A 72,089-nucleotide genomic window follows, 5' to 3' on the forward strand; every position below is an offset into this window, starting at 1 on the left:
CTGGGAGTCTCAGCCTCCAAAGCCAGCACACCATTTCTTCAAAGGAGGGCGAGGCTGATCAGTGGGGTTCATACTTGGAATTTCAAGTCCTGTTTCCCCAATCCATAGCATCCATAAGAAGTGGCCCTCTCCAGGTTCCCAGCCCCACACTGCACCCCAGTGCTCGGCAGAGGGAACCAATTCCCCATGGACTCAGCCAACCCCATTTCCTACAGCACCGCCTGCTCCACTCCTGTGCCAGGTTACCCAAGGAAGCCAAATTATTTCCTTTTAATGGCTGTACCTGGTTGATTCCAGTAACTTATCCCTTCCTGCACATGACTCCTCCCGGCTCCTTTTAGTTCCCACAGCTTCGCTTTGCTGCTGGCTGTCAGTCACAGGACCAATAAATAAACTGACTTATTCATGGTGCATTATGTCACAGATAAGCCAGTAAAGAAGCATTATTCTTCATGTGGACCACACCCTGAGGATATAACCTTAAAAAGAAAGATATACACTAAAGAAAAGTTCCACAGCTGGAACTCTCAAAAGCCTAGAGCAGCAGGATTAAGACAGATTCAGAAGGGGCTGGGGGGCATGTCCATAAACTTGGATGGGAAAACAATTTTATGTCTTTATTTTCATTCAACTCTAAATGACAATCAACCTTTCTTTCCATTATGAATTTAGGCAAACGAACATTCTGAGAAAGGGGGGGAATAATTACGAAAGATATCTATGTCTGCCTTACACACACACCCTTACACACACACACACACACACACACACACACACACACACACACACACACACACTCCCTCCCTCTCACAAAAGGAAGAGTGGACCCAGGTAAGGAGACTCCCTGGGTTCAAATCCTACCTCTAACACTCATGCACAGCGTGACCCTGGACAAGTCATCTAACCTTTCTGAGCCTCAGTTGGGCTCATTTGCAAAAGGGGGAAAACAAGGCCTCCAAAGAATTAGCCATAATATTAACTTACAGGGCAAAAACTGGAGTAAAGGATGTCATCTGACAAAGGTGTGATTGAAAAAGAAACAAACTCGCTTTTATTTACTGCTTAAGGTTTGCAAAGTACTTTACACATATAATCTCATCTAGAGGAGAGAATAAGGAGACACCTCATCAACAGTCGCCGTATGCCCCCTTGGTATCCTGATTTCAAATACCAGGAACTATGACCAATATGTCTTTTCCTTGTATCTCACCCAGATCCAAACTTTCCACCTCCCTTCTCGGCCATCTCAACCTGGAAACCGGGCATCTTGTTTGCTTGTATTTGCATACGCAGGACTTAGCACAGTGTCTGACACCCAGTAAATGCTTAATAAATACTCTCAGGAAAAGCTCTACGGCATACACCAAAAATGCAAAAGGTGGGTAGGAGAGCCTAGTGGCTCTTGTACTTCAATGTATTTAACCAGCCTTCAGCAAAACCCTTCCTTCCTAACACAATCACCTGAAAATTTCAAATGCCTATTTATTAGAAACACAAATTCAGTTCTCACTTCTGGTCCTTTCCCTTACTCTGCCCGACGTATCTGTATTCAGCAAATGCCCTAGTTATAGCCAATGTTCCCTATTCCTTAATCATACAGGAGGATGACATAATGCAAAATATAGGACAGCTTAATTGTTTCCATAGTAACGTAAGTGTCTTTAGGTTTCACCAAACCAGGATTACCAACTCAGCTCAAAATAAATGGTCCCAGAACAGGATATTTACACAAGGATAGAAGTCAATCTCAAAACCACAAGCCCACCTTAGACACAAACTGATCGAGTGATGCTCTCACTAATCTGTGCAACTTCCTAAGACTATAAATTGCAGCAAAGGTGCCAGACTTCACTGGGCACACAAACTGAAAACTAAAAAAGGTGCCCGTTAATTAGGGACTGGCTGAACCAATTATAGTATATGAATGCAATGAAATATTATTGTACTACAGGAAATAAAGAACAGTTTCAGAGACCCCTGGGAAGATACGTCTGGACTAATGCAAAGTGAATGGAGTAAACACATCTAAAAAAATAATTTCTAACATCAACTTTGTAAAGACTAATAATCTGATCAACATAAAGATGAATAACAATTTCAGGACTCCAACAGCTCCCAATAACCTCTAAGATCAATTTTTTCTTTTCCATTTTTTAAAAATTAATTTTTCAGTTTTCTACAGTCACTTCCATAAGTCTTAGATTTTCTCCCCCTCCTTTCCCCTTCCCTCCCTGAGATGGCACGCATTCTTATATGGGTTCTACACATAGATTCTTATTAACCGCATTCTCACATTAGTCATGTTGCATAGGAGAATTAAAACGAATGGGAGAAACCATGAGAAAAAAACCAAAACATATCATGAGAGAAAATAGTCTGCCTCATTCTGCGTTCCGATTCCATAGTTCTTTCTCTGGATAAGGATGGCATTTTACATGAGTCCTTTGGAAATGCTTTACATTCTTGCATTGCTGTGAAGGTCTAAGTTTATCAGATACAGACCTCACACACTGTGGCTCTTACCTTGTATAATGTTTTCCTGGTTCTCTGCTCACTTCACTCAGCACCAGCTCATATAAGTCCTTCCAGGTTTTTCTGAAGTACTGTTTGTCATTTCCTATAGCACAATAGTATTCCATTACATTCATACACCACTTGTTCAGCCATTTCCCTCGATTTCCAGTTCTTGGCCACCACAAAGAGAGCTGCTATAAATATTTTTGTACATGTGGGACCTTTTCCCATTTTTATGATAAGATCAAATTTTTTAAAATGCTCTGTCTGGCATTCAGAACCCTATTACCTAGCTCTCTGCTACCCTTCCAGTCTTCTTACACCTTCATCCCCTACAAAGATTCTGTCTTCACGTGACACTGGCTTCCTCACAGTTACTTCATATCTCTCAAGCTCTCAGCATTTTCACTGCCTGTCCCCCATGCCTGAAATGGTCTTTCCCCTCTGATTCAATGACTGACCTCCCTGGCTTCCTTTAAAGTCCCAACCCTACCTTCTACAGTGAGCCTTCCCCAACCCTTCTTAATTTCAGTGGGGAGAAATAGTGCTTTATAATTGGGGGAAAAAAACTCATTTAAAAAACTCATCCAGGAATAGGTAACGCAAGTACTATTTTCTCTATTGTATAGAAGAGGAACGTGGAGCACAGAAAGGTTAAGCATTGTGACCTCTGCTGAGGGAACTCTGGTCTATGCCACTACCCTTCCTCAAAATATTCATCAAATACCCCTCTTACAGTCTATTGGCTTCACAAACTCTACTAATCTTTAGCTTTGACAACAGATACGAACTTGCTTCCATACAGGCAGAAATGCAACCCATCACAGAATATATTCCAACATACTAAAGAAATGCAAAATCTTTAAATTCTTCATCTCAACCCCTTCTGTGCCCTAGAAGACACCCATTCTTTAGCCCATACTCACACCTCCGAGACTTCTCGGCTGCATCTCTTCAGTTTCCCTAGTTATAACATGAAGGCATCTTACTAGGAATGAGCAGCCAAGTAACATGGATGTCGATCAATGAGCTCTAAGGACTCTTTCAACTCTAAGATTCTAATGTTCTACGATCCCTTCACCTATCCTTGAATATCAGCTGCTTGAGGGAGAGGGGGGAGAGAAGACACACGACCAGTGCTCTGTCCTTTTTATTTTAACATATCCATAACAAGTAATACAGCCACTTCCATGTAGCACTTAATGAACAGGTGCTGAATTGAAAGTCCTAAGATCCCTCATAGCCTCCAATATTCTATTCTTCTAAATGAATTTTTTAAATTAAATCTTTTTCGATTGTAAAGCATTCATTTTTTTCTCCCTCCCACCTTATTTCAAATTTCCCACACAGGCTATGTCCGAAAGTGTGTTTCTCATTATACATGTTAGATCACAGCCTTTTGGGTCCACAGGTATGTAGCATACTTGATCACTGGTCAGCTCAGCCTTTTTCATTTTCCCCCTCCAGGAACGGAAATTACAGTAACGGTAAACATTTATAAGAAAACAAAGCTTTACAATTTAAGGCCTCCTTCACTTGGAGGTCACCTCTAAGCCACACTATCTCTCTCCACTCAAGCTATCATCTGTACCTCTAACCCCAGTTAGTATTCCACCCTAAAACCACCCTGGACTAGAATTTAAAGGCCAAGCGAGGGCTTATCTTGCTCATATCTAGGTCTCCACCTTATTTCCAGGACAGATTCAAGTAAAACTTCAAATTTCTAACTTCAAATCCTAATCTTTAGTCTATTTCCAATCTCAGAATTCTTTCTACTATAACAATGCCGGGCTACCAGGAAGAGCTTCCTTCCTTACAGGGTAGGCCAAACCCTATCTATCCAACATGGTTATGGAAAGAATGGTCACAATGAATAACGTACACCCACTGGTTAAAGTCAATCAGTGATTTGTAACTTAATAGACTGGGCCTCAGCTGATAGTCTTCACTTTAATCTGATCATTTAGTTAACTGATGAATGCTGTCTTTCTAGGGAAATGACAAAAAGCCAAGTGGGTATTTGGGGGTCTGGAACTGATAAATACTATCTATGTGACCTTGTCACTTTAATCTCCATCTGTGGTAATAATCTAAGGAGTGATTTAAAAATAACAATATTGAAAAAATGATAAACATGATAAAATAAGGAAACATGGAAAGACATGAACTGATAATGATGTAAGAAAAGTCAGGAAAATACACAGAATGATGAGAATAATGGAAATGGAAATCTCAACATAACCAACACAAAACTGTGAAACTGCTATAACCAACGTAGATCCCGAAGAGGACATAGAAAGACATCTGCCTAGCCCACTCCTGGGGAAAGGGAGGGTCCACAGAGGCAGAACAGTGCATGCAAATCACACACTTTTTGATAGGTCAGGGTTGGTTGTTTTTTTAAATTGTTAGAAGATGTGGTTCACTGGGAGAGAGAAGTAGGAGGCAGACGAGGAGACACGTAAGTGACAGCAATTCAACAAACGCCCATCCACACTTGTGAAAGTAACCACAGTCCTGCTTTTAAAGGATTTACAAATGCTATCATCACAACGAAGGCAGAGTGCAGAAATATTCTCATCCCCATTTCACAGCAAAGAGAACAACCTTACAGAGGTTCCACAATTTGCCTGTTAGTACACAGTTAGCAAAGTCAGCTGGGATCTGAATCCAGGTCTTCTGACTCGAAGATACTTCTCACAAAGTGGGCTGGATTAACTGCTTTAAGGTCCCTTCCAGGTCTAACCTGGATTAGGATTCTACAAATGTGGCTGTGTGTGTTATCTACTCTCAAAGGCCACATAGGCCCCTGATCACACCCTGAGTTCCAAAGAGCCCCTAACTTACGTAGAAGTCTTGTTTTTAAGAGTATGACTTCTCTGCCTGTTAGGTCTGTCCTGTGCTCTCCTGGGAACATTCTTGGTTTATTCCCCTTCCTTCTCAATACCAAGTTACCACTCAGACTAAAAGCCTGTTTAACCACTGGCCTGGCTCCTTTCCCATTCTATTTCCCAGGCTGAGCTATACTGTCGGACACTGATTTTCAAAGGGACAGAGATGCTGCGAGGCAGGCTAAGGCTAGAAAGAATGTGGCATGTGTCCCTGAGGGATGTGTAATCCTCTAAGTCTCAGCAAATGGACAGGATGGGGAAGAAATAAAACTGGGGGTGGCAAACGGGACACAGGGTCATGCCCTCTGCCAATTTTAAAGACTCAAGAGGAAAAAAAAAAGTGTCACATTTTTCCTCTCTGACCCAGCACACAGAGAGGGCTGTGTGTCTCAGTAACATTCTGGGTAACATTAGTCAGCAGGGAACATGAAGGCAGACAAATGTGTTCAGTGTTTTCGTGGATTCTGACTCAGAGCTTTCTCTTCCGGTGATTCTCTTAAAAGTGGGATTAAAAATGGCAAGTTGTCACAAGCCTGATTCAGCCCCCCTCCCCAGCCCAGGCCTCTCTTCCTCCAGGAACATTCCCTGCCAGGATGGACTCCCAGGACAATCTTAGTCAGCTGGCAGGAATGAAAGCGATCTCCCCTCCTTTTCCTATTTCTTCTCCCCTCCTCTCCCCAGCTCTGCCCTAGGGCTCATGGCTGGGGAATGTTTCATAGTGCCCCTGCTCAGGGGTACTCACATGGCTGGCATCCGAGGCCCTCCACCAATGATGACGAGGAAACCCGTGAAAGCCACGTGATGGACTTCTCAGCACCTCCAAAACAAACAAGGCCCAGATCCAAGTGAGGTCATCTTGGAGGCTGACGACTGGAGTTGGGGACTGAGCCGGGAAATTGTGTTCACATCCTGGCATCGGGTCATCTCTCCCCTCCACTCCTGAAAGCCGGAAAGCTGGGAGAGGACCCAGACTGAGAGGAAATAGTCAGGATACCTTCCTGGCTCTCTTCATTTGGAGGGAATGCTCTATCCTCCAGTTCTTTACACATTAGGGAACTAGAAGCTTTGCTCCCACTATAGGCTGGCTGGGTACCTTAAGGCAGCCAGTACATGGAAAAAGGTAACCACTGCTGTTTTTAAAATAACATCTGCAACCTCAGAGGATCACAGATCTGAAACCTGGCAGCATCTCAGAGGTCAACCAATTCAACCTCCTCATTTTATAAAAAAGGAAACCAAGGCCTAGGGAGGTGAAGAGACATGGATTCTCTCTGTAGCATAATGCTTTATGCTGCCTCATACTCTCTTAAATAAAAAATTTTTTAAAAACAAAATAAAATTACATCTAAAGGCTATTTATGAAATAAAAAGCACGGTTTCTGGTTTGGAGGGTTCTTTTATCCTACTCTGCTGGTCTCATCAGGAAAGGCGATAATCCTCAACCCTCTAGGCTACAGGCTACAAGCTCTGACAGGTCCTACATCAAGCTGGACAAACTTCAAATAAGGGCCCAGTAATGGCCTTCATCATCCCAGGACTAGCTTAGCTACATTGGCAGAAAGTTGGCTAACAGGGTGATGAATGTTTTGGTCATAACCACTCAGGAAGATTTATATCAGGAGAAAAATAATAGTCAGAAATCTTTTTTGGTCAGGTCAAGTCCAAACTCCTTACCTGAAATTCAAGGTCCCTCAATCTTGGTCCCCTCTCTCAAGCTAGTTTTCCAGCTATTTTCCTACTACTCCCATATATAAAAATCACCAATCAGGCCAGAGTCACCACCTCACTCCCCTCTCCTTAGCTCTTTTCTGTTCCCTTTGGTGGATCTTTCTTCACTTTCTCATCCTATCCAAACCTCAAGGGGCAGCTAAGTTCCTTTCTAGCCAGAAGTAAATTCACCATCCTCTTAACTTCCAGCAGGTATTAAATCCAGAGCAGCAACTCTTCCATTCCCCCCCCCCCCCCATATTCTGGTATTATTTAATTGCCAAGATTGTTTGTGATTGGTCAACCAAACTAGACTTTAAGAAAAAATGCTACCCATATATGGCATAGTAGAAGGCTGGTTAGGCTTGAAATCAGGACAATTAGCTTGGAAATACGGAAGAAAAAAAAAAACTTTGGAAAACAACAAATAATCCCTAACCCCACCCCAGTCTTTTTTTTTTTAAGCGTACCTATCATATTGACAAAGGGAAATCCCAGTGTGGAAACTCCCTCTACCAATGCATATGAGGACCTGCTCTACAATTTGCAGTGTGAGAAAGTTGACTGGGTCACTAATTATGTGACTGGTGGAAGGACACCGAGTCAGTATGAATCAGAGAAAAAATTTAAATCCAAGTCTAGATTGTGATTCAGAGACCTACTCACTATCCACTATGTCAGGTTATTTATCAAGTACCAATTAAATGTTATAATTATACTTCACTGTCTCCCCCACAATGTCTAACACAATACTTTGTACATAGGAGATATTCAGTAAGTATTTACTTACTCATTACTTGAATGATTTGAAATCTAGGATGGCACACTATGTATATATGGTTCATTTCTAACCTTAAGGCTTCTCCTGCCAATTACTCCAATTGAACCAGTCAAAGGAGAAACTAAGGCACAAAAAGAAAAGTAAGGGATCCATCCAAGATCAAGCATCTCACTACACTCAACTAAAACTTCCCTTCTAATTAGTTACTTGGCTTAACGATCTACAAGTCCTCTGATTTTGGATCTTATACAGAGTAGATGTTCAAGAAAAGTCTTTGGGACTGAATGGCCCTTTGACAAGCAAACATGGCTGATCTAGGGATGCTGTGGTTATCTTTACTTCAGTCATGTCAGAAACCATAAAACTGAAATTGCTACCTGTGACTAGATGCAAATCAAACATAATTTCTCAGAATAATTATCCAAGTTGGGATGCTTGCTCCTGAATTTCCAAGACAAATGTTGTGTCAGCATTTCTAACTTTTATCTATATAGCGCTTTTTACTAGTCAGTCAACTGGCATTTATGAGGCCCTTACTATATATACATCACTGTAAACAGTGGGAAAATAAAGAAAGCCAAAAAAAAAAAAAAAGGCCCCTGCTTTCAAGGTGCTCAGTCTCATAGGGTTAGGGTGCAACATATAAACAACTACTTACAAACAAGATATTGGAGATCAAATGGGGGTAATCTCAGAAGGAAGGTGCTAAGATTAAGGAGAATTGGAAAAGGCTTTTTGCATAAGAATGGAGGTTTGGGTGAGACCTGTAGCATGTCAGGGAAGTTAGGTATAAATGAAGTGGGAGCACGGCCCAGGCACGTAGGACAGCAAACGAAAACAGTATCAGCAGAAGATGGAGCGCTTCATGTGAGAACAGGAAGAAGGTTGGTGTCCTACATTGGAGGGTACATGGAGGGGAATCAGGTGTAAGAAGACGGTTATGAAGGCCTTTGATAGCCAAACAGCAGGTTTTCTATTTGGTCCTGGAGGTAATAGGGAGCCAGTGAAGGGAAGGAAGGAGGAGCAGTGATAGTTCTACATTTTAGGAAGCTCAATTTCAGAGAGGACAGATTTGGAGTGCAGATTTGAGGCAAAGCAGAGCAACCAGCTGGCTACTGCAATAGTCATGAGGTATGAGATAAGTGCCTGGACCAGAGGAGCAAGTGTCAGAGGAGAGAAGGGGCCATCTATGAGACCTTACAAAGGTGAAAATGACAGGATGGTTATCTGGATATAAGAAGAGGAGAGAGAGGGAGTCAAGGATGACACTCACTCCTAGGGCAAGAGCCCGGGAGGATGCTGGGACATAACAGAAAAACTGGAAAGTGGAGAAGGTTTTGTGGAAAAGATGAGTTTAGGACATACTGAGTTTAAGATGTCCACTGGACATTCAGTTTGAAATTCAACCTAAAAAGTAGCTTAAAGTGTACAGTAATAGCATAGAAAATTGTATAGTATAGGAAAAAGGGCCCAGAACTTTCATTATTAATCATATAAAAGTTTAGTTATAGATCCCCCAGACTCACATAAAATGCAAATCAAGCATCTATTTAGTGTCCATATAAAATTTCCACATAAGCTAAAGTCACCAAATATTTATTAAGCCACTACTGTGAAGAGAAATTGCATAGGGCCTCCTTTGGTCTACTCTCAAGGAGTTTATAAGTTAGTATAATGGAAAGAATACTGGATTTGAGGTCCAGAGAGATATGGGCTAGCTAGACGCCTGCCTCAGACATAAACTGTCTGATTCTGGAGAAATTAACCTCCCCCCATCTCAGTTTCCTTATCTGGAAAGTGGGCATAAAATTAACTTTAGTATTTACTTAACTCACAGGGTTGTTTCAGTGTCAGGTAAAAATCAACAAACATTTATTAAGTGCCTACAATGTGCCAGGCACTGTGCAAAATAAAACCTTAAGGTACAAAGAATGGCAAAAGACAATCCCTGCTCTGAAGGAGCTTCCAGTCTAACGGACAAAGAAGTCCGTTACACAGGAAAAACTGGAGTTAGTCTTGGATTAAAGGCATTAAGATTAAGGAACACTGGAAAACTCCTCTTACAGCAGGTAGAACTTCAGCTGAGACTTAGAAGTCAAAGAAGCAAAGAGGTAGAGAGGAGGAAGTTGACTGTTCTCAGCCCAGAAATAGAGCCAGTGAGAATACTCACAGAGAGGTGTGTACTAGAGACTGTAAGGAGGCCAGTCCAATCAAGAGCGGAAAACAATGGATTTAGAGTCAAAGAATGATTTTCATATCCCAATTCTGCTATTAACTGTGCATCTCTGGCATTTCTTCATTTGGAGGTTCAATGAGTATTCGGGTTCTCAAAAGCTATGCCAATGGTATGTAAGCACCAGTGATTCTTACCAAGCTAGAAAGGCTCCAAGGGTATCCTCAAAGATAGATTGGGCCTGGATCAGCCTAGCTAAATTCAGAAAAGTTCATTACTGGCTACCTGTCCACAAGGTGGCCAGTTCTTAGAGAGTGGCAACCCTACACAAGAATCGCCACATAAAAATATAATTATTGCGAAAACTGGAAGGTTGGGAAGGTGGTATAATACACAGATGTGCACAAATCAGCTTGGGGAAGAGGTATAGCCCATATTTGTATTAATAAGGCTTCTGGGAAATCTACATTTCAGAATATTCAGAATATTCTGTTCAGAATATTCTTTTAAAGTGAAAAAATCCTTGTTCCACAAGTGTCATGTAATGGAAATGTAAACTAACAAGGATCTATGCGGCAAAGACTAGTGCCCTTACCAAGTCCACTGGCAACACCTACAGTTTTCCCATATACAACTAAGCAAACTCTACTATATATTGGAAACTCACATATGTAACTGATGACATGCTAGCAATGTCTGAGGCTGGATTTACATTCGTGAAGATGAGGCCCAGAACTCTATCCACTGCACCACCTAGCTGACCTCAATTTGTATTATGTCTGTTTTGTAGTACACAGTCTGAGATCCAATCCTAATACAGTGATCATCATGTTCTCTGTTTTCTTTTCTGTTTCCATGTTAAGGTAACAAAGACTTAAAGATGAAAGTGGTAGTAGTTGTAGTAGAATCATTAGTATTGTAGTGGTGGTGGTGGTGGTGGTGGTATCATTATTACTATTATTCACATTTCTGGGCCTCAGTTTCCCACATGAAAAATGAGGGTCAGACTAGATGGTCTTCCCAGCCCCTTTCTAAATCAGATATTCTATGATTTATGGGAAGTGTACATTTGGAAACAGCATGTTATCAATTACATAGTTGAGTTTCTATTGTAGTTACACCACTATTTTTTCTCCCCATTTTTTTCTTCTTTTATCTTCTTTTTATCTACTTTTAAATGACAGCAACTTCAAATACGAGAGAATATTTCAATACCTATATAGGGACCTTGCCTTTTATCTGACAGAAAACCAGTCCTTCAACTTCTGATCCTCTGAACACTATGTACTGAAACCTGGAGGCTCAAACCATGGAGTCCTCCTTAATCACTTGGCCTTGAGCTGTTCTGTAGCCTCTAGGCCTGATCCAGACTGCCCTTGGGACTCAGGAAATAGTCTTAGAAAACTGGCTAGGCTACTACTCTGACTCCCAACTTTGGAGAGGCCTTTGAGAGATTAAAAATATTCCTGGGTTGAGGGGGAAGTAAACAAAAACAGAGCTGCCCAGAGTTTACTACTAGCCTGGCCTAATCCTGCATGGAGACCCTTCTGTCAGGGTGGCACCCTGCTCCCACATATGGCTATAAATCTGGATCAGGTCTCTCTCCATTATGTCACTCTTAAATATCTGCACCATCTGCGCTTGGCAAGGTGCATTCGCTACATTATCTGCTAAGAGCCTTGCAACAACTCACTGGGAGGTAAACAAGGAAGAATCATTATCTTTATTTCACAGTTAACAAAACTGAGATACAGGAAAGTTGAAGTGACATTTTAAAAAATTCATTTTTTAATTAATAAGGATTTACTTTTTCTCCCTTCCAGTCAACCTCGGTTTAAGAGGAAAAACAAAACCCTCGTAACAAATACGCATGGTCAAGCAAAACAAATTCTTACATTGTCCTTGTCCAAAAAGCTCCATTGTAAATCTTGAGTCCATTCCATTCCCTTTGTCAGAAAGTGAGAAAGCCAAATCATCCTCAGTCCTTCAGAATCACGGCTGGACACTGCTTTGATCTTAAATCTTTCAAAGTAGTTAGTTTTTGCAATATTATTATACTAAGTATAAAATGTTTTCATGGTTCTGTTCACTTCACACTCCATCAGTTCATATATCTTCTCACATTTCCCTAAACCCACACCTGCCATTATTTCTTACAGTACAACAGTATTTGATTACAGTCATATCAGTGAGTATCAGTCATTTGAGTTTTTTTACCTTGTCCTACATCTACAACCACCTAGGCTCCTGCTGCTACATCCCCTCACTAGACCAGGCCCTGGGAGGGCTTTGGAACTCTCTCCCGGGGGACCTGGGTCTGGGCAGTCCTGACTGGCAAGACGTCCCTGTATCTAGCCAACCTACTGTGTGCTCTTTCACTCTAGCCATTTCATGACCATCCTCCAAGCAATTATAGGGAATTATTCATATATATAAACTAGGGAATTATAATTGAATCAATAATACCATTGCTTCTGAATCAAATTTGTCAACAGATTGCCCTGTATCTCCACCCACCAGCCCAGTCCAGACAGAAACCTCTTTCCCTGACCATCGTTCCTCTCCATATACGTTGTTTCTGCCTATTAGAACCGTAAACTATTTGAGGGCAGGAGGTGTCTTCATTTCTTATTTGTATCCTCAGCCTTTAGTGACTAGCACCCTGGAAGAGGTACCAGAATCTAGGGTCAGAGTTGCCTAAAGCCCTGTAAACGCCTTTCTAAGAATCAAACTGCCAGTATGTGTACGCAGATACGTGTGTGTGTGTGTGTGTGTGTGTGTGTGTGTGTGTAATGTATGTATAGAGACAGATATCGAGCTCTCTACACATTCAATTCTGTTGTTCCTACTGTTCTCCTTTGGATCATCGCACTATCCCTCTAATTCCTGTCCAGCAGCATCTAATGCAAGATTCCTGCCTTCTTCCAAGTTTTTTTTTTTTTTAAGAATGTGGTAGAGAATGGGGAGTGACAATGACATAAAGAGGTACCAATAAAACATTTATATTAACAATGATTTTGAAAGAAAGACAGAGGAGGAAAGGAAAGAGGCAGCAGGTCATCAGTTTAGCTGTGTCCATCTTCATGGAGCTCAGATGGGGAAGAAAAGGCAGCTTTTATTATTTCAGGTCTATTTACTAAGACTGAAATCAGGGCTGCTCCAAGCCAGGTGTCTCTCCCACTTATCACAAATGCCATAATTCAGCTAAATAATGCAAATAAATCCCTTCAATTACGCACAAGCAACATCAATAATTGAGCAACGCCCAACATCACCTTTTCCACAAGTTTCCACATCTTCAGAGGCGATGCCAAAAATAACTCACGCTGATAGCAATGGCTCACATCTCCCTAATGCATTCGGGCTCACAAAATGCTCTTCCAATAACAACTCAGGGAGGTGAATAATGCATAGACAAGGAGCTGTTTCACTTCCTCAGAAAGAAAGGGAGGCTCAGAGACACTGCTCTGGGCCACAAAGCCAGAAAGTGTCAGAGCCAGGATTTAAATCTGGGGCTACTGACTCTAAGACTGAGCAGGGTTTATATACAGCAAAGGAACTTGTATTAATAGATTAAAAGGCAGGTTCTAATTACCAGCTACTGTATGCCAAGTGACTGTGGGCAGCTCAACGCAACAATGGTGTCACAGAATTCTAGTCAGATGGAAACTCAGAAGGTACCGAGGGCCCAGAGTCTGCCAATCCAAACTGTGCTCCAAATCAGAAAACAGCTATTATCTAAAGGAGGGAAAAAGAAGGTTGTTTATAGTTTGCTTGTTAAGTTTGTGGGCCTTACCCTCTAGATGAAATAGAAAGAAGCACATATATGAAATACCAAATAATACAAGTGCTAAATTAAATGGCATAGACCGTAAACTTGATGGGGAAAAAAAGAATAATGGGGCAAGGCCTCCAACAAGTCAGTCTCCAAGTCCAGAGTTTTTTCTACCCCTTTTCCCTCCAAACCACAGCTCCCCAAGTAACAGCTCTTAACCTATAAGCAAGGATCTAAATGCATTTCAGCATTTATCATTATTATTATGGAGCAAGTAGATGGTACAGTATATAGAGTGCTGGGCCTAGGGTTAGAAGACCCAAATTCAAATCTGACCTCAGATACTTTTCTGCTGTGTGACTCTGGGCAAGTCAGTTAAACCTGTTTGCCCCAGTTACTCATTTGCAAAATGGGCTGGAGAAGGAAATGGCATATTATTCTTATATCTTTACAAAAAAAAAAAAGGTTAAGAAGAGTCAGACACAACTGAAAAACAAATGAACAACAAGCTCATTATCTAAAAGGAGGTCCTTTGCAATATCAATAGTATCCCATTAATTTATCTGCTTAACAATTTTACTTTTCAACAGAGCGACTATATTTTCTTAAATTGAAGCATGACCACCATGAACTTGACTCTCACTTGGTACATATTTACACAGCTACCAAAGTGACAGCAGAAAGTGAGAGATTTGGAACTAGGAAACCTGAGCAGACATCTCAACTCCAAGGCTTACTAGCTGCATGATCTTGGTTGAGATGCTGAACCATACATGTACTACCTTTTCTCACAAAATTGCTGTGAAAAGGAAGCTCTGTAATCTTGAAGGCACTACCAAATTGCGATTTGTTTATTATTATCATTCACAGTAGCTGATAGAGAATTTGGGTGGGCTTATAAGGCACTGACAACTAGATATGGGTTATGAGTAGGTCATCCAACATTCCTGCACCTAGTTTCCTAATCTGTGAAATGAAGGGTGGATTAAAATCAGAGTTAACCTTTTTTTGTGTCATGGACCTCTCTTTGGCAGCCTGGTAAAGTCACATAGACTCTGCAAAATAATTTTATGTAGTAGTGAATAAAATAAAACATATAGAATTACAGAGAAAAATAATTATATTGAAATACCATTATAAAAATTTTCATATAAAATATAATACAAATATTTTATTAATTTATTCATCTAATTTTAAATAAGTATTTAAATATAGATATTTAAATAAATAGAAATTAAGATTAGATGGTCTCTGAAATCCTTTACAACTCTGAAACTGTAGATGAGACCGTCCTATATATCCTGAGACATCCCATCCCACTTTTATACAACTAATTCCTAGGTAGTTTTTTCCTTACTGAAAATTGCTTCTCTGCAACTTCCACTGTAGTTCTTGCCCTCCTGGTCCCAAAAGAAGTCATCTAATTCCATTTTGATATTATAGCCCCTTGAAGAAAACTGTCCATCCCAAGATGTCGCACACAGCTTGTTTCTTGTTCACAGACAGGCTGGAGTGGATGGTCTCTGAGGTCCCCTCCAATCCCAACAATTTAGGCTTCTTACAATGTTCTCCCAGCTCCCATCTCTCTCCCCTTCTCCTTTTCCGTACCAGTCATCTCTCTCTCCACCCCTGGCCCAGCTACCCAAATGAGGCTGTGGCCCCTGCAGCCCTCTCCCCATGGACATTCTGCAGCAACATGAATGCCCTCACCAACAGATCGTCTAACACAGATGGCCTAATATGGTTTCAGAGCTGGGGCTCCTGTTCTCAGACTGGGACTCAACCAGCATTGACACATCTGGAATGGGCAATTCAGAGCCACCCCCTCTTTGTGAGGGCTGGTTTATCGTCAGAGCTCAGACAGACAAGGCATATGAAAGACTTTCTTTGCCTAACTGAGGAAGCAGTGCTAGCTGAGGGCGCCAGATTCATCAGGGGAGGACAGGGCCGAGGAGGGGAGGGACAGAGGTCTGTGCCACCAGACTGCAATAGGCATTGTTTCCACATTTCTCTTTTCCCTCTGGAGACCCCTCTTCCAGCATCCCAGGCTATTTTAAGGCCCTCTGTGTTACAAACAGGATTTAGGATCTGCTTGGGACAGCCTGTAAAAGTTTTCCACTGGAACAAAGATTAAAAAACTGTAACTCAAACAGGACTTTTACAATGGGATTTGATTATCAAGGGCTCCAGAATATCCTCTGGATGGACACACTGCTCCTTTCTCTTTCCTGAGGTTTATGGGCTGGCAGCCACAAGGCACGTAGGCCAAGCTAACAACTCATCAGATGAACCTGGGCAAGGAATGGCTCCTATTTCTTTACAAATCTCCGTTTCACCAGCAGCAGCCCCTACTTACAATGAAGGATAATTCTAACAAGGGCTAAGGTCCGCTTCCTCACATTCGAGCCATTGGTCAGCATTAAAAAGAGGCAGTGTCATCTAAAAGGATACACTGCGGAGCTTGCAACTGAAGACGCTCGGGATCAAATTCCAGCTCTGACACTTACATATACCAGCTTCATGACCTTCACTAAATCATGCACCCTCTATGCTCCTGATAAAAGTGACAAGGGTTTAGGTTATTTACTTTTTTTTAGAAAGATTTTTTAGTGATAGCTGTTTCCAAATCAATCTTCTGTATCTCACCTCTTCCAAACCAGAGACATCTCTTTTAACAAACAGTTTTCTTTAGAAAGGAAAAAAAATTCTGCAAATTATCAATATATGTAAAAAATATTAAGTTATATGCACTGTTTCATGTCTGTGGAGAAGGGGGGGAGGAGTGGTGGTCAATATCACCTCTCTAGGGCCAAGTTTCTTCTTTTAAATTTCACAACATTCATCTTTAATTGTTTTATAGCAATTCATTCCATTTACACGACTGTAATCACCGCGCACATTCTATCACTCGTACTATTTGATGGTGCAGGCCCTGAATTAAATTAGAAGCTTACAGACTTAACAGACAAGTGAATTCTGCTTACTTCACTTTATATCAGTCTGGGTAAGTCTTTCATTCTTCTCTGTAGACTGTATGACTTCTAAGGCCCCTTCAAGCTCCTATATTTGCAGATTTCACCCTTAGGAAGTGGGTGAGGTGGTGTAAGGCAGTTAGGTGACACAGCAGATAGAGCACTGGGCTTGAAATCAGGAATGCTCATCTTCATGAGTTCATATCTAGTCTCAGACATTTACAAGCTGTGTGTGACCCTAGGTAAGTCATTTAACACTGTTTACCTCAGTTTCTTTATCTCAAATAAGCTGGAGAAAGAAATGACAAACCATTCTAGTATCTTTGCCAAGGAAACCCCAAAGTGGGGTCAAATAGTTGAACATGACTGAAATGGTAGTTGACTGTCAGGCATGAATGAGACAAAGGTTCAAATCCCAGCTGACACCAACTGTGTGACCATGGAAAAGTCAGCTGGCCTCTCTGATCTTTTTTTTTTTTCATTAATGCAATGAGGATTGTCATAATTGCTTTAAATATCTCAGGTTACTATGAAGAAATCACTCTGTAACCTAAAAACGCTATAAAACTGTGAGCTACCACTGAGTACCAGAGTGAACTTGGCATTAGGAATAACAATTATGTTCAAATATATACTCGTACACAAGGTTTGATAATAAGGTAACATCACTGATTTGTTTTCATTCTAGTAATAACAACACCTTGCATTTGCATAGTAACACACACACACACACTATCCTGTCTGATCCTCACAGTAATTCTGGGAGATATTATTAAAAATATTTTTTTTCTCATTTTACATATAGGGTCCAAAGATATCCAACACAGATCAACACAGTCAAGGAACCAGAACTCAAACCTAGATCTTATCAAACTATGGGCAATGTGCTTACATTAAATATGGCATAATATACTATCTCTCAAAGCAGGTATACCTCAGGAGATTATGCCCTCATACCAGCAATACTTCTGTTGCTCCAAAACGTTTGGAATATGTATTTGGATATCTCCAGTGGCGCAACTCAAGAATTTATCAGTCTCATGTCTTTAGTCTCTAATTTAGCTTAAGATTTCTGATTTATTTCCTCATGTAGCAACTTCCCCATATCCAATATTAAATGCTCTGTGAAAGGACGAAGAAGAGGAAGAGGAAGAGGAAGAAGAAGAAGAGAAGCCAACCAATAACGTTGTGGAGTCTAATGATCTAGGCCACATTCTGCATACGTACACCCCCACCTCCAAAACAAAATGGAGGCAGAATGAAGACTGAACACTCCAGTTCATTATACCCCACCTTCCTTTCTCCAGGTCTTTTCATTGACATCACAGTAAGCGCTGTGCAAACCTCTCTGCTGCTTACTTCATTTACATCATTATAACCACCATGTACATGGTTCGCCTGTTTATGCTTATTTCTCCTATATCAGTTCATGAAAATCTTCCAATGTTTCTTTATGGTGGTTAATTTCTTACCATATAATATTTTATTATATTCACACCAAAGTTGGTTTAGTCATCTATGGGTTGATGGCCACCCACGTGGGGTCCATCCTTTACTACTTTGAAAAGAAATGTTTTGTCAAATTACTTGCCTTCTCAAAGAAGGGGAAGGGACAGTATGGAGTGAGGGAATCTGGAACTCAAATTTTTTTTAAATGATTGTTTAAAAGGTTTTTACATATAATTGAGAAATTTAATGAAATAAAAATAGGCATTTTTAAAAGAAAATAAATACTGTGAATATTTTCATATATGTAGCACCTTCCTTTGACCTCCTTTTAGTATATTTTCAATAGTGGGACTAATGTGTCAAAACACATCAATGTTTAAGTAGCCGCATGTCATCTGGATGTCCACTGGCATCCCCCAGTCAAGTCACTAAGCTCATTCACCAGACTTGACTCTTTATTGACTTCTGGCAAAAAAGTCATCACTGAGGAGATTCAAATGTCAAAGGCATTCTGATGTAACCATTCCAAAATGACTACCTATTTATCTAGTCGTAGCAGTTCTGATGTAGATGTCAAAAAAAAAAAAGCTAGTTTCAATTAATTTTGTCATTTATAGATATATACAGAAAATGAACTAGGTTACAAAAGCCATTAATGAATACTATACTAGTTTCATTTTCTACGGTACATTACATTTATATAGAATTTTCACATTTGAGACTCACACTAACCCTATGAGCTAAGATAGTATAAATACCACTTTACTAAGGAGGAAACTGAGGTTCAAAGAAGCTTAAGTAGTCTGCTTACATTTATAAACAGGTAATAAAGATAAAAATGAGCAATATGGAAAACCAAAAAGCTGGCACAGAAATTACAATTTTGGCTACTGTCATTATTAGCATCAGTTTTTTTGTTTTTTTTTTTTTAAGCAAGGGAATTTTTCCAAGTTCAGTGGTTTGGGCAGCAGCTATCAAATACAATTATCCTCCATTCCACTACTTCTCCCCCTCATTTTCCAAAGTTAAAAAAAATCATTCTATCATGCTTTGAGGATGTTGGAGTTTGCTTCTGCAATCCGTTTTTTACTTCTTTGAAAAGGAAAAAAAGTGGGAAAAGATATGGAAGATGTTGCCCAGGCCCTACAGCTCCATTATCAGGGGCAACCAGGGTACTACAGGAAAGGCAGGTCCATAGGTGCCTCCCTAGGAAGGGATAGTGTGACTGAGAAAATGAATTGTTTTTCTCAAACCATTTCTTCTACTGTGTTTTGACCCAGTGACACTGACAGCCTTGGCTATTCAATAACATATAAGACGTAATAGCAATAACAAATTAGACACTCCATTTCTTGGGCTCATGGCATTTTCAATGGCTGTCCCCCATGCCTGGAATGCCCTCCTTCCCCTGTTCTGACTACTGACCTCCCCGGCTTTTAGGTCTCACCTAAAATTCCACCTCCCACAGAAAGCTTTTCTCCACCCCTCCTAATTCCAGAGCGCTCCCTGTTCTTTATATCCCATTTATCCTTTAGATAGTTTACTTTGCTACATTTGTTTGTATGTTATCTTCCATCTTAGATTATAAGCTCCTTGAAGGCCTGGGCTGTTTTTTGCCTCTTCTTGTATCCCCAACACTTAGCACAGAGTCAGGCATGTTGGAGGAGCCTAAAAAAAATGTTTATTAACTGATTAATATCTACATAGTTCTCTTAAGTTTGCAAAGTACTTCACATACTTCATTTGGGTCTTATAATAACCATGTGAGATAGTTACTGTTATCCCCACGTTATAGATGAATGACATGACCAGGATCAAACAGATAGTAAAGTGTCAGAGATGGGGTTTGAAGTCTTCCTGAATCCAAAAACCACTTGTTATCAATACCCACTAGCATCCAGTATGGCTCAGAGAAAAGGGTATTGTGCCTGATGTCAAAAGGACCAAAGTTCAAATCCTGCTTCTGACCCTTCACTACCTGACCTTGAACCAACCCTTTAACTTCCCCATCTATAAAATGAAAGTGTTGGATGACATGGCCTCTGAAGGCCCTTCCAATTCTAGATATATGATTCTATGAACTAAATATTTACTTACACACTACATCATTCCACCCCAATAGGATTTAATTTTCTTGGGAGTTATGATTGTCATTTTTTTACTTTTATGGCTACCACAAAAAGACTAACAGTAGTCACTTAATAAATGTTTACTGAATTGAATTCCAATAAACATCTATCAAGTGCCTACCGTATAGAGATTTTAGTACCAGGAACTGGAATAGACAAGAAATTTAAATAAGACTTGGTTTTTGCCCACAGTAATACAGCTTACAGCTTCTCTGTCTCAAACACCCCAGACAAGGGCTGACTGACTTTCAAAGTGTCTAGCAGCAATTCTATCAGAATCTTTATCTGGGAAAATTTGCTTACTGGGAAAAGAAATTTATTCTAAAGCCAAATGTTTCTTATGATGAGCCTAAAAGAGAAATAGACTATGCCTCCAGCTGGTAGAGTTGGTGGTTGTCAATGCAAATGTGTATTTCATGGCAATGAAGGTATGTAGTAGAGGCTGCCTGAGGGGGTTTTAGACAAGCCGACAGTATGAAGGGTCTGGCTGCTCCTCCAAAGCCGCCAAGATTCCAAGGATGACCTAACAAGGGACTGTATCCATTGTCTAAGCCCAAAGGGGCAAGACATTCATCCTCACTACAACATGGGTCACCAGTGAAGAACTCTTTTGCCACAGGTACCCGTAGGAAGGGCAGAAATACTAACTAGCCCTAAGAGCTTTGGAGCACCCCACCCCTCAGAAAAAAGACAGGAAGTGTTAAGAATCACAACTTCTGAACCACCTACAAACACTAACTGTTGGGACCCTAAATGTGAGATTCTTGTCCAACAGGGATTGTAAAGACCTGACCACGTTCTATATGAATTCAGAGAATGGATTCTGTTTTGCTGGATCTACATCCTCAATGGCAGTGGTTCTTAATCTGGGAACTTTATTTCCTTGATATTTTAGTAGCTATACTTCAATAGTGGCTTATTTGGTAATCCTGTGTAAAAACACATATTTTTCAGAAATGATCCAGATGGCCAAAGGGGTTTGTGGAGCTTGAGTGTGTACACACACACACACACACACACACACACGTTTAAGAGCCCCTGGGAATTATGGCACAGTCAAGAATTACACAAAACGAGAAGTCACAAGCAAATCTCAATCTGCACTGACGAAGGAAATATTCACATCAATGAGTGCAGTGAGGCAAAGGGGGAAAAAAGATTTTATGATGAGCAGCACACAGTAATCATTCTGCTAATCCTATGGTGCTTTGCAGCTCTTGGCCTACATACATTTAGTTCAGGTACTACGAAATTACCCTTCTACACAAAAATCCTTTATTGGTTTATGGCACAGATACTGGAATGGTAATATGCAGACACATGGGCTATTTTATCCTCCTACCAAGAATAAACATCTTACGGACACTTCAACTAAGACAGTATAATCACAAACACATTAACACACACAGAGAAACATAAGGCATCTTCTGTCACTTAGCTATGTGACAATCTTCACCTCTGTGAGTCTCTGTTAGCACATCAGTACATCAGGGACGTAGCATTTCCCTCTTTCTGATAGACATGCTATGGGAGCAGAATGTCATGCAGGCTTTCAGATATAACTTACTTATCTGGCCAGTCACTTTTGCTTGACTCACTGTCCAGGCTAATTACAGTGGTACAGAAGCAATATCTTACTGTAATAACATTTTAAAAAGAAAAGCCATCAATAAAACTTAAGTAAAATGGACATCTAGCAGTAATATTCCTCTACTATTGAAAACATAACCTACAGAATTAGTCTGATTAGTATTTGTATCTAGTGTAAACACTGCAAACAGACAATGACCTAGACCCCACAATTTAATAGGAGAACACAAATAACACTAAATTATTTTAGGAAAATTGTGTTCAATGAAGCAAAATGTGTTTGGTTTTGGGTTTGTTTTTTTTTTTAAGTATAATGTTTAATTGATGTTTTTTATCTCCCCATTGTCATTTTCCAATGTTCTCTACCCATGCTCTCCACTAACCCCCATATAGAGGCTAAAAATCTGGGAAACTAGGATAGTGGTGCCCTCCATGAAAACAGGAAAACTTAGAAGAAGGTAGGGTTTTTGGGGGAGCAACAATGAGGGGGGAGGATACAGGTAATAATCACAATCTATCTGAACTTGTTCATCCTGTGGTAATGACTACTCTCCTCCTTCCCACTAAAAAAATGAAATGATTATGGAAGAAACCTTACTCCCTGGTCACAGCCAAGGCAGCCTGTGGCAGAGTCAAAGTGGGGTGGAGGATTCTGGTTAACTGATGAGTGGTCCCAAGGAATCCATGTCCAGGGTGGCTAGCACTGGGAGAGAGCAGGATGGAGTGGGGCAGTGCTGAAAGGAGCCAGGATCATGACTGACTGTGAAGGGGGACCATCTTTGTATCTTCTGAGTGGCTGATGGCACACCCCTGGAGTTCAAGCCAATGATCCCCTGGAATCCTTCACATTAGAATGTGAGCCCCTGAGGAACAGAGACTCTTGCTTTTCTATCTCCAGGGATGATCACGGTGCATGGCACATAGTAAGGACTTTAAAAACTTTTTAAAAACTGAGGGAGGTACACTTGATGACTCAATGATAAATGAAAAGCTTTTTTTTAAAAATTAAAAGGGTTTTAGACAAAGTGATAATCTAAGGTTCCTTGAAGCTGTCTATGAAGCTCTCTATGGTGAGGAAGAGGGATGCAAATTTGGAAACTGAAAATTTAGGTCTTTATGTGGCAAATGGAGGCCCAGCGCTGGTTCTTTGGCTCCCCCTCCCCTTCAACTCCCATAGGAGTTTGGATTTCTAGCACTGCCCCTTGAATCCACCTCTGAAACAAGCTTATGAAAAGTGAAAGGCCATAAAAACTGCAAGATGTTAGCTGAGGACTAGACTGAAATGACCCCTGAGATTCATGGTCTAAAATAAAGCAAAGTAAAGGATCTCAAGTGCCAAGAAAAAAAATAAAATAAAGAGAGCTGCCAATTCCACAGACCGGGGCCTGGAAGGAGAAGCAAAACCCTGACATGCAAACTACACAGCACTGAAAACTCTTGGAACCGGCTCAGCTGGGTTCAAAGGAGGATATCCAACAGACAAGCAAACCCTCCCTGGGCTAGGAGGCTGACTCTGCCAGAAACGAGGGCTTTTCATAAAACCACGATGCCACAGAAATATCTGCCGTACGGCTCCCTCAATCCCTCTTCCTTCCCCCCCCCCGCCCCAAGCCTCTGGCTTCTTGGACCTTTCTTGCATCAGCTCCTCTGTTTCCTTCTGACATAAGGTTAGAATCTGAGAATTCTAACTAGGGCTGGCTAGTTGGGGATTAGAGCAGAGGATGAGCATTAATGGAGCCTAGGAGACAGCACGTCTCTGAGGTATGTTCCTATGGATGTAAGGCACTCTTCACAGCACAGGATTTAGAGTGGAAAGGACCCCTTAGGAACATTAGCAATACAACCCATGGAGATGAAACGAGTAGCCTAGTACTCAGGGGCCACAGACCCAAGTTAGTGGGATTAAAAACTGAGTTATTTGATAAACACTGTTAACAAAATAGTATAGCCATATGAAAAAAATGAGCTTGAGACCAAAACCTCTCACCTTATACAAAGAGAAGCTGCAAATGAGTGTGATATAGGTAGAAAAGATCACATCATAGACATATTCTAGAAACATGGAAGAATTACTTATAAAATACACAGATAAGAGGAAAAACTTGTGACCAAACACAGAAGACAAAATGAAAAATGTTGATTAAAATAATTAAATGTTTTGATAAACAAATTTAATAAAGCTTGGATTAAAAGGAAAAAAAAGAAAAAGACCCCTTAGGTCACCCTGTCCATTCCCACTCATAGAAGAAACATGCTCAGAGAAGCATAAGGACCTCTATATGGTCGCTCAGGTACAGTAAGCAGCACGAAGAAGGATGTGAACTCTGATGGAAATAGACAAGTAAGAAAAAAGAGGCTGAGCGGGGCAAAGACAGTCAACAAAACTGCATTCCACACCCAGCTTGGCCATTGGTTTGCAGTTTGTTTGACCTTGGGCACAGTACCATGTATTCAGAAGGCATTTAATATTTGTTGAATTGAACTGGACCAAATCACTTCTCCTCTCTGGGCCTCAGTTTCCTCATCCGTTAAAAATGAACCAATAGGAGCACTGGATTTGGTATGTGTGTATGGGGGGGGGGGGGTAAGGTTGGGTTCAAATCCCAGTTCGGCTCCTTACTTGCCTATTTGACCTTGGAGAGGATATGCAAATTTTCTGGGCCTTAATTTCCCCATCTATAAAATTAGGAGGCTGGAATTCGATGATCACTAAGGTCTCTTCCAGCAATACCATTCTATGAACTGTGAGTTGAAAAAGCGATTCATTTCACTCAAGTATTCTGTGGGAAGAAAGAGGAGGGGTCAATATTAATACTGGTTTACTCCACATGATAGTATTACCATCATTAAGGTGATCTCACCTTAGACTACTGGTATTTTTTAAAATAACGTGGGTGTTTGCCTTACTCCATCTCACTAAAAAGAAGGCCCATCAGTAGCCACAAAGTTCTCTACCCAGAGGGGACCCCGTCTTACGGCAGCATCTCACTCTTTTGGCTAAGGACCCTTCCCAGAGGAAACCCTATCTCAGAAAAGAGCTTCCTAATTAATTAAAGGTAACCTTACTATATTGTTCTCTCTAAGCAGGTGGAATACTTGGCCTCATCTCACTCACACCTCTTCATGGAAGGGTCTTAGGCATCATCTACTCTAATGCTTTTCATCTTACAGAAGAGGAAACTGTGGTTAGAACAGTGATGTGACCCCTTACCCAACTTGCAAATCCCAATGGAAATACCACCCTCTACAATAGGGAATCCTTAAATTTTTTGTGTTTGGGAAGCCTAGTGAAGCCTCTGGGTCCCTTTTCAGAATAACACTGCGAAACTCATTAAAATATATAAAAAACCAATTATAGTGAAATACAGTTCTCAAAATGTTTTTTAAAAAAAGCTAAGTTCACAGCCCCAGGTGAAGAAGCCCTGTTCAACAGGGCCTCTTTCCTGATCTTCCTATTTGGTAATAATAATCAATTACAACACACACTGACATATAGCCCTTGCAAGGTTTACAAATCACTTTTCTCACAAGAATCCTGTAAGGTAAGAAAGATAATTCAAATATTACTATCCCCATTTTACTGATGAGGAAACTGAGGCTCCGGGAAGGGAAGCAGCTTACTCAGAGTCACACAGATAATAAGCATCAAAGCTGAAATCTGAACCCACATTTCCAAATGGCTCCCAAGCTCAATATTCTTTCCACTACACCACACTGCCTTGAAATATGCACCATCTACCTCACAATGTTATGGATTTGGTGGTGGTGCTGGAGGGGGATACTAATAAACCTTAAAATGCTCTACAAACTTGAATTATCATAACTATTATATGCAAGGTTTCTTCCAAAGTAATCCCCTCCCCCCTAAAACAAACTGACATTCAAGGAGTATATCTAATGCCCAAGGTCATAACTAGGAGAAACAGCTCACAGACACTGGAAAGCAGCCTTCCAAACTCCCACCTGTCCCTGACCTCAGAATTCCACTTCCCTAGCAGGAAGAACCACATATTGCTATGCTGTCTAAATGACAAGAAATCAAGTGAGCCTCATCAGAAAACGAGCACTTGTATCCAAGGCCTGCAGGGCAGCTCAGTACTAATAAACTTGGAAGAAGCCCCAGAAGCCAAGGAGAGGTTAAAAGGAAGGGGGGGGGGGGGGGGGAGAGCGGGGTTGGGAGAAGGAATGCTCTCCATGTCACTGTTTAAGATTACCCGGTTCCTGTGATAACACACAAGGCAGTTCAGAATTACAGGTGAATGTGGAGACGCCTTCACAATGGGCAAGAGGCATGAGCCGGAGTTGGGTTCACAGAATTATACTGTGAATGCACTAAAGGAATGCAAATGGGAAGCAAACAAAAAAAAAATCCTCCTATACAGTGAATGTTGGCTCTCCTGGTTTTTTTTCTTAATTTTCACAAACTGAATGTGAATTTTAAAAAGGCCACAATTTCTCAAAATTCAAATAAGCGAACATCCATCTAATGCCACTGAAGATAAGATACTACCAGGAAACAACCCATGAGTGCCTGGAGGGCAGGGCCAGTCTCATCTCTTCCCTTTGAATCTCCAGCACCTAGCAAATCGGCATGGTAGTACTTACACAATCCACACAACTCACAGCGTCACGGTGAGGAAGGGCTTTGCAAACTTCAAGTCACTAGTAATTCTATATTTCTTACAAGGAGGGGCTGCTTGAACTAGCAGAAATATAGTTAGCCTCAAAGTCAGGGAGGACATAGGTTCCAGGCCCATCTCTAAACCAGACTGGCTTCTCCCTGCCCTAACTCTGTAACACTTAAGTTGCGAAAGAGCTGCTGATAATCTATACTGATAGAGAGAAGACAGACTCCGGAAATTACTGATCGGTTTAAAAAAAAAAAAATCCCATGGTATCCAGCTCTGTGCTGCTGGGCATGGGCTCGCACATCCATACATGCATATATATACACACACACGTCAGTTTTCATAAAACTGATAAATGATGATAAATTCACCCACACAGATGGGGGCAATACTTCTATTATCCTTTCCTCTAAGAAACCATTCTATTTTGCACATGGGTTTTTACAAAATCATATCTTTGTCTGTAATTCCAGAACATCTGGAAGCTTAAAAATCCCTTAAAAGCTGTAATAGATTCTGAGATGCTTACAAAGTACAACTTATCACTCCTACAATGAAAACATCCCACTCTATGCCAGTGATCACCTACAGACCACCACTCAAAGGATGGGAACACAGTGACCTACATTTATCCCTCACATCGAACACGCAAACGATATCTGCTGGTCATTACTAATCCACTCTCATCGAGGACAGCGCTAACCTACAAAGAGGTATCCCAGCACGCTTGAAGAGAAGCCTTCTAGCATTACTCTCAGGCAGATGTACTGCCCAACCATACACAAATAGCAGGGTTGGGCTAAATCTCAGTCACAAACTTACAGTAGTAGAACTCTCGAAGGTTCACAAAACATTTCCCTGACAACAGCTCAAACAGTCAGTTCATATATTATCTCTACCTCATTTCAGATAAAGAGAAGTCATTAATTGACTTGCCATACCTAGCAAATATAGAAGTGGTATCTGAATCTACCTCCTAACTCCAAATGCAAACCTGTCTACTCTACCACCACAACAAATCCAAGGAGAACAAAAATCTCAGATGATGAGTGTTTCCAAACCTCCACCAATGGCCCGTATGTTTTTTCCATTTTATTTTTCAATTAACAAACAATTACCTTCCCTCCTTCCTCACCCACAATTCAGAAGGGAATGGGGGAAAAACAACATTAGAAATAATCATCATCAAGCAAAACAAATGCCAGCACACAGATCACGTCCAAAAACGTACATCTCACTCTGCATCTTGAATTCATCATCTGTCACAGAACATAATCAGTCCTCTGTAATCATGAATCCTTTTCAAAGTTGTTTGTCTTTACAATAGTGTTATGACTGTATACACTGTTCTCATGGTTCTGCTTTCTTCACTGTGTGTCAGTTCAGGACTTCTCTTTACTCATTTACTTATTTTATATATTAATTTAATATATATAAATAAATTTATATATATTTATATACATATAATTTTATATTATATTTTATTTATATATTTATTATATAAACATAAATTTTTAAATATATATTATGTCATATGTGTATATTATAATATATTATATTATATAGAATATAAATATTATATAATATATAAAATATATTATAATGTACATTAAATATAATATATTTAAATATAAGCATAATTATATAAATATTTATTTATGATTGTATAAATTATATAAATTTATATAATTTAACATAAATAAATTTAATATATAAATAGAATTTATTATTAAATTATAAAAATTTTCTATATTAAAATTATATATATATTCATCCAAGTATTCTCTGAAACAATTCTTTTCATAATTTCTTATAGCAAAAAAAAATTCCATTGTATTTGTAATGCCATAATTTGTTCATCTATCCCCTAAATGATGGGCATCCCCTTAGTTTCCAGTTCTTTGTCACTATAAAAAGAACTATTTTGTCCATATAAATCCTTTCCCTCTTTCTTTAATCTCTTTGGGGTCCATCTCCAGTCTTCCTGATCTCTATCTTGCCACTGGACCCAGATGGCTCTGGAGGAGACAGTGAGGCTGGTGTCTTTGAATAGCTCTCCCTCAAATTCAATTCGCTTGCAAGAAATGACATCATCTCCCTGATGTCATGGTTCTCTTCAACAACAATCTCTTTGGGGTATATGTAGGCCTACTAGAGGTATTGGGTCAAAGTATAACCTACTGGTTTTTTGTGGCCCATACCTTCTTACATAACCACAGTTCTTTCAAACTGGAAGGGACTTTAAATAATGTAGTCTAACCTTTTAATTTTATAAAAGGAAAAACAAAAACAAAAACCTAAGGAAGGAAAATGACATGCTTGAAGTCCCACCGGTAATTACTAGCAAAGCTTAAACTCCCAGATTTAGTGTTCTTTCCTCGAGAACACACTGGGATCCCTCTAAGCCCCATGGGAAGAGAACATGAAATTCAGAACCTCAGAAGAACCTGGGACCCAAAGTCTAATCCTGTTCTTTACCACCTCTTTGACCTTGAGCAAATAATTTCTCATCTCTTGATCTCAGCTTTCCCATATAAAAGGGAGGGGCTTGGATTGAAATGACCTCTAAGGTTTCCTTCCAGCACTGCAACTATGATCATATGATCCAATACAAAAACATTCCAATGTGACAAAGGAATCTGGATCCAACATACAGATATGGGGAAAAGGACATTTTTAGTGGTTTTTACAATGCTGTAAAAACCCTAAGTAATGAGGCTAATTTTAAAAATGCACAAACCAATCTTAAAGTTGGTCACTCACCCCAGGGTGCCACATATCCCCATCCCTGCTCTCAACAGTGGTACAGGAGGCAGAGTTCTTTCGGTTTTTTTTGTTTTTTTTTTCCTCTTACTTATTTGCCCTCAAGCTCTGACCCAGGCCATCCCACCCCACCCCTGATAGCCACCGGCCCCAAAGCTAGACCAAGAATGTCAGGAAGGCAATTTAAATTTGTTTTGGGGTTATTCAATCAGCACTGTTCTCCTCAATTGTAGGCAGGCTCTCTCTGCTTAAGAGTCTGGAGCCAACAGGGTGGAGTAGATGTATCTGAAGACTGTAGCCTCTTCTGTTCAGCTGTGATCTTCCAACTCCAAGTCTATCTCTATGCTCCTAAAAGGCTTATTCCTCCAGGCTAATGGTACCCAGACACTCCAAAAATACCTGAGATTATCTCGAAATAATAATAATTCTACAAAACCATCACCCTTAATTCCAAACAGGTGACTCTGGAGCCAGGCCTAAAGGGATTGGAATGCTCAGTGGGGGCATAGGTCAGTCTGCTGGAGAAGCCTATCTTCCCTTATAATCTTAAATATCCAAAGATGGGTATTCCATCATCCAGCAAGCATTTATTAAATCCTTACTGCAAAGGTTCCATGCACCATGCTAAGCACTGGAGACAAAAACAGGGTCCTTGTGCTTCACACAGTCCTTGTAACATAGTGGGAGTGCTTAATAAAAATGCTGGCTGTCCTCAAGGAACTCACATTCTGATGGGAGAGATAACATGCAAAGGATTAGGAACAATATAAAATGCGCTGTATATGGAAGGTCATCTCAAAAGGGAAGAAGAAAGGGGAGGATGGGGAAAGCTCCCTGAAAAAGGTAGGATTTCAGGTGAGTCATGAAAGAAAGTATATATACCCCATAGGAAGGCATAAAGTGTGAGAAGGCTGGAAAGGTAGGAAGAGGGGAGGGTGTGAAAGACTTTACATGGCAGACAGAGAACCCCTGTACTTTGAGGAATTGAGAAAGCCTAGACTGGGAAGAGAATAGGATGGTATTAACTTCAACAGTAAGTCACTGAGGCAGCTAGGTGATGCCTGGAGTCAGCAAGACCTGAGGACAGATGTGACCTCAGACACTAACTAGCTTCTGCGGCCCTGGGAAAACCACTTAACCTATTTGCCTCAGTTTCCTCCACTGAAAATGGGGATAATGATAGCACCTATCTCGCAGGGTTGTAGTGAGAATCTAATGACAACATTAAGCTCTCCACTAACTTGATAGCACTGAGTAAATGCCAACTTACTTAGGATCTTGGAATTTTAAAACTAGAAGAATGCTTAGAGATCTTTTAGTCTAATCCTTTCATTTTTTTAGTTGAGGAAACTGAGGTCCAAATAGCAAAAGGGGTCTTGAGCAGCAACAGTGATGTGAAGGACAGGAGACGAGTTCAAGTCCCAACACCATCATTTACTTGTTTCCTGACTCTTGAGCAAGGCATTTGGCCTTTATGAGCTTGGTTCTTCATTTACAAAATGAATAATAAAAAAAACATATACATCACTGATTTATGGCTGTCTCCAAAGAACTGAACTGTCACACTCAAGACAGTGGTGAGGCAAAAAGTGTTGAGCAGGAAGCAACATCTCATCAATGTGAGCCTTCAAAAAACAAAAGCAAAATATTTCACCAAGGAAATGTATACTAAGGGAAGGAAGAGAAGGGAATAAACATTTTATATGACACCTACTAAGTGCTAGGCACTGTACTAAGGCACTTTTAACAAATACTATCTCATTTGGTCCTCAAAATAACCCTGCGAGGCAGGTGCCATCCTATTTTACAGTTAAGAAAACTTAGGCAAATAGGTTCAATGACTTGTCCAGGGTCACATAGCTGAACTCCTACAGCATCTGAGGCCACATTTGAACTCAGATCTTTCTGATTCTAAACCCTTGATAACCCCTATCCACTGTACCACCAGATGCCTCAGATATAGCAAAAGAAAAATTGTCTTTACTAGCAAGAGAAATTAGGCTGGTCACATACATAAAGAGAGTGAGGTGAATGGTCAGAGTGCCTTATGTTAGAGAAACTGAGGAAGGTCTCCAGCACACTGAATGGACTCCCCACATCCAACCTACAAGAGGACACAGAACAGGGCCAGCATGAATATTTACACAATCTGATGAGCTTTCCCTGGTGTGCAGCCACTGAAGGGCAAGATAATTAAAGCAAAAAGTCCGGCCCTCAAGCCCTGACTGCCCCTAGTGATCGATGGGACCATAGGTGAGCACTGGACCTCTCAAACCTCAATCACTTCATCTGTTAAATAATGACAGAACTCACCTAAATCACCTGAATCCTCCCCAGCTGCTGTCAAGATCAAACAGGAAAAAAATGTGAAATGTCTTTAAAGCACTGTAATGCATTATGCAAATTCAAGGGTTTATTAGGATTCCAGGACTCAGTCCTGGAAGAGATCTAAGAGAGGATTCTAATCTGACCCCTTTGGTTCACAGAGAATCCCAAAGAGGTGGTTAATGATAATCATGACAGCTAACATTTACAAAGCACCTACTATGTGCCAGGACCTGTGCTAAATGCTTTACAGTTATTATCACATTTGATCCTGATATCAACCCTGGAAGGCAGGTTATCCCTATTTTAGAGTTGGGGAAACTCTAAACAATTTAGAGGAAAACAGTTAAATGATTTGTCCTGGATCACAAAGTTAGTATCTAAGATTGGATTTGAACTCAGGTCTTCTTGACTCCAGGCCAAGACCTCTAGCCAAGGTTCCACTTAACCACTTAAAAGAAGCAGATGCCAAGAGAAAAACAAATGTCTTTCAATTCCAAACCCATACTAATTATTATCATTTTAATTTATTTATTATAATTTAATTGGTATAGGGAACTCCCTGTGAAGAAACCAAAGCACAGTGGCATGTGTTCTATAATTCAAAATCACTGAGAATTGCCTGGGCCACTGAGAAGTTAAGTGACTTACCTAGTCACTCAGTAGACAGCGTCAGAGGTGGACCTTGAATTCAAGTCTTAGGAACTCCAAGGCCAATTTTCTGGGCAATAAACCACAAAAGGCTTCTTTTCCCACTACAACATACTGACTGCTAAATCAACATATACTAACAAGCCCATATTCCATAGGACTGTGTATTAACCGAATTATATAATCAATGAAGCGTTGTAATTTTCCCCATTTTTCAGATGTTAAGACTGAGTCTTAGGGCCATAAAGTTACATACCCTACAAACCATGGAGCAGGCATTACAGTCTAGGTCTTCTGAAGGCAGGTTTCAGGATCTGTCTTGTTCAGCTGTGTCTGACTCTTTGTGTTTGGAATTTTCTTGGCAAATATACTGGAGTGGTTTGCCATCTCCCTCTCCAGCTCCTTTTACATAAGAGGAAACTGAGGCAGACTGGGTTGCCTGCCCAGAGCCACACAGCTATTAAGTATCTGAAGCCAAATTTGAACTCAGGTCTTCCTGACCATATATAGTTGGGTACTTATCAGATGACTATATAAATCATTTGTTATATAGTCCTACTTGACTCTCTGTGACCCCATGGACAACAGCAGACCAATACTGTCCATGGGGTTTTCTTAGCAAAGATACTGGAGTACTTCACCATTCCCTTCTCCAGTGGATTAAGTCAAACAGAGGTTAAGAGGTTAAGTCCCACAGCTAGAAAGTGTCTGAGGTCAGATTTTTAACTCAGATCTTCTTGACTCCAGGGCCAACGATCTATCCGCTGAGCCACCTAGCTGCCTCCGTATAAACCACTATGATTTATAAGTTGGAAACCTTAGTTTTAAACAAAGGGGTGCATATTCTGTAAAATTTGGATTCAGTCAAAAGGCCAAGTTTAAGGACCTAGAAAACCATACATGGCCTTAAGGCTGAAGCAGTACATGTGCATGTATGTGTACACACACACACACACACACACACACACACACACACACACCCCTCTATGTTAAGTGTTGGTGATACAAAGAAAGGCAAAAAACATAATACATACCTGCCTTAACAGAGTTTACATTTTAAAGGAGAAGCCAATTAAATAACTTCATATGTACAAGAGATACACAGGTAAACAAAAAGCACTATCAAAAGAGAAGAGAGGACCAGCTAGGGGGACCAGAAAGGCATCCTTTGAAGGGAGCATCCAAACTGATCATTGAATGGAAACTAAGGGATGGAGGGACAGCATTCTTGGCATGGGGGACAGCCAGTCAGTGCAAATGCCCAGCTCCACACCTCCTTGGCACTTTAATCCAACGAGTTAGCAAATCATTATCATCTTCTTATTTGAGAAGTTTACATTCCACAGAGTCACAAGGTTGATCATATACCCTTTTGGCCTAAAGATTCAATCACTGAGGCCTTAAGGATGGGGGGTGGGGGGAGGGACAGAAGGCAGTGTAAGGAACTGAAATGCTCTGTAATTTGTTTAATCTGCTAACGTCTATGTTCAATAATTGACAAATGCTCACTAAACCAATTGTGATCGAGCAATGTGACGGAAGACAACTGGAGCCATAAAAAAGGCCAAATATGAACACTACTGTAAGCTCCCTGAGGGCAGGATGATTTTTCACTTCTGCCTTTGTATCTCCAACATAAAAGACAGTGGCACCTAGCCTGCCCCAGCGAGCTGCCTTGGCTCCCAATTAAATGCTCTTCCTGCCCTGCTTTTCCAGTGAAGTGATTTTGACTGAAGTAAGTAACAAACTGTCCGAACAAATCAAAAGCCCAGGCCAGCCTGCCGGAAGTCGGAAGTCGGAAACCGGCGGTTCTAGTCCCAGCCCAGCTACTGACTGGCTGCATGACCTTGGGCAAGTTGTTTAAAATTCCAGAGCCTTAATCAGCTTCTCTGTAAAAGGGTCACAATATCTGCACTACTTCTCTCAGTGTAAACTTGCCAGTTGGGGATAAATAAGTCTTATTACAAAAGTAATTACAGGCAATGGGAGAATCAAAGTGGGTCCTTGGTTCCAAAATGCTTCCTATATGAATGTACTACTAATAATATGAGGCAACATTTAATAAGAGTGGCTGGAGAGATGGTTTTGGAGCCAGGACAACTTGGGTTCAAGACCTGCCTACTACACATACTGTCTGCGTGACCCTGGGCAAGTCATTTAACAATTTCTAAGTGTTCCAGGTAACTCTAAAACCGTGATTTGAAGAGAGCAAAGCTCATACCTAAAAGGATAGAGAGAATTTTCATCTGGGTGGGATCCTGAAACCACCGAAACCACCCAGACCATTCCCTATCGCTATCTATTAGGATCATGATGTTGGCAATTAAACCCTCCCAGCCTCTTAATTAACTGGAAGGGTTGTGGTGGGTCATAAAGAGACAGCATAGTGGCCCTTTCTTGCTGCATGGGTCCATACAGCACCTGAGTTATAAATTAACTTATTTATCAATCAATCAGTAAACATTTATTAAATACTTACTAGTTCCTGGGCACTGGGCTAAAAGCTGGGGTTACAAAAAGAAGAAAAAGTCCCTAGCCTCAAGGAGCTTCCGATCTAATGGGAGAGCCAATTTTTTCATACATTTTACTTTACATTTCAATTTAACAAGCATTTATTTTCTCTCTCCCACTCTCACCCCCAAATTAGAAGAAAAGGAAAACCAAAACCCATGTAACCAACGTGCAGTCCAAAAAAGCAAGTTCCCACCATGGATCAGTGTTCTCAAAATTTTCAAAGTTATCTTTATAGCGTTGCTGTTACTGTATAAATTGTTCTCCTGGGTCAGCTCACCTCGCTCTGCATCACTTCACACATGTGCGTATCTTTTCTTACATCATTTCCTACGGCACAATATTATTCAATTCCATTCATACCACACAATTTCTCAGTCATTCCAACTGATATGCACACCCTTACTTTCTAATTCTTTCCCACCAGGAGTTTTTTTTCCTGTCTCTGTCTCTGTCTCTCTCTCTCTCTCAGAGGTAACACCAGGTTAAAGTGTACAAAGCTAGGTGGTGCAATGGACAGAGCTCATCCTGGAGTCAGAAAGATCTGAACTCTAATCTGTCCTCAGATGCTTTCTAACTCTGTGACCCTGGACTTAACTTCTTGATTGTCTCAGTTTCTTCTTCTGTAAAGTGGTAATAATAATAGCACCTATCTCCCAGAGTTGTTGTGAGGATCAAATGAAATAATCATGGTAAAGAATTTAGCACAGTGCCTGTCATACGGCAAGTGCTATGTGTTAGTTATGATGGGATCAGAACTGGTTGCAATATATGATTTTCCTAATAACCAAAGTCAGAAGAAGCCTCAGTATACATAACCTGCTTCTCTCTTCTCTCCTAGAGCCCCTCACACAAGTCCCTACTAAGAGTATGTATGCCTTTCTGGTCACCCAGACCTACATGTCCCTCTATCCCAGTCTCACAGTGGACTCATATCTAGATACCCAGCCCTACTATCTCCCCCCAAACATCAGTCATACAGTACTTCCCAGTTACTGGAACTGAAATAGTAGTGACTCTGCTACAAGTGCGAATTTAGGGGTCACCTAATTTCTCTGGACCTCAGTTAACTATCAGTTAAGGAGGTGGGAGGGAAAGGGAGAAAAAGATGACCTTTTAGGCATGTTCTTGCTCTAAATTTGGGATAACTTTCCTCCAATTCTCCCCAGCTGAATGGATTTCAAATCACAATTTCCTAAACTGAACTCACCACGCTCTTCTCTGCCCTCCTCTAAGACTACCCCACCTACAAATTCACCATTTCGGGTCTCCATCCTCTCAGTCACTCAGAATTCAAATCTTAAAGAGTCATACCAATATGTAACCACCACTTCACCATCCTCCAATTTATCTGGAGGTCAAATCTTGTCCCTCCCTTCATAATCTATCTTCCCTGGGTTCCAGTCTCTCCACCCATCCAGACATCACCTGACAGGGCTCCCAGATTTCAGTTCTCTAACTTATCCACATCATCCTCCATAATGCAAAGGTATTTGTTCAGTTGTTTTTAGAGTCGTGTCCAACTCTTCATGACCCCATTTAGTTTTCTTGGCAAAGATCCTGGAGTGGTTTGCCATTTCCTTCTCCAGCTCATTTTACAGATGAGGAAACTGAGGCAAACAGTGTTAAGTGACTTGCCCAGGGTCTGTCAATTCAACTTCTTTTGAATATGCCACCTTTTCTCCACTGTTCTAGAACAGGCCCTCATCACCTATCCCTTTCCCAGTCTTCTTACCCCTTCAATCCAGTGACATTCACCTCCTGTCTATTCTTCAAACAATACACTCCATCTCTCAGCTCTGGGCATTCTCTTGGGCTGTATGCACTCTGCGCCTGGAATGGTCTCCCTTGTCTTCTCTGACCACCGGATCTCCCTGGCTTCCTTTAAGTCCCAACTGAAATCCCACCTCCTACAGGAAGCCTTCCCTAGCCCCTCTAATTCCAGGGCCTTCCTTCAGTTAATTATTTCCTATTTATCCTGTGAAGGCAGCTAGGTAGTTCAATGGATAGAGTGCTGGGCCAGGAGTCAAGAAGACTACTATAGTCTCAGACACTTATTAGCTGTGTGACCCTGGTCAAGTCACTCAACCTCTGTTTGCCTCAATCCACTAGCGAAGGTAAGAGTAAACCACTCTAGTACCTTGGCCAAGAAAAGCCCATGGCCAGTATTGACATGCTATGGTCCACAGGGTTATCAAGACAGAACTGAATGACTAAACAATTTATCCTCTGTATAGGTTGTGTGTTTTTGCATATGTATATGTATACACACACATATGTGTATGTATATGTGGGTGTGTCTCCACTAGATTATGAACTCCTTGAGGGCATGGATTGTCTCTTGCCAATTTCCTTAATCAGAATTAGCATTAAGGCAAAAATTGTAAATATAATATAAATATAACAAAAAAGATTGTAGCAATTTATCACCAAGATCATCTACTATGACCAGGTAAGATTAATGCCAGGAACTCAGGGATGGTTCAACATTAAGAAAACGATTAGCATATGACCAAACCAATCATATGATTACATCCATAAATGCAGAAAAAACCTTTGACAAAATCCAACACATGTTCCTGTTGAAAACTCTGGAAAGCATAGAGCCTTTTTAAAATGATAAGCAGTATCTGTCTAAAACCAAGAGCAAGCATCTGCAACGGGGAAAAATTTGAAGACTTCCCAGTAAGATCTGGAGTGAAATAAGGATGTCCACTATCGCCACTATTATCCAACAGAAATGCTAAGTATAGCAGTAAGATAAGAAAATAGGCAATGAGGAAACAATGCTATCCCTCTTTACAGATGATATGATGCTACACTTAGAGAACCGTAGAGAATCAACTAAAAAAATTAGTTGAAAACAATAACAACTTCCGTAAAGTATCAGGATATAAAACAAACCCCCATAAAGCATTAATATTTCTGTACACTACCAACAAAATGCAGCAGGAAGCCATAGAAAGAGAAATTCCATTTATAAGTAACTGCAGACAATATAAAATACTTGGGAGTCTACCTGCCAAGGCAAACTCAGGGATTACATGAACACAATTACAAAATATGTTTCACACAAAGAGAGAGAGCTCTAAACGACTGGCCTGTTCATGAGTAGGTTGAGCCAATATAATAAAAATGACAATTCTGTCTAATTTACTTATTCAGTGCCATTACCAAACAACCAAAAAAATTACTGTAACTATTGTGCCATAAGAAATGATGAACAAGAAGACTTCAGAGAGGCCTGGAAGGACTTCTATGACCTGATGCTGAGCGAAAGGAGCAGAACCAGGAGAACTTTGTGCACAGCAACGACCACAGTGTGCGAGAGTTTTTTCTGGTAGACTTGGAATTTTGTAATAACGCAAGAACTTCTTATAAAAAAAAAAAAATCCCAAAGGTGATTCTCAAGGCAAAATGCCTTTCACACTCAGAGAAAGAAATATGGAAGTCATTCACAAAATGTAGCAGATCATGTTTGTGTATGTGTATGTGTTTGTGTATCATGTTTTGATTTGTTATATGATTTCTTTCATTTATTTTAGTCTGACTACATAGCATGACTATAGTGAAAATATACTCAATAGGAAAGTATATGTAGAACCTATACAGAATTGTATGCAGTCGTGGGGAGGGAGGGGGGTAGTGGGGGGTAGGTGTGGGGGGGATAAAATCTCAATTGTATGGCAGTGATTGTTAAACATTAAAAAATAATAAAAAAAAATTACTGTATAGAGCTAGAAAAAATTCATCTGGAAAGACAAACGGTCAAGAACATTAAGGGGAAAAAATGCTAAGGAAGGTGGCCTAATAGTTCCAGATTTCAAACTAAATATAGTGATGTAAAGTGATAATCATCAAAACAATCTGGTACTGGCTAAGAAATAGATCAGTGGAACTGATAAGGTACACAATACACAATAGAGCAGTAATCTAGTGCTTCATAGACCCAAAGATCTAAGCACTTGAGATAAAAACTCAACATTTGACAAAAATTGCTGGGAAAACTGGAAAGCTGTTTGGCAGAAACTAGGCCTGAAGTAACATCTCATTCCATATACCAAGATAAGGTCAAAATGGGTAAATGATTTCGATATAAAGGGTGATACCATAAGTAAACTGGAGGAACATGGGAAAGTGTAGCTGTCAGATCCATGGATATGGGAAGAGGTGATGACCAAACAAGAGATAAGAATACAGGAAGTAAAATAACTAATTTTAATTACATGAAATTAAAAAACTTTTGCACAAACAAAACTAATGCAGCCAAAATTAGAAGGAAAACAGGAAATGTGGGGGGAGGGGGGAGAAGGGGAATTTACAAGTTTCTCTTATAAAGACCTCATTTCTCAAATATATGGGGAACTGAGACAAATTTATAAGAATAAGAGTCATTCCCTAGTTGATAAATGGTCAAAGAATATGAACAGGCAGTTTTCAGAGAAGAAATCAATATTGCCAATAATCACAGAAAAAATGCTCTAAATAACTAGTGATTAGAGATATACAAATTAAAAAAACTTCTGAAATACCACCTCATACCTTTCAGATTGGCTAACTAGATAGGAAGAATGACAATTGCTGGAGGGAATGTAGAAAAACTGGGAAACTAAGGCACTGCTGATGGAGTTGTGAACTAGTCCAACCATTCTGGAGAACAAATTGGAACTATACCCAAAGGACTATAAAACTGTGTATACACACCCTTTGACTCAGCAGTACTACTACTAGGTCTGTATCACAAAGCAATCAAAGGGAAAGGGACCTATTTGTACAAACCTACTTATAGCAGTTCTTTTGACAGTGGCCCATCAATTGGGGAAATGCTGAACAAGCTGCAGTATACGATTACGAGAGAACACTACTATGCTAAATAAGAAATAATAAGCAGAAACCTGGGAAGACTTGTATGAACTCATGCAGAGTAAAGGGAGCAAAACCTGATTATGTATTAGGTTAGTGAAAGTAGATTTCTAAGGATAATCACCTGTGAAAGACTTAGCTACCTTGATCAAGACGATGATCCAAAACAATTCCAAAGGATCCATAATGAAAAATGCTATCTACCCCTGGAGAAATGATGAACTCTGAATGCTGAGTGAAGCACAGCTTTTAAACTTTGTTTTTACTGTTCTATTTTGTGTTTTCTTTTGCAGCATGGCTAATATAGAAACATGTGTGGTATAACCTCATATGTGTAACTGAAATAGAAGTGCTTGCCTTCTCAGTAAGGGAGGAGGGGCAGGAGGGAGAAAGATCATCTGGACTTCAAATTTTTTTAATATAACTAAAAAAAAAAAATCAAATCATTTCCTCATCTATAAAACAGAACTAATAAAAGCATTTTCCTCACAGAGTTATGAGGTTGATCACGAGAGAGCATATGTAAAGTGCTTCTGCAAACTTTAGAGGCCTATATAAAGGTTGGTTTTCACCAATTAGCAGTAGTAGTAGTATCATCAATTTTTAAGCATTCCAGCTCAGAGTTTAACTCTGAATCTAATACTATCTTTTCCACAAGAATGGATCACAACCCTATGAGGCTCCAGATAGAACTTGGTCAAAGCAAAATTTGCTATAAAATGTAACATATTATTATACTACTATTCTTATTATCATCATTTGTAAAATGAGAGGGTTGAACTATAATCTCCCAAGTCCCTTCCAGCTATAACCATCCATGAATTACTTAAAAGTAGAAAATTGAATCCCATTACAATAAACTATGATGTCTAAAATTATGTGTTTTCCAAAAATTATGTGTCTTATTGGAATCTGGCTGCATTAAATATAAGGCTAGGTGGAAGAATTAGCTGGGTCTTAAAAATTTTTTTATCTAATAGCACTGAGATTTCTTAGAAAAGGATCTGTAAAAGGGATTTCAACCTACAGGTTAGGGAATCTCAGAGTTGAACAGTTAGAAGCATCTGGGCCTGGAAAATCAGGAAGAGAATTGAGTTCAAATCTAACCTCAGACACTTACTAAATGTGTGACTAAGTCACTTAACATTCAATACACTGCCTAGCACATAGTAGGTGCTATTTTATAAATGCTTATTCCATTCTATCCTTTCCCTTATCCAATTTATAAATGCTTATTCCATTCTTTCCAATCCCTTATCCTTATAGAAATCTCTATAAAGTCCCCAGCAAGTGGTCGCCCATCTGCTGCCTGAATACTGCCCCTGAGAGGGCACTCATTCCTCCTAATTGGAAGGTAGGATTCTATTTTCATATTGCTTTAATTATTGTGAATATTTTCCTTATACTGAGTCAATATATGCTTCTTTCAACAGAGTATGAAGTAATAATTCCTTCTCAACGGCTGCTTACACTGCCAGAGTTTGGGTTTAACTTAGCTATTTTTTCTTCGTTACAACAGACGTCTCAAAGCGAATGGTGTTGAGAAGATGGAGATCTGAAATAAGTAGGATGTAAAAACAAAAAAAAATTAATAAAGCTCTTTTAAAAAATATTCATTGAATTCTTTTTAAAAGCTTCCTTGGTGCCTCCCATGCTTGGGATACTATACCCCTCCCATCAGCCTGTTTGCTTCCCTGGTTTCCTTCGAAAGACCACTCACACACACCTTCTACAGAAGTCTAATGCCGTCCATCTGAGATAACCTTCCATCTACTGTGTGTCTTGTACATACATAGGTTACATACCATTTCTTCCATTAGAATGTTCCTGAACCAGCAAGGAAAAATTTTCCCCACTCTGCGTATTGTAACCGCATCATTTTGTAGAGTACCTAGCACACAGTAAGCGCTTAATAAATACATGGTGGCTGAGTAATTCAGATTCTGCCAAAGACTGCTGATGCGATGTTGAGCAGAAGTCTTTTCATCCATCTCTATGAGCTGTCTCCTTATAGGTCTAAGCGGCTGTGACTCTCACTTCTTTCTGTAAAGCCAGAAAGGATCCAGAAGACAAAGCCACAAAGGGTAGGGGTGGGCTGAACATCATATACTGAAGTGGACAAGCCCACTGGAAATGAGATCAGGAAGCCTAGAGGAGATACCTAGCACAGACCATAGGTATTACCAAAATCGACACAACAAATGGAAAGCACACTGCAAACTTTTAAAGCATTATGGAAATATCAGCTATTACTATCATTACATTATGACCTCTTCAAACATATAACCTGGGCTTTTCTGGACTCAAAATTTCTTAAGTGTATTGAACTCGCAGAACAGACCCTCCCTCCCTGAGTAGGGCCAGTAACTTACAATTCAAGAGTTAGCTGCTTTAATACTGAAAGGGTATAGCCTTGGCTTGCCCATGATCACAAAGCTAAGTGTTTCTGTCATGACAGATGGAGGATCTAGCTCTTCTAACTCCCCCAGTTAGACCTGTCTGTCACAGTACCTCTCAAAAACCAAAATTACCAAAAGCAAAATATTCAAAACCCAGTCATATCAGGGTATGCCTATCAGGAAGACCCCTTCTCAGGTATAAACCCCTGATTCAGTTTGGCATGCTCTTTAGATAGTAGAATAACCAGAAATACAATTTCTCTTCCATCGCAATGTTGGATGTCCTATGAATGAAAAGTGAAGTCCTTGCTCAAGCTGGACTACCAAGTATTCAAATGATGCTTCAGAGAGCTCAACTCCAATGGGCTGGCCACGTTGTTCAAATGCCAAATGTACACTTGTCAAAAAGACTATTTTATGGAGAACTTGCATGGGGCAGGCAATCGATCACATGGTGGCCAGAAGAAAAGATACAAGGACACTCTCAAGGTCTCTCTCAAGAACTTTGGATTTGACTGTGCAACATGGGAGACACTGGCACAGGACCACTCAGCATGGCGTGCCTACATAAGAAGAGGTACTGTGCTCTTTGAGCAAAGCAGAATTGAGACAACACAAAGTAAACGCAGGATACGCAAATTTGGGACATTCACCCCAAATATTTATACAGACTATCTGTGCCCAACCTGTGGTAGAGCATTCCAAGCTCATATTGGTCTGATCAGCCAGTCGGACACACTGAAATTTCACTTTATCATGGTGGTATCATTTTGGTCCTCTTCCAAGCTCATATTGGTCTGATCAGCCAGTCGGACACACTGAAATTTCACTTTATCATGGTGGTATCATTTTGGTCCTCTTCAAAGTCGAAGGACAACAACCAACCAAACCAAACCAAGGATGTGCTATACTCACAACTACCTTTTTGAGACAGAGTACAAGCCAAGCCAGTGTACCAGTCTAGCAACCCTAATACAAACATATTTCTTATGCCTTAATAAAAGGAAGTTTAAAATAATTCCCCATTTGCTCTTCTGCAAATTGATGCTGACTTTTAAAAAGTCCTGAAAGATACTCCCACGGTTATGTATGTAGAGAGTACAAAAGGAACACTGGTAACCTTTAGTGTGTTTTTAGGGAGCTCACTGAAAAGGTAAAGGGCTCATCTTATCAAACAAAGGCCAAATCTAAAGAACTCCGGCCATTTACCCTGGAGAAACACAGTCTCAGAGAGGAGAACAAGGTATCAAAAAATGTGAAGGATTGTTAAGGAGAAAAAATAAACTGTACTTCTCTTTAGTCCCAGGGGTCATAAAGAAAAACAAGATTATTTGGTCTTCTAATTAGCACCACCAAAAGATCCAATGAATTGACTTGGGGTGAAGAAGTGAGCTTCCCAGCACTGGAGGGTTTTAAGCCTAAGGTAAATGATAAGAAGGCTGTGAAAGGAATCATGATCAGATATGAGTTGAATCAGATGGAATCAAAGGTTCAATTCATCTCTGGGATTAGAACCACAGAACCTTAAAGACTGTCTAGTAACAACACCCTCATTTGAGGTTAAGGGACTTGAGAAAGTTCACACAGGAATCTATCAACAGGTAGGACTGGGGTTTGACTCCTCTGATTCTAAATGCAGTTTCTTTTCCATGGACTAGAACCATCCCAGTACTTCCTGGTCATCCACAAATCATTCCCTCAAGGGCAGAGAGTATCCCGTTTGCTAGTATGTATATTCTCAATCCTTAGCACAATGCCTGATACATGGTAAACATTTGAAAAGTGATTTTTCATTCAGTGAAACGCAGTGGAAGTTCCACTTGGAAGGATTCCAAGGTGAGACCACATGATGACAAAGTCTTTTCAGCACCTAGGTCATCAAATCCTCCAAGGCAGATTCCAAAAACAGACTTATTTTTGGTATATGTGTATCCGTGTGTTGGCATGATGACACTTCGAACTTTGCTATGCAAAAATTTTTCTACCTTTCAAAATGTTAACCTAGGGGTACATTTGGGAATAGACTAAATACCTAGTGTTTCAACATTATCAATACACATACAAATCAGAAGGCAGCACAGTTAAGCAAGGCAGTTTTGAAAGTAGGCTATTTTTTTTTTTCAAGGAATAATTATATGAGTTAGATTCAAAATCTCATATAGAATCCTCTTTCTGTGTTCTACTAGATGTAGAGAAACTGTTTCTGGGAAGGGGGAGGGGAAGGGGCTTATGTCCAGAATAAAAAGAAAAACAGAGAAATAATAAAAGATCAGAATTCAGCTGGATGAATGAAAAACTTCCTAATTACTAGAGCTAACTAAAGTAGAAATGAGATTCCCTTCATTGGATCTCTTTCAACTATCTGTCAGGGATGTCACAGAGGAGAAAATTGCCTCAAAAGTCTCTACCAGTTTGGGGGCCCCTCCCCTGCCCTCGGGGTGTCTACAATTAAGCTCCAGAGAAAATATTATAAGAATAATAACAATAATAAATAGTCACAATAAGAACTAGCACTTACATAGCTCTTTAAGGTTTGCAAAATGCTTTACAAATATTACCCAGCTGATCCTCTAATCAACCCTGCCATTGTTTTATCAATAGCAAAGCTTACATTCCAAGCTAAAGAGTAAAAAACACAGTACTGAGGGATTAGGTTCTTAAAGAAGTATACGAAGGCAATTCCCTGGACCAGCCAAGAAGACCAGCCAAGGGCTATGGATGTCAATAGGATATTAACTGCTAGGTTATCTATAGATAGGGTCTGCCCCTAAGAAAGGCTAGCAGCAGAGACTATTACCAAAGAAAGAGAACAAACAGAAAAAATGGTACCCAGTAATGTGTAGTTATTTCACATTATTCCATTTTGGCCTATTTGTTATTCTCCAAATGTGACATCACTTTTTCCCATCTCCATACCTTTCCTGAGGTTGTCTCCCCATGCCAGGAACATTATTCATCTTTGCTTCTTAAAATTCTTAGCTCCCTTCAAAGTTCAATTCAACTAGAAGTTCCTTAGTTGTAAACTTATCTCCACACCTGTTTTATGCCCCTGGGGTGAGCAACTGTCTTTCATTTTATCTGGATATCCCTATTGCCTCAGTAGATATTTAACAAATGCTTGTTGAATCAAAATAAACTTGTCCCATCAAAACTTACATCAAAGATTATAGAGTCATGCCTCTATAGCTGAAAGTGACCTCAGAAACCATCCAGTCCAACCCTTCCATTGTGCCAATGAAGAAAGTGAGGTGTAAGGAGGCAAGTCATCCACAGGCAGATAGCTGGTGAAGTGGATAGAGTACTGGGCATGGAGTCCAGAAGGCTAAGTTCAAATCCAGTCTCTTGACCCTCAATAGGCAGTCTTTTAACCTATTTGCCTCAGTTTCCTCAAATGCAAAATGTGGAAGACAATAGCACCTACCTCCCTACCCAGAGGATTAAGACAGCTGGAGTATTTGTAATGTGCTGAGTCCTGTAGATACTTAATAAATGCTCTTTTATCTCCAAGGGTCACATGAATGTTAAGTGACAGAAGCAGAATTTGAACCCACATCCTCTGACTTGCAGAGTCAGCACTCTGTACCTTCCTATATTTCCAAGACAAAGTCCACTTCAAGAAAAAAACATATACCCTTTCCTGCTCAACTCTGGACATAAACTGGGTATGACTGCTATGGGTTAAGGTCTTATGACAGAAGACAGTTATCATAGGTTCTCCCTTTATACCATTTCCTAATTAATTTTCTTTAAGCACAGAGTCGGTCATGTCACTCCTATGATCAAAAGCCTTTCATGGGTCCCTCTTGGGGGAATGGGGAGTGAATCAAATTTCAGACTCTCAAAAGAACAAATTCAAATCCATCCATAAATTATCCACCACTAATATATCAACCTAGTCCTCTCAAATATACAGAACCTAGAGTTGGAGGATAATTTAGTCCAACTCCCTTAGTTAAAACTGAGTCAGATGCTGAGATGAGGTCAATCAATAAACATTTATTAAGTATTTAACTATGGACCAGACACTGTGGCTCAGTACTAGGGGCACAAAGAAAGACAAAAGCAGATACTACTCTGTAGCTCTTAGTCTGACGGGAGAGACAACATGTAAACAACCATGTACAAACAAGCTAGATTATAGGATAAGTTGGAAATAATCAACAGAAGAAAGGCACTAAAATTAAGGGATATAAGAAAAGACTTCCTGTGGAAGGTGAGATGTTAGGACTTGAGAGAAGGGAGGCCAGGAGCTAGAGATGAGAAGAGAGCCTTCTAGGCATGGAGAGACAGCCGGTGAAAATGCCCAGACAAGAGGTGGAGGGTCTTGTGTCAATAAGGACAAGGAGTCCAGTGTTACTAGAGAGAAGGTACAAGGTGTGAGAAGACTGGAAAAGTGGAATGGAGGGGCAGGTTATAAATGGTTTTAATGCCAAACAGGTTTTATACTGATCCTAGAGGCGAGGACATGCTGAAATTTACTGAGCACAGGGATGACATGGTGAGACATGGAGCACCACTTTGGCAGCTGTGTGGATGATCTGGAGTGGGGAGAGACTTATGGCAGGCAGACCAATCTGCAGGCTACTGCAACAGCTCAAGAATGAGGTCATTAGGGCCTTACCAGAGTGATGGCAGTATCACAGGAGTAAAAAGGAAGGGGAAGTTACAAAGGTAAAGCTGACAAGCCTTGGCAAGGGATTAATGGAGAGAGGGGCAAGGGAAGAGGGAGGGAGAGAAGAAAAGGAAGTAGGAGGGGGGCTGGGGGAGGGAGGGAGAGGGAGAGACAGTGAGCGCCTAACGGACAGGGAAAGATGGGTAGTGCTGCTCTTGACAGTAATAGGGAAGTCTGGAAAGAGAATTTTGGGATGAGGGATGTGGAAATAAAGAATTCAGTTTTGAACATGTTGAATTTAAGATGTCCAATAGGCAACAGAAGATTCAAGACTGGAGGTCAGCAGAGAGGTTAGGGTTAGTAGATGCAAGAATCATCAGCATAGAAATAACTGATTCTAAGTGCTGATGAGCTCACCAAGGGAGACTGTATAGAGGGAAGAGAGGGCCCAGTCCAGAGTCCGTGGGATACCCACAGTCTGTGGGTGTGATGTGGATCCAGCAAAAGAGACTTGAGAAGGATTGGATCAAATTGGTAGAAAGGGAACCCAGTGAGATTAGCCTCTGGAAAACCTAGAGAGAAAAGAGAATCATGGAGGAGAGTTCAGCTGACACTTAATTGAATTCCTTCTGGAAAAGAAACAGAGGTCTACAGTACATAAAAATACCTGCATGGTTATTTTGTTTCTCTGAATACAAGATAGCACAGAGAAAACTGAGGGTCGTCACATGGCTAGAGTAGGGCCGAGGTCCCTGAGAAACTCACTGTAGTTGAAGCTACTTTAAAATCAAACAAAAACAAGCTGTTTCAGACTTCATTCACACACACACACTTGCTATCTCTGGGGAAGTCAGTGTTTCTAACAGGATAGGGGAAAAGGGCAGTAGAAAGGACAAGAAAACCTCAATAACCTTAGTGATTCCCATGATCATTCATTCCTCACCCATAAAACAGTGAGAAGGGTTTAAGAAATTAGGGCCATAACCAGCTTTATACTTAGCTATCTCATTTGCTAATAGTAAGTAAATGCTAAAAAACAAGGTGTAGAAGGGTTAATAAATTGTGAGAGCAGGAAAAGACCTTGGTCAAAAGTGTTCAACACCACCATCACCCATCTCTATCCCTCTTCCCCCCCACCCCCAACAAAAAGCTTCAGTTCTGCACAAGAGAAATCAGAAAGAAAATAAGAGAACACTCACATCTGGAAAAGAAATAAAATGAATAGCACCCAAGCTTACAAACAGCACGAATTTTGTGAATGCCCCTACTGTTAAACAAACACAAGGAAATGGAGCTAATAATCATTGATATTTATATAACTTTTAAATTGCCAAGAATTTAATAAACTAGTAAGAGTTCCATACAAGCCATGGGAGGTTTAAATGACTTGCCCAGGGTCACACTGCTAGGGAGTATTAAATGGAAGAATTTGAACTCAGGTCTTCCTGATTCTAAATTCAGCAATTCATATCATTATATCAAACTGTCTCTGATAACAATTATATTTACACATAGTTTATATTTATTTAGCTTTACTTATATTTAATTATAATATATTTATTTATAATTATAATATGTTTATATTTACCTTTACACAGTTACCAAAAGCTTTTCTTACAATCATGAAGAAGTTGAGCTCTATGAAGGTGATGAGTTCATCCAGGGGGAGAGGGATTAAGGTGTTACAAGACCTGCACACCCAAGGTCACTTGGCTTCAAGTTCAAGGTTCTTTCCTATCTGCAATGCCGCCTCTTTCCGAACTGGATCTCTCACTGTTTCATTCTGAGAATGAACTCTCTCCCCTGCTCAATCAATGGGACTCCTCCTTTCATCCCAAATAATTGGCCAGGGCCCAAGACTTTCCAGGCTCCCAGAAGAACAAAACCATATTCGACAAACATAGAGCGTTTTTCTTTTCCCAAGTCCACTGGCTCGGCAAAAGCTAAGGGGAAGCAGTTCCTGTGTCCGACAGCCTCCCACGCAAAGGCTTCTAATTCCCATTGTTTGCTGGCCTCTCAAAAAAAAAAGAAGGGAAATGCCAAAACCAGGCCATGTGGCTTTTTAATGCAAGATGTATGTTTTCTCTTTGTGCCAGGGCATAAGGTTGGGTGAGGGAGGGAGGGAGGCGATGATGCTGAAAAATCTCTTTTTGGTGCTGAAGGAACACATTTTTCCTCCCCTTCACTTAAATGGCCCAGCAGAGCTAAGGAAGAGCCTCCTTCCCCTCTTATGTCTATTTGGCGGTAGCACAAACCACAGAAGTGCCAAAAAAAGACCCCTTTTGGACATAACAGATGGAAGACTGTTCTCCAGGACAGCCTGGAAAGAAAGCTCTGCAATTTCCTAGACAGAGTTAAAGGCTAGTCTGTGCTCCTGAGGAAAGGTCAACAGTAGTGATAAATCTGGCCATGAAATAGAAAGCCAAAGGTCTCTGGCCCCTCCATACAAGTGCATGTGTGACAGCTAAAAATACCTGCACAGAGAAAACCAGGCAACAAAACCCACTAAGTCCAGAAACATTCTTCATCTACATGTTTCTAATGTGCAAAGTAAAGAAGCCTGGTCATCAATCCAAACTTAAAGAATCAGAAAAACAGAACAAACCACCTCCTGACTTCAGAAAAATAGGTAGGAGGGACAGAGATGGGAACAATTTCCGGTTTGTTATTTTCAGTTATTTTTTTCCATATCACCTTAATTTTCCAAATATCTCCCTCCCTCTTCTCTATCCCAGAAGGCCATTTCTTGCAACAAAGACTTTTTAAAAGGAGAGAAAAAAACAGTTCAACTAAGTTAACCAATACATATCCAACGTCTGACACTAATATGTGACCTGTTCCATACTGACAACCTCCCTTCACCTCAGCAAATAAAATAAGAAAAGAACATTTTCCCGTCTCTTCTGGGTCTACTTGATGGTTTATTAGTCCACTGTTAAATCAATATCATTATGCTAATTTCCTGCAGGTTCCAAGCCCCCAAAATTCATCCAGTATTCAGGAAATCATCTGCCACTGAGAGCAACCGCTAATACAGAAAACCTCAGAATAAGAGGTCTGCTTGGGCCAATGTAAAACTAATTGGTTTTCAATGACACTAAACATAGAGGGCACCAGGAAACACTATTTTGAATGAGAATTTCAAGGATTGTAACCAATAATTCTGTTTAGCCCTGGGAATGTGCAGTGTGGGGGGGAGGAAAAGAGAGAAAGCGAAAAGAAATAGAGAGAAACAGAGAGAGAGAAAGAGAAGGCATTGGGGAGTCTGAACAGAGAAAAGAGGAAAAAAGCAAAATCATAAGAGAAGAAGCAGAAGAGAAAAAAACGGGTGTTTTTGTTGTTATGTTTTTCCCTCTTTTTTGTGTTCTGGTTTGGCTTTCCTGAAGTCCAGATGGTATCTGTGAAAATCAGCATGAAACATGGGCCAAGTCAAAGAAGCAGACAGAACATCACTGGGTCCAGTATCATACCGGAGCTCCATCATAATTAAACTTCTTGCAGATAAACATGCCTAGTAGCATAGTTCTCTCCATTCCATGAATCTCCATCACAAAAGAAGCACAGCAAGGGAAGGCCTTTGTCCTAGTCAATTTCTCATGGGGAGGAAACAAAATAATAGTCTCACCTCCAAGAAGTTATTACCAGTGGCTCGAATCCTTTGTATCCAAATAAAGCTAATTAGAGGCCGGTCTGCTATTCAAAGCCAGGGATTCCTCCGGGTCTCTATGTTAAAATTATTCGTTTTTCCCAAAGTTTCTCCCACCCACCCAACCATCCATTCATCCATCCATGGCAACTCACCCCCATGACAAGCAGTTTTCTTTCCATTCCTAATTTCTGAAGGATTATCTATGACCATAAAGCACTGAACAAGTCCCAACTTGCCAACCCCAATATGCTAATCAGGCCTCTGACAAACCACATTATCAGCGAGCTGCACTGCTGAGGACAGTCCCAACTGGAAGCTAGCTTTGATGGGCATTTCTAGGTGGATGGGTCCCAACTTGAGGCCAAGAGTTCAGTAATTAAGCTCCACAGTCAAGGAGCATAGGGGGGGAAACCTGGGGGAGGGGGCATCTAAGCCCCTGGCAGTCACATAAACTAGATCACCCCACACTGTCTTTCTTCTAGGCATTAATCCTCTAAGGGGGGAGGGAGAGAGAAGAGATCTCTGGCCTGAAGTCCCTGGGTACAACGGAACAAGACAGTGGTATTCCAGAACTGCTGGAAGGTTAATTCATGATATTAGCACACGTGCAGTCCCAGACCGCTCTTTTTTTAAGTCTACACCCTAGCCATAAATACTAAAATATTTATTGATGGAAATCGAATCTAACTGAATCAAAATCGAAACACCCTCCCCCACTGAAAACAAACAAACAAACCCACAACTGACTCAGTTCAATCCCCTGTCCACACCATCAAAGCAAAAATAATTTTTAAGTTTCAAACACCCAAGGTAAAACGCTGGGGGTCCGCTGGATATCCATCTACCCCTCCCTTTCTCCCCCCCACCCCCTCCTTGCTATTCAGAAAACAACCTAGACCAGGGTGGGTGGGGGAGGGACAGCTCGGGAGGAGCGGAGGCAAAGGCGAATACGCAGCCACAGCTGCCCGAGCATGTGCCCACAAGAGCTACGGCGGGATCCCAGGGGTCCGGGACCCCAGGAGGCCCCGATCTCGGTTTTTTGGTGCTTCTTTTAAGGGGCTACCAAGGGGAAAGACCCCCGCATTCTGCGTGGGCACTGGCCGGTCAGTGACACGCTCTCGGAGACGTCCACACTCGATGGCAGCCTTCAAGTCCCATCCGTGGAAAAGTGCACGACAAGCACCCACACTTACCCACGCACACGCACAACAAACAGCTCGCTGGGGCGTCCACGGGCTCCCCGCGCATCACTACCCGAAATGCAATGGCTCGGAGAGTACCAACAAGTCCAAGAAAAATGCCAACTTACCGCGGGATGAAACCCGACCCTGTATCCAAAGGTCACCGAGCGGAGGCCCAAAGGGGGCGCGGTGACCGGTCCGGGGCGGCGCGGTGGCCCCCTTCCCGTCCGCGGGGCAGCCGTTTCCCCCCCATGTGCTCGGGCCGCCGCACGCGCTCGCCTCAATGGAACGTGGTGCTGGCGAGCGGCCCTCTGACGTCACGAGGGCTCGCGAAGCCTCGGTACGCGGCGGCCGCGGCGGCGGATCCGGCTCCCCGCTCCCCGCTGCCCGCCGCGCGCCCCCGGCGAGGCCGGTCTGCGTGCATCCCGGGGCGCCCCACCACCGCTGCCCCGCTCGGTGGACCCGCGGGGCGAGCGGCGAGCGGCGAGCGGCGGGGGAGAGAGAGGATGGACGAGCCGCCGCGGCGCTGGAGCCCGCATGGTGTGGGGGAGGGGACGCGCGTCCTCCCTGGGTGTGCGCTCGCGGAGCCGTCGGCCGCGGACGAGACTAGCGGGAAGGGCACCGCTGGCCCTTTAAGGGATCCTAGGAATACAGATACACGTGCGCGGATTTTTTTTTTTCATGGAGAGGGGAGCCACGGGCTAGGTGCATTTCCTGAAAGAGTATGGATGCCTTGGGCCCAAAAAAGAGACCTGGCTTGGTGGAAAGAGCATTGGGTTAGAAATGGAGGAGCTCGGCTTTGGTATTCCACCTGCAGTAGAGGGTGTAAATACAACCGCTCCGCTTGCGGTGAAACTCACTAGAAAGTGAGGGAAGAAGGCGTCAATTTCCAAGGGACTGTGTCAATGTCAGCTCTTCATAAGGCAGTTGTGGAGACGAGGGAGGAATGCAGAATAACATTGGACTTGGAATGCCCCTTTGACCTTTGGGTCTCAGCTTCCTTATGTGTAAAGTCAGAAAGGCTAAGGACCTTTCCATGCTTAAATCTGTGAACACAGGAATCTTAAATATTAGTAATTCATATTGATTTAGCATATGTAAATTTACAAAAGAGCCTTCCTCTCAAAATAATCTTCATGAGATGGGTAATGCAAGTATTAATGACCCCCATTTTACAGATCGAGAAACAGATGTGATCTGCCTCTGGTTATACAGCCCTGAGACCCCCCAAGATCGGAGAGCCCTTTCCATTTTACTATGGGAAAATTAAAATGCTCCTGCAGCTTGTTGCTCTAGAAAAGGCTTGTGTTTGATATCAGAGCACCTGGAATTGAATCCATCTACTTCCTTAGCTAAGTCCCACTCAGGACCTCAGTTTCCTTCTCTGAAAGAAAGCTGAAGTGGCATCCAAGATCAAGCTAGTCCAACACTTTTATTTTTAAAATACCCCATATCTTAGGCCTAGAGAGGTGAAGCGATTTGCTCATACTGACAATAAACAAATGTCAAAGCCAAAATTCAAAATCAATTCTTCTGATTCTAAAACTAGTGCTCTCTCCACCACAGGGACAGAGGAGTGGAAGTAGAGAAGCTTGCTCTCCTCTCCCTCTCTAATCCCTGAGTATTAATTTGCACCGTGTGGGGCCAGAGGGCAGCCAGTCTTCAGTCATTATTCCTCTCATTTAGCAAATAGGCCATTTGCTCAGAGAAGTGATCAAGGATGTAAGCTTCACTTATCATTGGGTATATGTATGATGACTGAACTGTGAGTGACTCATTGAAAAATTCTTTTTTTATATTCTTTGAAACAGATAAAGAGACAAAATAATACTAAGAGCCATTCCTAGTGGAGCCAGGGTAGGACACCATCATACCACACCACATTTTCTATCATTTTCAGTAAAGTAGAACCTGAAATTCTGATCTTCCTGACTCCAGGCCCAGTGCTGTATCCCCTGAGTCATCTAGCTCCTCTAACTAAGAAGATACCCCCTCAAAATTATTGCTGTAAGAAAAGCACTTTCATCCTTAAAAGTATTACCATCTAATAAGAGCTTTTATTGTATAAGACCTATTATTTTTAGTAACAACAATTCAATTCCACAAACATTTATTTGACTTGGCTATTGTCCAAGCTTTACCAGTAGATTCAGCTCATCTTCCAAATTTGGGATCATTTCTAACTTACTATAAGGAGCCTAAAGTAAGATAGAGGGAGGTTGATTGAGTCAATCAGTCACCATCTCCACTTAAAGCTAATCAGGTGAAAACACATATATGGAAACAATCTGTGATCAAAGGCATTATATTGAATGCTAACAACCTAGTTAATGATGGTGAGAAGAAGTCTGGTACATCAACTGGATGAAGTAAAATGATGTGACCCTACATAGGAAATGGATCAGGATTGGTTGAGATTCTGACATGTAAAATAGCAAACCAGTTTGGATTCTAGCATTTAAGGGGCAGACCAATTTAGAGAAGAAGGTTGTCTGGCCAAAACCCTGAAAGGAAATCAACTGGGGATGTCAAGAAGAGTTTCTTTCTCCTCTTTGCCTTGACTAGAGGCTTATTTTGTGAACTTTGAAAGCTCACATGGGAGGCTTAGCACTGTCCTTAGAAGAGAAATGACCTCCAGTCTTCATCAGGAATGGAGGACAAACTAGACTCTCTGAGGAAAGGTAGCTTCAAAACTTTACAAGAAACCCAGCAGAAAACTGCCCCATGCCTAAAGGAGAACTTCATGAAGAATCTATGAAGAGAAGAAAAGGACTTATAATAGTCACAAAATGTGAGTTTTCCTTTTTGCCACATGAGCTCTCTAAGAATGAACCCATTTACCCCTAGACTCTATGTTATTGTAGGAAAATGTGTCCCAGACTTTTGGAGGAATGCTTATAATTCCAAATGTTGTTACACTTTCTTAGCCAGTGCTCTTCACTAAGAGCTAAGCCTGACTTGCTATTGATATCAATTGATAATCATTTTGTCATGGACTTCAACACTAGAGAAACCACTCCCAACTCTTCAAGCTTACCCCTAGAGCCCTGAAGGGAAAAGTAGCCAACCACTCCTGGCAATTTACCCCAATCTCTTTCAACTATAGTAATTTCATCAAAGTTTTATAGACTGACAGATAGAAAGAGTGTTTATTAAGCACTCTTTATGAGCCAAGCAGAGCCAAGCACTGAGAGAAGAATATAAGCAAGAAGCAAGAATATAAGCCCCTACCCTGCCAACACAAATGGGGATTGGGAAAGTGAACCCAGACTTAACTTCAAGGTTATTGCTTATTCTGTGATTCTCCAGCTGACCACAGCTGGACCCTTATCTTCATGCCCTCATTTCTCATTGTCAGGCCTGTGAACCCCAGTGGCCTCAAATCTCTGAGTGTGAAGCCCAGACAGGTTTCAATCAGATCACTCTGATCATAGGATCAAAGATTTCTAGCTGGAAGGGACTTTAGAAGCTATCTATTCCAAACCCTTCATGTTATGTGCCAGTTGCTCGCTTTACTGATTGCCTGCCTTACTCTTGACCCTGCCTGGATTGGCAGCCTAGCTGTGGGACCTGATGTAAACACATGTCTTTCCTGTTTCTCACCACCTCCTTAGATTAAGCCGGGTCTCTGATGTCCTTTCCAGAAATGTGTGCCTAGTTCTAGGTCAGTAGTCCTCAGGGAAACCCTGTGTTTAGATCACTAACTTCTGTCTACCTCGTGGGATAAAGAATGTGGTGTAGGAGAAAGCATACCAGACTTGGAATCCAGAAACTTGTGTTCACATCCTGGCTCTGATGCTATCTAAAACTTCCAATCCAGATGTTCCTAGCCTCCTACTCTTATTTTATCCTACAATTTATTATTTATTTCACAAACCCTCCCTTATAGCACAAGAGGGGGGCAGGGAGAGAGAAAGCAGTAGCATAGTGAATAGAGTCCTGGCCTTTGAGCCCATAGCAAATAATTAATGATTGTTTACCTAGGCTCAGGTCCTGCTTCTGACATGCTAACTGTGTGACCCTGGGCAAGTCAATCTCTCAATGACCCAAACAACTTTTTAAGCCTACAACTTGTAGATCAGATGCTGATCTCTTTGGGTAAATGGAATTTCCTCATTAATAATTCCCTTATGAAATTATCTGTCCAGTTCAATAAGAAATGACAAAAGCAATTAAAACAAAATCACCTATGGTGACCCTATCTGACAGTGTATGAAAATATTCTGTACCTGTAGTTCAATACTTCTCTATTAAGATGAAAGAGGTAAAATTCATCATTGGTATCCTCTTGGTACCAACAATAGCCCTGGTACTTAAACTAAATTCTAATGTCTTTAATTGAATTCTTTTAATTTACATTATTTTGTTCATTGCCTATAGTATTAGAGTCTGCTTTATACATCCAGTATCATTTAGAACAAGTCTTCCTATTTTTTTCTCTGAATTTCTCATAGTCATCATTTCTTATAGTAAAATAATATTCCATTATATTCACATATCACAATAGGTTCAGTCATTCACAGTATTTTCATTTTTGCTCCAAATTAAGGACACCCTTAGAGCCCAAAGAAATTAACAGGAAAAACAATGAAGAGAGGGAAAGAAGAAATACAGAGAATAAAAACACTTCTGAGACTTGCCTACCTTTGTAGTATTCAACTTCATCTTTGAGCCAAGTTTTAAGTTCAAGGACAGGGCCCGAATCTCAAGGATAAGACCTCTCCCAAGATGATAGTCTTTACCTCTCTTAAATGAAGGGTTTTACTAGACCTTTTAACTTCATAAATGAATTAATCTGGGGCTGAATTTCAAAGGAGTTAGTTGTTAAGAAATTCAGACTTACTAAAGGTAAACCAGAAATACAAAGTCTTTTGAAAAGTTATTGATGGTTATAATTCTTTCTTTTACCTTTTTTTTTTAACTTTTTACTTTTTAAAAAAAATTTTCCCCTCTTTTCCTCCATTGTGAAACCTTTTTCTTGTCTCTTTGTGTGGGATAATTTGCCCCATTCTATCTCTCCCTTTCTCCTCACCCCTTAATTTTATTTTCAGATATCATCCCTTCTTATCAACTCATCCTGTGCCCTATATCTATCTATCTATCTATCTATCTATCTATCTATCTATCTATCTATCTATCTATCTATCTGTCTGTCAATCTATCTATGTTTCCTCCAACTACCCTAATACTAAGCAAAGTCTCATGAGTTACAAATATCATCTTTCCATGTGGGAATGTAAATAGTTCGACTTTAATAAGTCCCTTAGGATTTCTCTTTCCTGTTTACCTTTTAGTGCTTCTCTTGATTCTTGTATTTGAAAGTCAAATTTTCTATTCACCGATGGTCATTCATCAAGAATTCTTGAAAGTCCTCTATTTCATTGAAATTACATCTTTTCCCCTGGAGTATGATACTCAGTCTTACTGAGTAGGTGATTCTTGTTTTTAATCCTAAATCCTTTAATCCTAGATTCAGAATGTCATATTCCATATTCCTTCAATCCCTTAATGTAGAAGCTGCTAGATCTTGTGTTATCCTGATTGCATTTTCACAGTACTTGAATTGTTTCTTTCTGGATGCTTGCAATGTTTTCTCCTTGACCTGGAAACTTTGGAATTTGGCTACAATATTCCTAGGAGTTTTCCTTTTGGAATCTCTTCTAGGAGGTGATTGGTGGATTCTTTTAATTTCTATCTTACCCTATAGTTCTAGAATATTAGGGCAATTTTCCTTGAAAGATGATGTCTAGGCTCTTTTTTGATCATGTCTTTTAAGTAATACAATAATTTTAAAATTATCTCTTCTGGATCTGTTTTCCAGGTTGCTGGTTTTTCCAATGAGATATTTCACATTCTCTTCTATTTTTCATTATTTTGGTTCTGTTTTATAATTTTTTGATTCCTCATAAAGTCATTAGCTTCCATATGCTCCATTCTAATTTTGAAGGAATTAGTTTCTTCAGTGAGCTTTTGGACCTCTTTTTCCATTTGACCAATCCTGCTTTTAAAGGCATTTTTCTTCTCATTGACTTTTTTGGACCACTTTTGCCATTTGGGTTAGTCTATTTCTTAAAGTGTTATTTTCTTCAGTATTTCTTTGGGTCTCCTTTAGCAAGCTGTTGACTCATTTTTCATGGTTTTCTTGAATCATTCTCATTTCTCTTCCCAATTTTTCCTCTACTTCTCTTACTTTATTTTCAAAATCCTTTTTGAGCTCTTCCATGGCCTGTGACCAATTCATATTTTTCATGGAGGCTTTTGATGTAGGGGCTTTGACTTTATTGTCTTCTGATTGTATGTTTTGATTTTCTTTGTCACCAAGTAAGATTCTATATTCTGACTTTTTTTTTTTACCTCTGTTTGCTCATCAAATACTTGACTTTCTAACTCTTTGTCAAGGTAGGACTCTGCTTCCAATAGGGGTGGGGATGGGAGTGGGAGTGGGTACACTGTTCCAGGCTTCATTGAATCAACTCCTAGGTATCAGCTGCTTGATCCCCTACCGTCTGTGGGCCCACAGCTCCAGAAGCTGCTGCTGCTGCTACTGCTACCGCTACTGCTACTGCTACTGCTACTGCTACTGCTACTGCTACTGCTACTGCTACTGCTGTTGCACACTGCCAGGGCTGCCTCTCCTCTGCTCCAGGGCCCCAGCCTGACAGCACCACTCCCCCACTCTGGTCCAACAGAGTTTCCCCATTGACCTTCTATACTTTCTTTGACTTTTGTGGGTTGAGAAGTCTGGAAACTGCTACAGCTGCTGTGATTCAGTTCCCAGAGGCCTGCTCTGGCCCTTCTGTGCTGGCACAGCCTATACTGGACTGTGCTTTCTCCCATCCCAGCTTGGTGTGACAGATGCTTCCTGTTGACCCTCTAGGCTGTCCTGGGCTGGAGATTTGCCTTGCTCTGTCACTTTGTGGGTTCTGCAGCTCTAGAATTTGTGTAGAGTCATTTTTACAGGTATATGCTGGGGTTTGGGGGAAGAGCTCAAGCAGGTCCCTGCTTTTAGTCCACCATCTTGGCTCTGCCCCCTCTTTCCCTTCTTAATTTCCTGATGCATCCTCCCCTTCACCCTGTCCATTAAGCCATCTCTTATAACAAATATTTTTAAAAAGAGATTTTTGAAAAGTCAGTTCAACAACACCAACCAACATATGGACTGCATTTGATAGCTCATGCAATATTTCTTAGTTTCCTGATTCTGAAATGACTGGAATGAAGTACATTTTGTCAAGTGTTTTCTCATGGAAACCTTTTTATTACGATTATGTCATATTTTTCCACTATTTAGTTCTTTCTGTTAATGTTATTGCCATTGTGTATATTGTTTTCTTAGTTCTGCTTGTTTTGTTGGTATGAATCTTCCCATGAATCTCTGAATTCTTAATACTGGTCATCATTTATAGTGCAGTAGTTTTCCATTGGCTTCATGTACTACAATTTATTTGATCATTTCTTGATTAATAGCCATCCACTTTGCTTTGTTCTTTGTTACACCAAAAAGTATAGCTATCAATGTCATGGTGTATGTGACACCTTTCTTTCTGTTTTTTACTGGTTCAAGGGATATGGCTATCTTATTCACTTTCCCCTTTTTATTGACATAAGCTAAATTGTTTTAGCCTCTTTTTTATGACAAAGTATGTAAAGCTCATTAATTTAAAGTTCTGGGCTGGGCATTGACAATTCTGCCAAAAGATATTTATACAATATACTTGGCACTACACCTCATATGGAACTACAAGGGGTTCTTTAGCTTGAAACATTTTGTTTTTCTGTCCAAATGCCCTAAAAATAATCATATAAATATACAGATTACAAATGACAGTGTTTGCCCATAACAGTCCAATTTGGAGTCTAGAGTTTTAAGATGTAGTGGAAGATTTTTTTTTTAAGGTTACCAAAATCTTTTGGTTTTTTAAAAAAGAGTCTTTTAAAGAGTTCTTTAAATGTACATTTTTCCCTTCTTGGTAATGATTGCGCAAGGCTAAGTTATCTCTAAGGTGTCTTCCAGATATAAATCTACAATACCATCATATGAATAAGTGCTTAGCAGAGAGTTAAGCACGAAGTTGTTTATGAGTAACCAGTTTACTTAATTTGATTAACCATCCTGCATTATTTCAGTTGCTGCAAGGATGACTACCATGCTGACTTGAAGTCAGGGAGACCCCAGAAAGGCTCCAATACCCCTCCTGTCTGTGTGATCCTGAAAAAAGTTATTTAGCTTTTGTGAGCTTCAGTTACCTCATCTATAAAATGGGAATAATAATGGTAGCTACCTCATAAGGCTGTTAGGAGAACAAGTGAGATAATATATATAAAGTGCTTTGTAAACCTTGAAGTGCTATATGTGTAGCTATCATAATTATTATTTTTTTAAACTTTTACTATTTCTATTAGTCATTATAAAATTCTTAGCCCAAACAACTGTGTGCATATGTATGTATGTATGTATGTGTGAGAGAGAAAGAGAGACAAATACAGATATAGAAAGGGGGGTGGGTTGAGGAGACAGATGAAGAAGGAGGAGGAGAAGAAGGAGAAGGGGGAAGAGGAGAAGGAGGAGGAGGGAGAGAGAGAGAGACAGAGAGAGAGAGAAAGAGAGAGAGAGAGAGAAAGGAAAGGAAGGAAGGAGAGAGAGAATCTGTGTTTTTTGCCTTTGAATCCCCAACACTTAGTACAGTGCCTTCCAGTGCTTACTGATGGACAGAATAACAGACCAAAGGATGTAGAGGGAAGGAAATAAATTATAAGCACTTTTAGGTGTGCAAACAATCTCTAGAGTGACAATAGATTATAACTGAGACAGAGGAGTTTAAGTTGGTATTGTGAGAAGGAGATACTGGATTTAGAGTAAGAGGACCTAAATTAAAACCTTCCTCTGTTGCTAACTATTTGTTTGACACTGTGTAAGTCTCTCACTTACCAAGGGCTTTTTTCCTAATCTATAAAATGAGGAGATTATGTTAAATGGCCCCTGAAGTACCTTCCAACACCAGATCTATGACCTACTCTTGCTAGGGAGGAGGCAGTTTAGAGTAGTCACAATAGTGCTCAGTGGCTCTGGCATGAGAGGACTGGGTTCAAACACTAGATTACCCGCTGAGCCTTAAAATTCCTCTTCTGTAAAATGATGCATCAGGACCAGATGAACTCTCAAATTCTTTCTAGCTGTGTAGCATCATCCCCCTAGTAGAGACAGAGAATCAGTTTCCACAAAGATACCCTGGGATTTGAAGAATAATGACTAACGCTTTAATCAAACCCAAGACAACACTTGACCTAGATTTCCCAATATGATAATAAACCAAACCTGACATGCAGGAAGTAGCAAAACAGACAGAACCAAGCATATCTATGACCCGAAAAAGAGATGGACTTCTCTCAAGGAAGTCAAGAAAATAGATGGACAGCTGAAGTGATACAGTGTGACTCCTAAAAACCATTGGAAGGCCCTCAGCAAAGGGGATGGATATTTAAAATAAAACACAGATAAGAATAAGACAGGAATAGAAGAGATCGTCGTGTATCCGTGGAGGGAGTTCCCAAACCAGTAGAATTACAGATCTATGATGCTATCAAAAATTAAGTCTCTGAAAATAGTGATGCATACTTATTTATGTCTCTTAGCAAAAGTGCCCTGTCCTCATTGAATTACAATCAAGGACAATGAGCTTCAGTAAGACATGCATTTAAAATATGGTCTATGAATTCATACATATGTAAGCATTATTTTTCAAGCCCCACATTTGTAGAACAAACCTCACAAGGAAATACAACATATTCATTGTCAGCCCCTTCATACGTAAAAATCTCTCCAGGCTTATTTCAGTTTGACCTAACTCTAGGAAATTAACTACTGGTTTTCACCATGATCTGAGGAATTTACCATAACTGATTTATTGATTGTTTTTCAACCATTGGTCTAATCTATAGCAAATTTAAAAAGGGAAAAAATAATTTAAAGTTAAATATAGACACATATACATAGGGGAGAGGGGAGAACAAGGGAGGGAAGGGAAGAGAGATAGGAGAGAAAGAGAGAGATTAAGAATTGAATTGCTGAACACAGAAGAGGGATGAGATTTGTTTTTTTGGGCCCCAGAAGGTAACTTCTAATTGGATAGATCCAGCATTTTAAAAAATTAACCTCCAAATGATTAGAATTTTCTAGTAAAGAAATGGACTGGGTTAGGGGGTGGTGAGTTGACCTTCTCTGAAAGTCTTCAAGAGAATTTATCCAGGATGTTGTAGTGGGGAATATATGCAGGAACAGGCTGCTAAATGTTTATCAATAGGCTCTTGGAAAAAACATATACAGGCCACAATTTAAAGTTTAATCTGCATTATTAACATTTTCCCCATCCCTTTCTTAAGGCTAGACAATCAACAAAACCATAAATCAGGCCCTGATTGGTTCTGTTTGTCAATTTCCCAAGGTGTAAATGCCCATCATGCTGAAAATTTAATAATCTGTTTTTGTGAGCCAGTTCCAGCTGGCTCCAGCACACCCCTAGATAGCTTCAGGGAAGGAGGGGCTATACTAGATAATCTCTGTTGTTCTTTTTAAGGCCATAATTCTGTGGCTGAAGAACTTTAATTATCAAAGGCCTGATTTCTTAGAACCTGGAAGCTTAAAATGAGAGATTAAGAGACCTCCTTCTGTCCCTACTACTCTTGGGATCTTAGGAGCATAGATTTAGAGTTGGAAGGGGCCTTGGAAGTTATTGAATATACCTCTCCCATTCATTTTACAAAAGAAGAAACTCAGGCACAGAGAAATTAAGTGACTTGCTTCAGTGCCTGCAGTATCTGAGGGGCTTTGAATTGTCTTCCTGACTCCAAGTCCAATACCCTCTCTGTTATACCCTACTGCCTTTCCTCTTCCTAGATTCCAAGTCCAATAGTAAATGCTGAATAAATGTTTGTTGATTGCTTTATCTTTTCATTGATCAAATAATAGCACTTCAAATACCTGAAGGTATATCATGCCCCCACCCACCTCCAGTCTTCTCTCCCGTATACTAAATGTAGCCAGTTTCTTCATCAGACATTTGTATGACATGGTACCCAGTTTGCTCACCTTCTTGTTTGACCACATTCGGAATGTGTTATGTAATAGTTTTCTTATCTGATCTGTCAAATTTGAGAGTTGCATTATGTAATGATAATTCACATCTCCATAGCATTTTAGAGTTTATGAAGCATTTTGCATGTAACAGGACTGTATGATTCTCCCCATTTTAGAGATGAGTAAACTGAGGACAGAGATGTTGTTAGTTGTCTGCAGTCATGTGGCTAAGTGTCAGACCAGGTCTCCAACTTGCTTTCTACTGTGCCATCCTGTTTCTTTAATATCTCTTCTAGCTCTCAGGTTAACTCAGTGAGCCAGAGAAAATTCACCCACCCCTAAAAACTCCAGTTAATAAAATTTTGATCCAGGATCTTGTGAAAGCTCACCTCATTGAGATTTTAGAATTCACTGTTTTTAAAAAAATGAATCCCTCTTAAGATGCAGTTTCCAACAGGTTAAACTGGCTAAGCTGGTAAAGAACCTCTGATGTACTGATCAAGTTTCTAACTTTATTCTATCTAAAGCAAACATAACCATGTCCCTCTTTAGCTTTTAAGTTTGCCGTCACAGGAGAGCCTTGCTATTGTCCTTGGAAGTACTAAGTATGACAATGAAAATAATAATTATTAGAGACATTGTGATGTGGTGCCAGGAGCACTCTACTGGAAATCCAGATTACTGTTGCTATTTGGTCATGTCCAATTCTTTTGTGACCCTGTGAACATACTGTCCATGCGGTTTTATTGGCAAAGATACTGGAATGGATTGCCAGTTCCTTCTCCAGTTGATTAAGATAAACACAGTTAAGTGACTTGCCTAGGGTCTCATAGCTAGTAAGTGTCTGAGACTGAATTTAAACTTAGGGCTTCCTTACTCCAGGCCCAGTGATCTATCCATGGAGCTGTTGGGTTCTAATCTTGCTTTGGGTGCTCATTTGCTATGTGACATTGGGCATTTCCTCTGCTGGATCTAAATTTCATCATCTCCAAAACTAGAATGTTCTCTACTGTCTTCCCAAGTCTAGTATTCTGAGATTTTGTTTAACAGTGAGCCCCTTTGAAGGCTGTGCAACTCATGGAATTAGAAATATATTCTTTTTAAAAAATAGAAAGTTTTATTAGAAACTAGAAGTCACTGGTTAGGGAGCTGGAAGCTAAGGAGATCTTGGTTCAGATCCCATTTCTGACATGCACTGGCCATGTGATCCTGGGAAAATCACCAAGTGCTTGGTGCTCAGTGAAAAGCACTCAGTGCTCTAAACAGCTCTCAAAGACTGAATTGCAGAAAAAGGATGGACCTGAATTGGTAGAGGGAGTTTGCTCATCTCAGATTTTCCTATGCCAATGAAATCGCAGATTCAATCTTTATTCCTATTAGAAACTCAACATTAAACAAGAGTACTGAGTACTAAACTAAGCTTGCTTAGTAACTATGAACTTAGTAACTATTAACATTTAAATTCATTAATATCAATGTCTGAAACATCATAACATTTTAGTCATCCTCTCCAAGACCCCATCAGGATTTTGGGTACCTTAAGATTCTCAGTTTTTATTTTTCCAGTTTTTCATTTTGCATTATTTCATAAAGGTCTTTCCAGATTTCTTTGTATTCCTTATACTTGTCAGTTTTAATTACATGATTGAATCATGTGCTACAATTTGTTAGCCTCTTCCTCTGTCATTGAACAATTAGGTTAGTTCTAATTCTTCGTAGACTATAGCTATGAAAATATGATCATCTTTTAGCTCTTTTTCTTTGGATTTTCTTTTTGTTATTTTTTTGTCTTTGTCTTAACACTTTCCAAGTATATACCTTACAGTGGAATTATTAGAACAATAGAAATAGATATTTGACATTGGGCTTTCTATCTGCTTTCTGTCTAAAAGCCCACTCACTTGAACACTGTCTTTAGTATTGTCATGATCCCAGCATCAATCTGGAATGTGGCTGCATGCTCAGTTCCCCTCATCAGAAAACAAAGAAGTGGGAATGGGTAGGTGGGATGCAGTTTGATTACCAGAACAGCCAACCCCATAGTTGGAGCATTCCAGACATAAGGCCCTTGGTTGCTTGTCAGTAGGTCAGGTTCACATCCTGCCTTATCTTTAACATCCTCTTTCATATTGTGTAGACAAACTGTTTGGGGGCCAAACAGCACAGTACAGTTTGGAAAGACCCAGCCGCAACACTTAGCCCAAATACAAGGAGAGCAGACCAACAAAGCCACAATTCTCTTGTTTGTGATCCACTGGTTTCACCAGAGATATCTGGGTAGCAGAATCCAGGAAGAGACAACTCAGAAGTATCCTTACAAGAAAGAAGAGTGGTCACTAGACAGACCAAAACAGGAATGGTAGATAATAATAATGATAAGTTTTATTGATACTTTTCTTTTACATTTTATGCATTCCTGTTTATACCTCCTGGTTATATCCTGGTGATATACCCTGAATTGAACACTCCAGGGTAGCAAAGGAAAACAGTTAAGCAAACATAACTGATAGCAATATCTCATTTGCCAACATTTGCAACCTTCTGCACCTGTAGATTCCCCAACTCTGAAAGGGGGAGAGCTAGCTAGTTCATTGTCTGTTATCCCAAAGAATGGTTGTTACAGTTACTCAGAGTTTAAGCTGTTTTAATTCTACCAGTTTTGTTAAGCACATACTATGTGTAATTAAACTAATTACATTAATTCTGAAAATATTTTTGGGAATCTGTCATGTGCAATTGGACTAATAATTCTAATAATATGCATTAGATTGTAACCTCCTTGAAGGCAGAGACTTTCTTTTTCTAATTTGTATCCTCAGCAGTTAGCACAGTGCCAAGCATGTGGTAGATAATTAATAAGGTTATCGATTAACTAATTGACTGATTGCAAAAGATCATCCTAAATGCTATGGGATGTACAAAATAATGTGACATAGACCCTGCCTTTGAGGAGCTTTGTAATAATGGTTTATATTTACGCAGTGTTTTAATGTTTACAAAATACTTATAGCAATCCTGTAATAAAAAGCAAATGTTCTAGGAATTCTAGAGGGACCTGTGAAAATTGAGGCTATTTACCATAAGCTCTTTCTTCTCTCCTTCTCTTCATCTCAAAAATCCTTGACATAATCTCTCACTCTCTCCTGTTTCCTTCCAGTCTCTGATAATGAGGTGGTCCTTCTCCTTGCTAGGCCAACCCATACTCTCAATCCCACCCCCTCCTTCTTCCCTAGCAGATTGCAGCCTCAATCATCCACTCTTTCTCATCTTCAATCTCTCCATGTTTATTTTTTCTTCCCTACTGTCTTCAAGAATGCCCAAGTCTCTCACATTCTTTAAAAAACATTCGTTAAACCCTAACATATACTCAAGCTACCTTCCTATATCTCTCCTTTCTTTCTCAATGCCCAGAAAAAGTTGTCTAAACTTCATTATCTCCACTTTCTTTCCCCTCACTCACTTTTCAGTCCTTGCAATTTGGCTTCCAACCTCATCACTCAATGGAAACCATTCTTTCCAAATTTACCAATATTCTACTTAATTGCCAAGTCTAATGGTCTTTTCTGAGCCTCATTATCCATGATGATTTATAAATCTACCTATCTAGTTCTAACTTCCAGCCTCCCATCTCTGACTGCCTATTGGACATCTCAAACTAGATGTTTCATAGATACCTTAATTTCAACATCTCCAAAACCAAACTCATTATCTCTCCCCCCATCAAACCCTCTTGTCTTCTTATCTTCCCTATTATTGTCTTGTACCACCATCTTTCCTGTCATGTAGGATCCCAGGTATATATCATCCTCAATTCCTCTCTCTCTGTTTCTCAATATCTAGTCTGTTGTCATGGCTTGTCAATTTTACTTTTGTAAATTTTCTCCTGTATGCCCCACTCTGACACTGCCCCATCACCTCATACCTGGACTGTTGCAACAGCCTGCTGGATTGTCTCTCTGCAAGAAATTTCTTCCCATTCTACTTCATCCTGTACTCATGTGCCAAAGTGATTTTCCTAAAGTTCAGGTCTGACCATGTCATATCCCTTACTCAGTAACCTCCAATGACTCCCTGTCACCTCTAAGATCAAATGTAAAATCCTCTTTCTGGCATTCAAAGTCATTCATAACCAGGCTTTGGCCTCTCTAGTCTTACACACCTCTCCCCTCTTCCACTTTCTCTTTGATTGAGTGACATTAGCCTCCTTGTCATTCCTCTAACAAGACCTTCCATCTCCAAGCATTTTCACTGTCTGTCCCTCATGCCTGGAAGGCTTTCCCTTTTCTCTGCTTCCTGGCTTTCCTGGCTTCCTTAAAATCCCAAATCCACAAGATTTTCCTGACCTCTCCCCACCTCCATTTAATTCTAATGCCACCCCTCTGTTGAGTATTTCCAGTTTATCTTATGAATAGTGTTTTGCATGTTATCTCCCCCATTACACTGTGAGTTCCTTGAGAGCAGAAAGTTTGTCTTTTGCCTTTTATTTCGTATCCCTGCCTCTTAGTACAGTGCTTAGCACACTGTAGGTCCTTAATAAATGTTTACTGACGTCCTGTATACAGTTTGCTTTGTGTATATTTGTTTACATGTTGTCTCCCCTCGTAGATTATAAGCTTCTTGAGGGCAGGGAGTGTTTTTGACCTGTTGTTCTTTAGCCTATTTTTGTATCCCTAGTATGTAGCACAGTTTCTGGAACACAGCAGGTGCTTATTAAATGTTTATTGATTGACTGACTGATCTCTCGACTACCTCTGACAATGCTGCTCACTCTCTGCTGCTAGATGCTTCTCTCTCTGAGTTTTCATGATACTATGCTCTCTTAATTCTCTTCTTACCTGATTTGCATACAATTCCTTCTATGACTCCTCTGATGGTTCATTATCCATATCGTTCCCCCTAAATATAGGTATTTCCCAAGGCTTTCTTCTCTTTTCTTTCATTACTCTGTCAGATCTATATACCTAGCCCCAGGTTCTCCCCTGAGCTCCAGACCGGAATCACCAACTCTCTGTTGGATGGTTCAAACTGAGACATCTCAAATTTAGAATATCTAAAACTGAACTTATTATCTTTCCCCCCAAACTCTCCCATTTTCCAAACTTCCTCATTTCTATTGAAGGCAGCACCATTCTTTCAGTTTTCCAGGTTTCTAATTTGGCATTCTCCTTGATGCTTTACTTCCTTCCCTTACATATCTAATCATTTGCCAGATCTTGTCATTTCTACTTCCACAGCATCTCCTCTCTATTCACAAAGCACCACCTTACTTCAGGCTCTCATCTTGTCTTACCAAAACTATTGTAAGAGCCTGCTAATTGCTCTCCCTGCCCCAAGTCTCTTCTTTCTCTGTTGAAGCCTCCACGCTGCTGCCAAAGTGGTTTTCCTTAAATATAGATCTGACTATATCACTTCTTATCTCAGTAAACCTCAGTACTCCCTATAGCCCTGGGATCAAATACAAACTCCTTTTAGGTCTTTAAAGCCCTTCACAACTTAGCCCTAACATATTTTGCCAAACTGGTCATCCATTCCTCTCCTTCCCATACTCTAATGATCCTTCTTTCTATTCTTCATACACATTACTCATCCTCCTGTCTCCATGCCTTTCCCTTGGTTCTTCCTTATGCTTAGAATGCATTCCCTTCTCTCCTCCATCTCTCTCCCTTTCTTCAAGATGCAGCTCAAGCACCACCTTCTATATGAAACATTCCCTGATCCCTAAAACTTCTAGTGCAGGGGTGGGGAACCTGCAGCCTAGAGGCCACATGTGGCATTCTAGGTCCTCAAGTGCAGCCCTTTGACTGAATTCAAACTTCACAAGTTTGAGAACCTTGAGGGCCACGTGTGGCCACAAGGCTGCAGGTTCCCCACCCCTTTTCTAAGGCTTCATCTCCTCAACTACCTTGAATTTGTTCTGTATACACACACACACACACACACACACACACACATACGCATGCACACACACATTATATTGGGCATATATAGATATGTGTATATGTATGTCTGTGTTTATTATGTAACTATATACGTGGATGGATGGGTGGATGGATGGATGGATGGATGGATAAAGATGTCTACCCCTGTAGAATGTAAACTCAAGAGTTAGAGAAATCGCACCCATCAAGAGTAAAGATTGTTTAATTTTTTGTATTTGTATCCCCAGGGTCTAGCATTGTACCTGGTATGTAGAGAATGCTTGTTCATCAATTAATTGATTAATTGATTGATGGTGTGAGAACTTCCTCTAACATGAATCTATCGCATTGAAGGTACATCATATGGAATTGCTTAAGAAACAAATAGGTTAAGTGAATTATGCAAGGTCTTGTACAGCTGGTTTTAAGTGTAGAATTTGAACCCAAGTTGTCCTGTCTCCAGACCCAGCACTCTATCTAGGATGACATATTGCCTCTAAAGCAATATCATCATCTTCATTAGAGAGAAGGGAAGATCAAAAAGGTGAAGTTTCTTGCTCATGGTCACATGACTAGTAAATAATAGTCTGAACTGCAATACAGATATTCTGATCATAAGACCAGTTTCTTTTCATTATACTGTAGAAAGCCCTATAAGTAAATGAATTTATGAACATACATAGTCTCTATGTTCTGTGTAAGTGAAAAAGAATATATAAATTAAGCATTCATACCCACAGTATAAAGAAAAAAGCCAGTCAAATTCCCCAGTAAATCTATCAATAGATGTTTGAGCACTTAGCTTGTCTGATCCCAACATTATCCTTGCATTGTAGAGGGGAATGTTGGGATATGCTGGTAAAACAACTGGTTCTTTGAAAAAAAAAAGTGTACAAAATGTTTTTAAGTTTAATCTGCATTATTAACATTTTCTCCATTGTGTGTTAAAGTTAAAAATCAACAAAGGAATAAGTCAAGTCTTGATTTGTAGTATTTGCTGATTTCAAGCTGGCTCCAGCACACCCCAGGAGGAGAGGAGAAAAAGACCTTTTCTATGTTCTCAAGAAGTTTACAATCTAGTTGAACAGAAACCAGAGTGGCCAGAAAAGATTTTCTGAAGAAGAAGAAGAAACATGGGCTAGGCCTTGAAGAATGAAGAGGATTTAGTTGAATAGTTTCGTTGAAGAAAGAGGAGTTGGAGCTGCTGAGGCAAGAATGGGCATGTAATATTTGTGAGATTCGGAGTCAAAGGCCAGTGCACATTAAACAGGCAAATCAGGGCATCCAGGGAAGGCCAGGTGGGGGTGGATTTTAAAAGCCAAGCTGAAAAATACAGATTCAATGAAGTAAAAAATAGGTATCTTTGCCATTAGCAAAGCTGAAAGAGATTTGGAGTAGAGAGAGCCCTGCCTGGACTTGGAGTCAGAACTGGGTTCAGATACTTTCTTGCTTACAACTAGTCTCATCTTGATAAGTCATATTCCTTCTCTGGGATGGGAAAAGGAAGGGTAGATTTCATCAGTGTAGTGAATTAGATGGCCTCTAAGGGTCCTTTCTAGTGCTAAATTGATGACTATTATCCTGTCATCTTCTGCTTCCAGTTTTGTGAGAATGCTTTGTCTGGATCTCTCCATTGCCTTGATCACATTCCAACTCATATCATACTTACTTGTCTCCTTATTGCATCTCCCCTATTTCATATGACATAAATTCCTTAAAGCGAGGATTGATTGTTTTCATCTCTGTATGTCCCATTACCTAACACTGTAGATAGCAGGTGCTTTAATAAATATTGGATGAAATAAATTGAATTTGGTGTATGTTTTATGATCTCTTTTCCCTTTAGGTGCTGTACTTTATACATCATAGGTATAATTTAACAAATCTTTTTTTTTTTTGAACAGGAAAAAAAACACACACACATTAGTCCCTAGTAAACCTGACCCAACAGATCATAAACATCATTTTGCCATTTAATCATTTAGAGGGAGCATGTAGTAGTGAGTAGACACATACTGGTTTTGTGATCCTGCGGAATTTGCTTAGTCTTTGTGCCCCAGGCAGCTAGGATAGACACAGCAGAGCAGGGGACTTTCCTTACCTACATTTTTATATGCTGATGAGGTCACCAACATCATTAAAAACAATTAAATAAATATAGATGGACAGATAAATCATTTACCTCTCCTTCCCCTGTTGTTATTTCATTCTTTCATTAGTGGATATACTGACTACCTAATTAGACTATAAGTTACTGTATCCTAGTGCTGTTTTGGAAAACAAAAAATGATTGCAACTTTAGCTTGTTATATTAAGCTGAATTGTGCTCTGTTCCACCTGTGATGGACAGACACCATCTGGAGTATTTTGTTTGTTTTGGGGCACCACATTTTATGAAGGACATAGATATCTAGAGTACTTTGTTCAGGTTGGGGCACTGCATTTTACAAAGTATGTAGACAAACTGGGGCACATCCAGAAGAAAGCAACCAAGATTGGAGACGATACCAGGGGGAGGGTCAGTTGAAGGAACAAGGCCTGTTTAAACTAGGGAAAAGGAGACTTAGAGGAGATATGATACCTCTCCTCAAATATTTGAAAGACAGCCAGGTAGAAAAGAGAAAGACGTTGTCTGCCACAGTAGAATGTAAACTCAAGATAATGCAATCCATGCAATTCAATGTAATCTACACTCAGCATGGATCCAAAGGGGATGATGGGTGGAAGTTGCAGAAAGTAAGGTTTAGGTCTGATATAATTCCTACAAGTAGCATCACTCAATAGTGGAAGGGGCTGCCTTATGAAGTCTTCACTGTATATCTTCAAGAAAATGGGCTAAGTGACCACTGGTCAGTGGTATAGTGGGCATTCTTTTCCAGGACAAGTTGGTCTAGATCACCACTGAGTTCCCTTCCACTTCTGAGGTTCTGTGATTAGAGGATGGCCTCTGTAAAATACAAAAAGAGAAGAAATTAAGCAAGCCCACAAAATCAAATCAGAATGTAAAAGGAGAATGAAATTTCTCCATCAAAGAGAAAAGGAGGGCATAGAAAGGATAAAGGGGGAACAGGCAGGGAGATGAACATATGGTCAGTGAGCAAAAAGAAACAGACTGAGGAAATGTCAGTGGAGAATGAGGAAATTGTTTTGTGTAAAGTAGAGGAGTTTCACAGTAGCATTCCAGATTGATAGAATCACACACACAGAGTTGAGAATGAACCCAGAGGTCAAAGGACCCAGTAGTAGCAACTGGTGTTTCTATAGCACTGTACGTTTGTCATAGCACTTTCCCTACAACAACAAGGTTAAATGGTGCAAAGGATGAAGCAACTTTCCCAGGGTCACACAACTAAGAAACATCAAAGCCACGATAAAATCTGGGTCTCTTTCAACCCTCAGGGCTGCCTACTGTTCCATAATGCTTCATTCTGGAAGAGACTATTTAGTCCAACTCTTACCTACAGCAAGCTCCTACTCCACAGCATTACTGCAACAAGTGGTCATTCTCTCCTTTTCAACACCTCCAGTGACAGG

Source organism: Notamacropus eugenii, chromosome 4 (assembly GCF_028372415.1).
Source record: "Notamacropus eugenii isolate mMacEug1 chromosome 4, mMacEug1.pri_v2, whole genome shotgun sequence".
In the NCBI taxonomy this organism is placed as follows: Eukaryota; Metazoa; Chordata; class Mammalia; order Diprotodontia; family Macropodidae; genus Notamacropus; species Notamacropus eugenii.